This window comes from Acinonyx jubatus, chromosome F2, assembly GCF_027475565.1.
Source record: "Acinonyx jubatus isolate Ajub_Pintada_27869175 chromosome F2, VMU_Ajub_asm_v1.0, whole genome shotgun sequence".
NCBI classification, from domain to species: domain Eukaryota; kingdom Metazoa; phylum Chordata; class Mammalia; order Carnivora; family Felidae; genus Acinonyx; species Acinonyx jubatus.
Window position 1 is genome coordinate 49,352,539 of NC_069394.1, and position 72,089 is coordinate 49,424,627.

At 38.6% G+C, this 72,089-nt stretch overlaps 2 protein-coding genes and 1 long non-coding RNA gene across 6 annotated transcripts; 1 reads left to right on the forward strand and 2 right to left on the reverse strand.

Annotated features, from left to right (window-relative positions):
* Positions 1 to 3,452: 3,452 nt before the first annotated feature.
* On the reverse strand, positions 3,453 to 21,007 carry CA2 (carbonic anhydrase 2). The gene is made up of 7 exons (XM_027064294.2): positions 20,803 to 21,007; positions 19,477 to 19,674; positions 10,009 to 10,127; positions 9,359 to 9,451; positions 8,226 to 8,288; positions 5,849 to 6,004; positions 3,453 to 4,261 (listed from the first exon to the last, which is right to left on the reverse strand). The coding sequence occupies exons 1-7, from the start codon at positions 20,834 to 20,836 to the stop codon at positions 4,142 to 4,144; spliced, it is 783 nt and encodes a 260-aa protein (XP_026920095.1). The 5' UTR covers positions 20,837 to 21,007; the 3' UTR covers positions 3,453 to 4,141.
* Positions 21,008 to 33,575: 12,568 nt separating this feature from the next.
* On the reverse strand, positions 33,576 to 44,021 carry CA3 (carbonic anhydrase 3). The gene is made up of 7 exons (XM_015080474.3): positions 43,867 to 44,021; positions 42,887 to 43,084; positions 40,376 to 40,494; positions 38,522 to 38,614; positions 37,422 to 37,484; positions 35,935 to 36,090; positions 33,576 to 34,554 (listed from the first exon to the last, which is right to left on the reverse strand). The coding sequence occupies exons 1-7, from the start codon at positions 43,898 to 43,900 to the stop codon at positions 34,435 to 34,437; spliced, it is 783 nt and encodes a 260-aa protein (XP_014935960.2). The 5' UTR covers positions 43,901 to 44,021; the 3' UTR covers positions 33,576 to 34,434.
* On the forward strand, positions 43,438 to 59,765 carry LOC106982312 (uncharacterized). 4 transcript variants are annotated; one of them, XR_008292494.1, is made up of 5 exons: positions 43,438 to 45,013; positions 52,570 to 52,662; positions 53,544 to 53,689; positions 55,949 to 56,150; positions 58,172 to 59,765. It is a non-coding gene; the product is annotated as an uncharacterized LOC106982312 (long non-coding RNA). The 4 variants fall into 4 exon arrangements; XR_001431343.3 differs by having other exon boundaries at positions 43,439 to 43,713; XR_001431342.3 differs by having other exon boundaries at positions 43,440 to 44,851.
* Positions 59,766 to 72,089: the final 12,324 nt, after the last annotated feature.

Genomic DNA, 72,089 nt, shown 5'->3' on the forward strand with positions numbered 1-72,089 from the left:
AAGATGCAGGTACCGATGTCCCCGTTTCCTGCCCTCTCCACACACACACACACACAGTCTTTCAGGGTGAAATCTGGGTGATGAGGGAAAGCAAGGACTCCGGGACCTAGGATCAGAGGAGGTAGGCTGTCCCTGGGTGATTCCTCCTGTGTAACAGGAGAGTATAAGACTTTGCAACCAGAGGCAATGGTGGGAGCAGTTCAGCTATAGGCATCTCCAAAAACCAGGTGAAACATGTCAGCAGACACAGATTGGTGCAGGGCCAGCCACTCCACAGCAGAGACCAACAAGGTAATCTAGGGGACATCTTACCTATCCTGGCCTACTTCCCCATACCTGGGCACTATCTGTGTGGGCTGATGTGGAAGAAGAGATAAGAAATCTTAAAAACCTGCTTAAACCAGAGTATATTGCAATGCCATTTAGTGACAGGTTTGAGTTTTCAACCACCCTGCCACCATTCCACGTAGGATTGGAGATGAGCATGGTCCTAAGGAAGATGAGATGGGCCGTAGCAAATAGAACTATGTTGTCTTTGCCCACCAGGTATGGAGGCATGTAGGAAACAAGGCTTCTTCTCACCCTCCACCTACTCCACTTATTTCAGATCTAAGACAAAGTTTACTCACCTTCCACCCAACACACTTGTACCAAACACCAGCTACATACACAGTGCCCTGTGGTCGAACACAGGCTGCCCTCCAGAAGCTTCCAGTACTGTTAAGGAAACAGACACCATCACAGTTATGGCACCAAGTGAAGGAGGTCATTGATGTCAGAAACCACAAAAGCACAAACTCTCCTGGATGAGAGATTGGAGTCAGTGATAAGAGCTGATGTTATAGCCCGGCATCCAAGAACAGTTCAGATTTCACAATTAGGGATGGAAAGAAAGGACATTCTGGGCAAGGGGAATAATCACCAGGGCCCAGAGGCTGGGCCAGTAAACTTATGGCTGTCCACAGTTTATTCTCATCTGGGTTTCCCATGTTAAGTACAGTATCTGTATTATTTTCCCATTGCTGCTGTAACAAATTGCCACAAATTTAGGGGCTTCAAATAACACAGGTTTGTTGTTTTAACTTTCCAGAGGCCAGAAGTCCAAAATGAGTCTTAGACTAAAATTAACGTGTCAGTGGGGCTGGTTCTATCTAGATGCTCAAGGGGAGATTCTGATTTTTGTCTCTTCCAGCTTCTAGAAGCTGTCAGCATCCCTCCACAGTACTCTAAACTCTGCTTCTGTGGTCCCATCTCCTTCTGCTTTTGACCTTCATGCCTCCCTCTTATAAGAACCCTTGTAATTACATTGGACCCACAGGATAATCTCTTCACCTCAAGATCTTTAATACGATCACATATGTAACGTTTATTTTACCATGTAAGGTAATGTATTCACAAGTTCTGGGGACAAGGAGGCAGGCATCTTTGGAAGGCCATCATTCTGCCTGCTATGATATCATGTATGTTTCCTCCCTTCTTCTAATGGAGTATGATAACTGACATAGGACTTTTTTAGTAAAATGCAAAAGAGGAATTTGAATATATTTTTTTAAATGTAAACATGCTAATACCAGTTATGATATCCATTAAGGTGATACAGACTTTATTTAAAACTAATGATCGTCCTCAAAGAATAAATATAATTAGAATTCTCAATATTTGATATGAAATTATACTTCTCAAACTGGGGCTACCAGGATCCCAGGAGGTACACCTGATGACCAGAGGTGATAAGTTGCAAGATAAACATTCCGAGAGTGCCAATTTACTAATTATAAGCCAGTTAAAATATTTTATAATTAAAGACAAAATGTGAGTATAATGCAGAGGAGAATGTAGAATTTGAAAACATTTAATAAAAAATGAGACTTTAAAGAAGCAATAGTATGTTTCAAAGTGTGCCTGAGTACTGCAGATATACTTCTCTGCTTTAAGGACTATTTTGATGGAACATTTGAAAAGCACTTGTATAAATTAGGATAACTTGTGGCACATTACAAATATGACAAAAACTTTCTCAAAAAAATCAAGAGAACAGTATCTCCTGGTTAAATTTAATTTTAGCTGAGAGTGAAATAAATGTTTTCATTGCAGTATTTGGAGAGATCATCTGTTATGTACCAAGCACATAATAATTCACCTATATATAGAATTCAGTTGTTGATAAGTTTCTGATTCAGTATATAACTGAAAACCAATATGTAAAAATATGCACAAATTAAACTCTTCATTTTATATGTAGAAGAAGTCCACTCAGCAATTGACCTGGGGTAGGTTTACTTTTAATTTACAAACACAATTCTAGTTAAGATTAGCTCTAGGGGTTCTATACCCAAATCAATAAACAGTGAGAGGAGAAGCCTCATTCCAGAAAACTAAGAAAAATTGATGGCACAGTTAACAGAGTAACACAGACAAGATTTAAAAAAGTATTTTTGAGCACCTCCTATACACCAGACATTACCTCATATAATAATCACAATCCTGAGTATTACCCTCTTTTGATAGCCAGGATCAGAGAGATGAGAAGTGCGGGGCCTTGAAACAAATCAGACTCCAAAGCTTGTGATCTTTCTGTTACATAAAACTCAGCGTGTTTCTTTAGTAAAGCAGGTGAGGGGTGTAAATGAGTTTAGAGACTTTTCTAACTCAAGTAACATAGGAGTTTTATTCCATGCAGTGTAGAACTTGAGGTTTGTGTTAACTTTGGCTTTCCAGAATAATTCATCAGCCAAAAATCCATTGCATAGTCCAGGCACACAAGCTAAATCCAGAACTGCCATAGGAGTGGAAGATTTTGATTTCATATATTTACTTTTCTTCTTATCTGTAAGGGTATAATTTACCTTTCTAAGATTGAAATTACTCTTTTACTTGTGGGTACCACTTGAATTCCGTTTTTTAAAAGATAAAATGGACTTTTGTTTTATTCCCAAGGAGTATATATTGATTCAGCATGTACACTTTTCTCCACCTTGCTGCTTTTAGTGTAACCAGTTCTTCTCTCCCTTGCAGGATTCATTCTCATATGAGAATGAGATTCATTCATTCTTCATCACTCATGAAGATTACATGAGTGTTCAGAAAGCACTTAAAACAGCACTTGGCAAATAGTAAAAGACCTTCCAGGTTTTTTCTTTTATGAAAACTCCTACAGTTATAAATAGCTTATTATTAATGAATTAATATAAGTTATAAAAGTACACATTTGCTCTGCACACCTGGGTGGCTCAGTTAAGTGTCCAGCTCTTGATTTTGGCTTAGGTCATGATCTCACGGTTTGTGGGTTCGAGCCCTACATTGGGCTCTGGGTTGACAGCACAGATTCTTTTGCCCCTCCCCTTGCTCATGCGCTCTCTCTCTCTCTCTCAAAACAAATAAACCTTTAAAAAAGTACACATTTGCTTTTCCATTATTACATATTGCCCAGCAGGAAATAAAATAGCCCCAAATTAAAGTCCAAATTTTATTAGAGAATATATCTAAAATACAATATTTATTAAGTTATGATATATTATTTGAATGGAAATATACTCTGTATCACAACTATAATTATACCAATTTTACAGATAATACTTCATTTATATCTCTGTAATTCAAAAGTCACTAAATTACAACATAATTCATATTTAACATTGCTACAAATATATAAGAATTTAAAATTTGCTCATTAATATAACATCTTGGAATCATGAATATTTATTTTACCTGATTCACATTACACAGAATCATGACTATTTTACCTGATGTACATTACATAGCTCAATTTATCTCATGATAGGGATTTGCACTCATTCTATTTTCCTATGCTTTAAAACTAGCATTTTTGTGAACAATTGTTAATGCTCATCACCCTCTGTTCTATGAACAAAGTCAAGGTATTTTTTCCCCTATTCCTTGAACTATATTCTCCACTACAGAAAGGCTACTACCATAAGCAAAGCACCCGTCACAGCAATTCTGTCAAGGATGACACCTGGTCAGGTTCTTCACATTTTACTAATAAGCACATCAGGTGAGAAATGAAAGGTCTAGAAAACCAGATGCAAAGCAGCCAAGGTCCAATTCAACAAGGTAGATTTGTGCTTAGCTAACGGGAAACCCAGAGGTCCATTCTTTGGTCCTGGGCTCCGGTACCATCTTATTTGAAGGAAGCATTAATTTTTCTGTTGTTCAGCGGCTGAGCTGGGCGCCAGTTGTCAACCATCAGTTCTTCTGGTTCGCCCTCCTTATTGAAATTAAGCTTACGGAATTTCAGCATCTAAAAGGCAAAATAAAATATTAAAAAACTAAAAGACCAAGTTTCACAATAGTATTCATTTATGTGCTTGCGTTATACCCTGAAATGCATTTTCCAATATTAAACTTCACTTTGATTCTCAATAAATGTATAATCACATAAACATATGTGTATACTTTTATTTTACTTTAAATGTTGTATTTATTTTTGAGAGAGTGCAAGTGGGGGAGGGGCACAGAAAGGGGGGCAGAGGATCTGAAGTGGGCTCTGTGCAGAGAGCAGCAAGCCTGATGTGGGCTTGAACTCACGAACCATGAGATCACCACCTGAGCCCAAGTTGGATGCTCAAGTGACTGACCCATTCAGGCGCCCCTATATCCCTATGCTTTTAGATAACAAATCAATTTCTAGAAAATGCACACAAGATTGTTGGTGTCATTTGGAAGGAAATTTTCAGTGAGCTTGTTTTTTCCCTCTTTAAATTTTAAAATCAAACATCAAAAGCCTATAAAACACTTCTGACATGTAAAATACTAACAGAAATTTTAGATCCCAATTAGAGTTCTGTTTTCTGCCCCAGGGAAGGTGACCTAAAGTGACCCAGGATCTGCAAGCTCCAGGGGATAAGTGAGGGCTGGTATCTTTGCTTAAATGTATAGAAACACATAAATGAATTTTCCCAATCTGGGAAATCCTTGACATTGACTGATCTTTATTCCCTTTTAACCTTGTTTTAGCTCCCTGGCCCAACGATGTGAAACAGGCAGCCCTCAACCAGCCTCCTACTTCTTTGAGGTTATTTGTGCAAAGGGGTGCTTCCCTTTTCCTAAGCAAGTCTTGATCTAAATGAAGAAGGATTGTTCGGGCAGTAATAAAACAGCCCACAAATCAACAGCCTTTAACCTGATCTCTTTGGTCCAGTAATTATGCCTCAGCTACTGTAACATCGGTTAAATTACCCAGGATCCAAGTCCTTGTGGATCCTACTGAGGAATGTCCATTTTCTACATTTCAGCTGTGTGGGAATAGAGACAGACAGGGGGTACTATTGGCGACTTAGAAGCTGCATTAATAACTTGAACTGCATAAACTATATTGTATGGGAAAAGTAAGAGTCTGTGTTAAAGGTTGTTAAAGCAACCTGGAGTGAGTTTTTGATACTTTTTTCTGCAAAGCATGGCTTTTACTTTTGTCAGAATTCAGAAAGGTATTCTGATACAAAAAGAACTGCAGCAAGCTCTTACGTGAGTGAGTAATCGGCGGGGAGTTACCACTGATATCTGTGTAACCTTGAGTATGAAATCTCATTGTCCTGGGCCTCAGTTTCCTCACAGTTTCCATAAAAGCATTTATTAAGTGACAGACACCCTTCTCATTTAATCCCCAGGATCACCCAACCTCACAGAGTAAACACTGCCTAAAGTTATGGCTAGTAACAGCAAATATTTCTCAAAAGCTGTTTATCAGCTACACACTGCTATAGACACTAGTTCCACAGCTAGAAGCATCAAGAGCAGGATTAAGCCCGTAAACCCTGGGTCTGTCCAAATCCAAAAGCCAAGCTCCTCTGTCTGGATGAAATGCTCTCCCTCACTTTAGGAAACCGACCTGCTCACTGCTAACGCTGATGGGCTCCTTGAGCAGAATCCAGGTCACACATTCCAGAAGAGGAGGAGTGGTCAAGGAGCCTGGGTAGGTCCAGTAGTCCAAGCTTTCCGGAAGGAGGACACGAGGGTCAAAGTTAGCGAAGTCAGCACTCTTACCCTGGAATTAGGCAAACACACAGGTTATGTGTCGTGATCAGAGTGGGAGGAAGGCAGGAAACAAATACTCCCTTCTGGTCGCCAGAAAACTTTTTTTTAATGTGTTTTTTGAGAGAGAGAGACAGAGACAGAGAGAGGGAGAGAATGAGTAAGGGAGGGGCAGAGAGGGAGACACAGAATCTGAAGCAGGCTCCAGGCTCTGAGCTGTCAGCACACAGCCTGATGCGGGGCTGGAACTCATAAACCATGAGATCAAGACCTGAGTTCAAGTTGGACGCTTAACCAGCTGAGCCACCCAGGCGCCCCTCCGCCCCCCTCTTTTAAGAGAGGTCCCATATTCACCAGAAAACGAAATAAAAAGAAATTAACAGATGACATTTGACTTGGAAATACAGACGAGCAGATATGAGCAAGGGAACCTGACGATACTATTTTCACATGTCCATTCTCATCTTGTCCTCCATAATTATCCCTTATAATTTCCTTCAAGTTATTAACTGATCACATCCAGTATTTAAAGTGAAATTGCTGCCACTAAAATAATGCAAATTTGAGGCTGCAGTCACCAAAATAGAGTATCCTTAACGAGGAGGTAATTGCCTTGCTATCATACCTCATGGCTGGATCAGAACTGAATAACTGCTTTCTTTTCCGGACACTACACTTTTAAAGCAACAGATGCAAACAGCAATGAGTTACAAGCAGAGGGACAAAGTTGTTACAAAGAGAGAAAACTGTCCTAAGAGAATAAAGCGAACAAAAGATAACTAGCCTCGGGGTAGGCAAAACCCTATTAGAGAAAATAGGTTCAAAAGAAAGAAAGATCGGGGCTCCTGGGCAGCTCAGTTGAGCAACCCGCTCTTGATTTCAGCTCAGGTCATGATCCCAGGATTGTGGGATGGAGCTCAGTGTTGGGCTCTGAGCTGAGTGTGGAGCCTGCTTAAGATTCTTTCTCAAAAAAAAAAAAAAAGATGATCAGGTTTTTCATTTTGTGAGGTATAATTAATACATAATATTATATTAGCTTCAGGTGCACAACATAATGATTTGATATTTGCATATATTGCGAAATGATCAACACAATAAGTCTAGTTAACATCCATTACTATGCCTGGTTACTAATTTTTTCTCTTATGATGAGAACTTTGAAGATCTACTCTCTTAGCAACTTTCAAATATGCAATGCAGTAGTAGTAACAACAGTTGCTATGCTGTACATTTTATCTCCAAAATTTATTTATTTTATAACTGGAAGTTTGTACCTTTTGACCCCCTTCAACCACTTCCCCCCAACCTCTGATAACGCCCAATCTGTTTTGTGTCTATGCACTCATTGGTTTTTAGTTTGTTTATTTGTTTATTTTTCAGATTCTGCATATAAGTGAGATCATATATTTGTCTTTCACTATCTGACTCATTTCACTTAACTTAATGCCCTCAAGGTCCATCCATACTGTCGTAAACAGCAAGATTTCCTTCTTTTTTATGACTGGAAATATTCCACTGTGTACATATAATCTACATTTCTTTATCCATTCATCCATTGTTGGACACTGGGCTATTTCTGTATCTTGGCTATTATAAATAATGCTGCAGTTAATGTGAAGGTACATATCTTTTCCAATTAGTGTTTTTGAATCAGGTTTATTCTCCATCATTCAAAGGGGTCAGATAGGAGTAACAAGTGAGCATTTCAGAAGATAAACATGACTTCAGTGAATATGAGCTTTCTGAAGCCAGGCCTGCGACTGGGGATTGTATTTAGCAGATGTTCAATGACCTAAACATGGCTGTGCTGTAGAATTTAAACTTGGGATGGATTAGTCTTCATGCTCAGCATTGTATCTCCTATGTCAACCAAGTGACTGAAATGGAGCAAGTACTTAACAAATACCTGCTGTGTGAATGAGTCAATAATTTGACCAGATGATCTTTCAGTTTCCTTTCAGTCATGAGATTCTCTGACTCTTATATATGAATGTTCAAATGATGGGGAAACAAAATTAAATAAAGGCAAGATTAAAATTATACTAGAATTAGGATCAACTTTTGGATAAAGAAAAGTTACATGAATATATAAGCAACATTTTACCTTCATTAACCGTTCATCCAAACACCACATGTCAAACTGAGACTATTCGATTTGATCAAAAGAATTTCCTAAAACCAGTGGGATATAAAACATAGGTACTCTATCGAGGTGGCAGAAAATGCAACTGTACCTTTGTTTTAATGGAGTCCAGTGCATCAAGGACTTTTTGTAGGCCCGGGTTGGCATCACCAATCTATAGGAAAACATAATGTACAAGGCACCGTAATCTGGTTGGTATTACATCAGTTTTGATTTGGGCAGCTCTACCATAAAAGGTTTCCAAACGATGAACCAAAGTCTACCACTGGTACATGCCACCCATCCATCTTACTTTGATCACATTGGCACCATGAACTTCCCTACTGTCACTGACAACTTCTTTCTGCTTCGCCCCCCCCACCGCCCAGTCCCCTGAATGTACTCTCTCAAATGTCACTAGTGACCTCCAACTGACCTCTAACTGCCAAAGCAAGGAACGCTGTTCAACCTTAATCTTGCAGGATTTTATACTATTGACCTCTCTCCTTTTTGAAATTCTCTCCTCCTTTGGCTTCCCCTCTGCCCTCCAGCCTCAGCAATCTCCCTTGACTTCTGTATTCCTTTTTAGTCTTTTAATACCATCTTTCCCACTGCCTTAAACGTCTTACATTCTGCAGTTTCTCAGGACTGCGTGATTAGCAGCTTTATCATCTCCCTCTTGGTGCTTTCCTTGGATGATTTCATATTCACTTGTAGCTTCTACCTTGACATATGATGTCAGGCCCCATGAATCTCCAGCCCAGACTTTTCTCAACTTGCTTTACAGCTGTCTAGAGGGCAGCTCAAACTGTATGCCCCACTGTTGCCTGAAATTCTCCAATATTGAGTCACTGCCCTTGAGCCCTCCAAAACTTGATCTAAATTTAGCTTTACCTGTCATGAAACACTACTATCTAGTTAAGGGTGAATTTTAAAATAAAAACCAGTAGTCATCTGAAGTATACCTCTTTCTCATTTTACATTCCGCATGTATACATCCTTCACATTTACATCTAAATAGCACCTAATTAATACCTCTTGGATTGTTTGTTTTGTTTTTGTTTTGATTTTTGCCCTCCATCTCTAGAGCTACTAGCAGATATGAAGGGGGACATAAGCCTGAAAATATTTTGGAGCCAAAGGCATTCCTTAGGCTCTTTGTAGAATGTCCTGTTTATTATGAATGTTCTGTCTGGTTAACCTTTCTCAAAAACAGGGAAAAAAAGAATTGGGCCATCAACTAACCTTTAAAAAAATACCCAAAACAGCCAGTCCATCAGGTTGCTGCACAGCTTTTCCAAAATCCCCATATTTGGTGTTCCAATGAACCAAGTGAAGCTAAAGCAGTCGGAGACAAAACCATAATGAATGATATACATCATTAATCCTCCAAATGTTATCCAGAGACAAAACCACAATAAATGATATACATCATAAAACCTGCCGATTGTACCCAGTGATCTTTTCTTTACAACTAAAGGTTACTAAAGAAAGGGAAAATGTGGGTAATTTAAAATATAAGCTTTTCTTTCATTTTCATCCTAATTATCCACTATTTGACATAACAGCAAGTGACTTCGTCAACTCTCAAAGAGTTACATATTTTTGAGGAAAGACACAAATGCTATTTTTAGATTTATGTTAAAACAGGATCCTCCAATTTGAATTCATTTAAGTTTTTGCAAACGATGTCCTTGAGTGTAGCAGAGAATGTTTTGCAGCATTAATTGTAATATCACAAATACAAGTTATAAGAAGCAAATGTGAAGGTCCTTTGTAAAAAGAAAAAAAAGTGGTTCGCTTAGTTTGAGTCGAATTTACAAAACTATGTTTTTGAAATTAATGCTGAAAATCAATTTACATTTTTCCCTGGAAGGCAAAAAAGCATATCTTACCTCTGCAGCATATTTCTTTTTATCCACAGTATGCTCAGATCCTTGCCCATCAGACGAACCCCAGTGAAAGTGAAACTGAATCAATCTGTATGTGCCAGTGAGGGGTCCTCCTTTCAGCACTAAAATGTAAAAAATATGTATATATATGATATATGTATATTATACATGTGCCTATGTGTATATGAGTATGAGTGTATGAATGTATATACATACACACAACATACACAAAATCGCATGTATATACACACGTATATGTACATATGCACATGAAACACACACTACTAAATATTATAATGTAATTCAATCCTGTTGCATAATTCTAAATTTATGCCTGTAGCAACATTTTCACTTTGTGAAAATTAAATCCAGACTCAAGTTTAGTCTACAGGGCTGAACAAAATCATTTCAACTGGCTTTTCTCCTCACTTGTGTTGGCTTGAAGGTGGGTACTTTTCCCATCTGTTTTCTGAGCACAGTGATAACTTCTCTTCTGGGTTTGTTTGGACTCACAGGTTCTGGTTCAGAGAGAGGAAGTCTTAAGTGGAATTATTAAGTCCTCTGTGAATGACTGGGGAGGTGCCCTTGTATCTGCTTGTCGATGCAGGTCTGTGGCACACTCCAGAAAACATGGGAAGCTCTCTTCTCCACAGCCCCATGACTGCCCTACCATCTGCTTTGCTAACCCCAGATGCCAGAATTTGTGAAACAATAAGCATTCCATTGATCTTAGTATAAAACCCAATTTTCCTTACCCTGGCTTCCCAAATTCTTCAGAATTTGGATTTTCACTGCTAGTAACTAGCTTTATCCCATTAAAATGTTTCATCGAACCTTTCTGATCTTAATTTCCTCATCTGTAAAGTGGATCCATTCAATTGTTTATCACTTCACTAAAAATTTATTGATCACCTAACAGAGCACATAGTACTCTGTTGCCTCCAAAAACTTAAAATTCTAACTTTAATAACTGTCTTATGATTCTATTATTCTGGTATTAATATAACTTTGTTAGAGTAAAGTACGAGACAGAAGAATATGACTGGATGTCATCTCCAGTACAGTCTATCTGTAGATACGGAGTTGTGTATTAGAGAGAATTAAAATAGGAGGAAATCAGTTTCCCCCAGCCTCTCCATAAAACCTTGTTAACTTGTATATATTCATGAAACTTACCAATATATTTAAAAGCTTTTAAAATTAGATTAGTTCTCCAACTTCAAATTTTATTTCTCTAGAACTAGGATTAAAACATCTGTTGCTGTAAATGCATTTTATTAGCTTTGGATTATAATTCTATACAACAATGAGCCCAAACTTACTCTGGCTTTGCAAAGCAAAGCAACAAAGTCTGTAGAGTCAAGTTTGCTTAATTTCACCTAAGTATGCATAAATGGTAGCAGCAGCCATCCATCTATCCAAAGTAAAAAACAGAGCTGGCTGGAAGATATTTAGGCCCTTCTTAGCTCCTGATACAATCTCTGGTCCCCAGCACTGCCTTACAATAGGCCAAGGGGCGGGGGAGGGGGAAGAACCAATTATGTAAACGATGTTACATCACAGATCTGCTAAGAAACATCAATTTGGGTACAGTCTGATAAAATCACATCTCTTGAAATTTAACGAATTATTGTTAAAGTTTTTTTTATCTGATAATTCTGTAAGGAAATAATTAGCCTTATCTGCACCCCCCCACAAGGCTTTTTCAAAATAAAAAATTCCATTTTTCATAATAATATATTCTTAAAACTAAATATTTGTTCATGAAATAAACTGGTACTGAAATAATTCCTTTATAATAACTTTTTAAAGCTACCAACTGGCTGATCATAAAAAGCAAATGCCCTCTGTAACATCACTAGTTCTACCGAGTAGCAAAATAAATTAAATAAAACCATATTAAGCATCAAGATAACTTATCTTCCTAAATGTATCTCTTTCCCCTTGTGAACAATATCAGAATCTTCAATTTTAAAAATAATAAAACTTATTTCTGTTTCATATTCTTATTCACTCCCTTGCAGATCTTAACATTCCATCTTAATTTACTTATTTCAGAGAAGATTTAGAATTAGTCAAGAACGTATATGAGCTTTTATTAAACAAGCTTTGCTAATACTACAGAAAGAAAGAAATGAAGAAAGAAATGAAGAAAGAAAGAAACAAAGAAAGAAAAGAACAAAAGAAGGAAAGAAAGAAAGAAAGAAAGAAAGAAAGAAAGAAAGAAAGAAAGAAAGAAAAGAGAAAAAGATTCTTGGTTCAATGATTAAACATACTCAGTGCTAATCTGTTATTACCAGACACCTGTTTTAGCTCCTGTTAAAATAAAACTATGTTGCCAAGTAGATTAGAAGCCCTTGTACCTAGGAGAGGTTATTAAATTCTTAAAATTTAGTTGCTACAAAAAGAAACATTTCTGGTCTACTTCAGGAGTTGGTTATTTCAACAAATCCTTAGCGCAGAATTTAGTTAATGAAGTCGTCCCCAAAACATGGTTACAGTAATAAATTGCCACAAACTCTAATACAGGCAGCATACATCTTATGTGCAACATAAAAAAGACATTTGGTTGAAAAATAGGGAGCTTGCACTTTTTCCAGATCTACTTATTTATTTACTTATTTTGATTGCTACATACCATTTTCTGAACGATCCAAGTTTAAAACGAAGTCTGTCTGTCTGATGCAAAAATAATTTTTAAAAGTAGCAGAAACTGCTGACTGCGTATATTTTTCCTCTTTAAAATCCAGCCGTTAGTGAGGGCTCTGAAGAGTCCATGATTTATTGTATCACGGAAATGTATTCCACAATAAATTTTCTACCACAATATCTTTTCAAAATTCCCAAAACTTAATTTAAATCCAAATCTCAACACCAAGGGCTCTAGCCAATTTTAATTTTCATGATCAGCCATCAGTTATACATACTACATATATAAAACACAAAATAAGTACTAAATACATTCTAATCTGTCTTCCTATACATATTACTTAGAGAAATTACGTAAACTATGTTATTTGTGAAAACTAAGGCATCCAGTCCAATAATATACAAGACTATACAAATTAAAAACTGAAAATTTAACATTTTTAATTTTTTCTTCCTACTCCCTTTATTATTACTTAACATAAAATGTATCCAAATAACAAAGTAAACACCTTAACGAATATCAATAATCTCTCTTAAATCCAAAATACAAATAAACCATTTCTAATAATCTTTAGTTTAAAATGCAAATTTAAGGGATCTCTTACTAATGAAGTACATGACTAAGTCTACTAAAAATGCAGCATTTCCAGGAGATAAACAATCTTCATTAAATTACGCATTACTATTTTGCTTTTGAAGCAGTAGTCAATAATCCTGGAGTTTACAACTAAAATGAAGAAAATGAATGAAGAAAAAGTCTCCACACTTTATTTCTTTTAAAATAGTGAGATGTTTAGCTGTCACTTACACTAAAGTAAACAACAACTAAAAATCAAGGGAACAGAAGTTTTTAGTTTCCGGTACATGGAAATTATATGAGAGTAAAAACAATACCTAGGATCTGTGGTTTAACTAAAATGGATGGAGGGAGGTATTAAGGGGAGGGGGGTGGATTTTTAGGAGCATCAAGTTAAGAATGTATTGATTTCACAGACAAAGAAAGTAGACAAGATGATAGCCCCAAAGAATAGAAAACATGAGCCAGTAAACATGGAACAGCATTTTATTTCTCTTTAAGACCTCTTAAATGCTGTAAAACAAATAGAAAATATTCAAGGCACCTTCCATATCTCTGGTCCTCAGATTTCTATGTGAATCAGGATCATCTGTTAAAATGCAGATGCCCAAGCCAGATGCTGACTTTAATGACCGATATTTTCAGAGGGAACAGTGAGATGATTCTGGTACAGATCAAAGTCTAAGAATAGATGCTCCACAGTTTTTGTCAGGCAACAGGGAAAAGGCTCTGGATTTTAAAAGGGTAAAGCACCACTTCAGTTTTCCCTTCTACTGTATGAACAATGGAAAATGGAAGTTTTATTAGAACATATAATACAGCAATGGGGGGGGGGGGGTTGTACCTGGGTGGCTCAGTCAGTTAAGCATCTGACTCTTGATTTCGGCTCAGGTTCAAGTCCTGAGTAGAGCGCTGCACTGACAGCGTGGAGCCTGCTTCGGTTTCTCTCTCTCTCTTTCTCTCTCTGCCCCTCCCCTGTTCATTCTCTCTCTCTCTCTCAAAATAAATCAACTTAAAAAATATATATAGCAATAGGGTATTTTTTGAAAATGTGATGTTAGGTATGTGTGTGTGTTCATTTAATAAATGCTTTTTGAAGACGCCACTAAATATAATCCACTAAGAAATATCTGTTGGCAATAAAAAGATGAACCAAACAACTGGAAAAAAAATCAAAAGGACAGGATTTTTTAGTTTTGTGTATATGGAAATTATAGAAGAGTAAAAAAAAAAAACAAAGGAAACTCTTTTGACATGAATATAATTAAATACAGTATTTAGGGGTGCCTGGGTGGCTCAGTCGGTTAAGCGTCCGAGTTCGGCTCAGGTCACAATCTCGCGGCCCGTGAGTTCCAGCCCCGTGTCGGGCTCTGTGCTGACCGCTCAGAGCCTGGAGCCTGTTTCAGATTCTGTATCTCCCTCTCTCTCTGACCCTCCCCCATTCATGCTCTGACTCTCTCTGTCTCAAAAACAAATAAACGTTAAAAAAAAATACAGTATTTAGAATGTTTTGGTCAGTTTTATAAATACTTAGGTTTCTCTTACACCATTAACAGTATGCACAACGAACCCTTTCACCTGTTGCTGCTCTGATTCCTTTTAATTTAAAATTATTCACAGAAGGACAATATTAAAGCTTCAAAAGCAAGTCCTTGAAAATCAAGCAAGACTCATGTATGGAGTTCTATTGTCATAGAGACAGTGGTCTGCCTGAAATGAGCACAGATAAATTGTTCATTTCCCTCCTTTTTTCTTGAAATAATATAGACAGATAAAAATATATCAATTTCTAAAGAAGAGAAATTATATGACAGTTGTATATGGATTGGCTCAATAATTTCAGGCATTGGTTTTTCAATATTTGCATCTAACATTGCAAGAAAGCAGGAGAGTTTTAAACTCATTAATAAAACTTAATGAGTTAGCAGAAGTTAATAATTTGACTAGTATTCTTTTCTCCCAGATAAAGCTAGTAATAAAAGAATGCAAGCAGGGAGAGTTATTTTTTAATAAGTTTTTTAAAAGACCAACAGGATTAGCAATTTTTCATTAATTTAAGGTGGTTTATTGTTAAAGGAATTTAGAAGATTGATGAGAACTTTTAGTTAAAGCTATTAACTCCACATTTTTATTTTATTAACTCCACACCTAAAAAGAATTCTCTCAGGGCACCTGGGTGGTTCAGTCGGTTGAGCAACTGACTTCGGCTCAGGTCATGATCTCACAGCTCGTGAGTTCGAGCCCCATGTCGGGCTCTGTGCTGACAGCTCAGAGCCTGCTTCAGATTCGGTGTCTCCCACTCTCTGCCCCTAACCCACTCGCATTCTGTCTCTGTCTCTCTCAAAAATAAACATTAAAAGAATTCTTTCAAGCTTAAACATACTAAACATACTAAACATAAACATAATAAACTCAACCAGCTCAGTTAGTGATACTCTAGTATCAGATAAGATAATATTCAGGATATTTGAAAACTTAAATCTATAAGAAGTTCTAGAAGGCTGAAATCTCACTGAGGTAGAAATAAATAAATAAATAAATAAATAAATCAGTAAAAGGAACTGAAGCATTTAGATGTAGAAAACAAGAGGTAAAAGATATCTAAAAATGTTAATACCATGAAAATAACTCTTAACAAAAAGAGATGTTAAGTTGTTGATTCAAAATATTGAATGACCAAAAAATAAAATAAAATATTGAGTGACCAAAATGAATGAATTGTTTTTAGACTTCAGTGTATAGAAAAGCATATCAATTTTTTAAAACATGGTACATATACACTAAATATTAATTGTGGTTATCATTCAAAGATTCTTATTCAACTTTTATTTTTAAGTGATGGTCATTTAGTCTCATCCCAACAAATTAGAAGGGACTAGCAAGTTAAACTCCTTAGCATTCTGTTTTCTCATAATTATTTTAAGTGAATTTGACTAGAGTATCTCCATCATTCGTTCTAACTTGAGAGTCTAGGATTCTTTTTTTAAAAAATCTAAAGGGTGCTTCTCTGCATGGTATGATTGTTTGATTTATTCTGTTTTTCCTTAATGCCAACATTTTAATATATTCTACATCCTGGAAAAAAATTTGCTTCCTGGTTTAACCCAAACAACTGACAGTGTTGAAGAGGTATGGGCAAAGTTACAAAGGGATCATTCATACATAAAGGAGAGCAAGCCTTTCTAACATTAACTCTTCCTTGTTTTTATGGCACCTCCTTGCCCGTCAGAGCACATACTGTTCTCTCTCAAATCCCCTGGTCTTTCCTACTTCTCTTTGCCTGGAGTCTCCTCCAAGTTCAAGCCTCAGCATAAGTTTTATTTACCCTGGAAAGTATTTCCTGACTTACACAGAACGACTCCTAAGTCTCTTTCACGTTTCCATAGTTCCTTGACTATATGTCCTTGTTGCACTTACCAAAATTGCTGTCAGCTGTCACTGCTGTTTCTGTGTCTTTATACTTCAGGTATCCCCAGCGTGAAATCTAGGGATACAGGAAGGAGACTAGACCTCTACCTGCCTTCATGCATTTAACTGGTGTTAGGAATGGGTTTTAGTTGTTGTTTTGTTTTGTTTTCATAAGAACTAAGTGAATAATGCATGTGTCTCTAAAGGCATGGGTTTAAGACCCTATCAAAACCACTGTTCTCACAATCTAAACATGGCTTTAATAATATATGTGTTACTCACCAGGAGAAGTAGTTTTAAACAGCTCTCTAATCAGTTACTGCTTATTTAGAAATCCGTCAGAACTTGTCATTGTCGTGCTAAAACATGTAACTATATAATAACGTCACATATAAAATCAGTACATACTTTAATATGATAAATGGAATGTTGAGGAAAATATAAAAATAAAAATTTTAAATCCCATCAGGTGGTGGCAGGTAATCTTCCAGTTCATTAAAAACTTTCTTCAGTAATCTTACCACAGGTGATCGCTACAGCAATTGCCTAATAAAAGCAGTTGAACGGTGTGTCGACATGAAAACAGCAATGGTCACTTGTTGGAGAATCGTAACGTGCCAAGTGCTGGGCTAAGGTGCTTTCTATCTACCGTCCCATTTAATCTTTCCTTTGTGGTAGATACTACTGCTTCTCCAATTTTGCAGTTAAAAAAACTAAAAATTAGAGACATTAAGTTGCTATTGTTCCCAGGGCCACCGAGCTAGTTAGTGGCAGAGCTGGGACTTGAATCCACGGCTACCTGACCCATTTCTATGTTCACAGTTGCTAGACTCAATGTCGAAATCCACTTTCCAGTAATAATATATTACTGAAATAATTATTTCATGATCAAATTTGTAAGGAATTATCTCATCCGGTTCTATTTGCTAGACATTTGTTTCCCCATCACTCCAAATAAGCACCCAATTTCTATGTGGCATCCAATGAGGTATATGACTGGTGGCCAGTAGGGTCACTGAAAACTGACTTCACTGGCAACATTGAAACATACAGTCACTGTGTCTCTTTTTTTAACAGTTGATAGCTAAAGACTAAAATAGCTCGGGGGCGCCTGTAGGTGGCTCTGTGGGTTGAGCTTCTGACTTCAGCTCAGGTCATGACCTCACAGTTCATGAGTTTGAGCCCGGTGTCGGGCTCTGTGCTGACAGCTCAGAGCCTGGAGCCTGCTTTGGATTCTGCGTCTCCCTCTCTCTCTGCCCCTCCCCTGCTCACACTCTGTCTCTCTCTCAAAAATAAATAAAGATTAAAATAAATTTTTTAAACTAAAATAGCTCAAGTTTTTTTTTTTAAATAAATAAACACGGAGTTTTGTAGCATCCTTTGTATATGTACAATAACACCAAGACTATGGCCTAGTCATATTATAATCAAAATATGCAGTATCCTTTACAGGAAGGAAAGAAATTTCCCTTATTTTTAGCTTAATCACTTGAGCATTATTTCTTTGAAGTGGAAGGCTTACTTGGGAAGGTAGAATCATTGAAGTGTCTTCAATGAACATCCTCTACTAAATCTAATAATCAAAGTCTAATTAGCCATTATATTATGACAGAATATGTGTTTGCGTGTGTGTGTGTGTGTGTGTGTGTGTGTGTGTGTGTGTGTACTGGGGGGAGGTGCACAAAAGGAACAGGTAAGTTGAAAACATTTCTCAGATGATCTCCACATTATCCTCCATCAAATTGTCTTCCAGAGTCACTATTTCAGAAATCCAAGCATCAAAAAATAATTTAAAGAAGGTAGGAGCGAATTTTTTTTTTCCAAACTGGACTGAATAATTGGCTAGCTACTGAAAAAAAAATGGTCAACTGGACTATAATGGCTATAATTACACACACTATATTAGTACTCTTGGTCATTACTGCAAAAATTTGACAGCGTTACGGGATGTCTTCTTGGTTTTCCTGTTTTCTCTTTTTGCCCCTGCGCTCTCCCTGCTCCCACACCACCATCGCACATCATGTGTCTGCAGCACCATTCATTCAACGACCTTCAGAGGAAAGCACTCAGGAAAATAGGGCACTGGCAATTAAATCAACCAATGGGCAAAGAAAGCTGCTACCATGTCTGAATGGGATTGTTCTCCTGTTTCTAAATAAGAAAAAAGAAGCATTCAAAGTGCATCCTGTAAACAGCTCTACTACAGATAAATTATGGTCATTGGTTTTGTCAGCAATGGGCCAGGTCCGCCCACCAAGTCTAAAACCTCTTCATTTGTGGAATGAATTTCTGGGTGGATACCAAGATACACTGCCACCTTTATCACATTTGCATTCATAAATACAATGCTTCCAAATTTCAGTATTTTATTTATTTTTTTAATTTTTTTTCATTTCAGTATTTTAAATAGCGAGGCTTTCTCCACTCTTCTCACTGCTACCTTCAAGACAGCACTAAGATGTACTTTTTTATTGAATAGGCATCAATTCTGGAAAAAAATATTTTAGAAAAAATCTCCAAAGTTCAGTTTTTGCCAATCGCATTGTTGCTGATCTTTACTGCCAGGGGACCTTGCCTTTTGTGACTTTTCACAAGCAGATTACAGTTATACAATGCCCTACATAGAAACCAGGAATTTTATAGGGGAGCCACAGCCCCAGGCCACTTCAAAGTAATTAGCCTACTTCTCAGAGCCTGGGACCTAATGAAGATCAGCAGAGTGGCATCTTACAGTGTGGAGACAAACAGGAGTATTAAGCCACTGCTCCTGATTCCTCCCATCAAGCTGGGAAAATAGCTACTGGGTAAGAGACACAAGTTATTTTTTAAACACTGACCTGCTTTGTCCTGGGAGTCATCAAATTCCACGTTGAAAGAGTGACCGTTGTTGATGATCCTCCGAGAAACCGCTTGCTCGTAGGAAGGAAACAAAGACTTCAGGCCAGGATCGTGAATGGCTGCTTTGGTGTCGATGTCAATAGGGGACTGGCGCTCTCCGTTGGCAATGGGGAAGTCCTTATGCCAGTGCTCCGGTCCTAGCATTGAGGAGAGATGTGTGAATCCCCCAGTGTGGGGAAGGGCACAACCAGATCCCTAGAAAAGGGCAAAGATTCTGGAACCAATCTGCTCCGTTCCAATTTTGGTGGCACCATTCAGCTGAATAACTTATTTTGTGCCTCAGTCTCCTCATCTGTATTATGGGGTAATGACATCTACGTCCTAGAGTTTGTGAGATTTGGAATCAATACATGGAAAGGTCATAGAACAAAGAGTGAGTGCCATATAAATATTAGCTATTTTTATGCTCATTTTATTGAATTCGGCAACTGAAATTGGGCAAACACTATCATCGGGGCTCGTGGTTAGCATTTAGGATATTCAAGCTCATTTAAGACATTCGGGCAGGTCGGGATTCCTCCCTAGTGTCCTCCTACTGAATGTAAAGGCAGGGTCATTGCTCAGGCCTGGCACCTCTCTTTTAATGGTCACCATTCCCCCTACGTGGAAGTCCTATCCCACCTCTAGATGCGAAAGGTGCGCCAGACACATCTTTCTCTTGCATCTGCTGGCTCTGGAGAGCCCAGGTCAGTGGCCATGATAAAACCGAGTTCCTGGTGACCCTCTAACCTTAGGAGAGGAGACATGATGAGAGAACCCAGAAATCACCGCAATGGATTCAAACCGGCCCACGAAAATGCCCCGGGACAGTTCGTGTTGAGCGCCTTAGCCACAGGTGCTAAGAGTGAAGTGTGTGCAGGGAAGGGGGTCCCCTAATTTTTCTGCAATCAACAATTAACATTTCCCTCCCCCTTAAAAAACCTTCCTTGCTACCTCCTAGGGCCGGTTAGGATAGCCTCCGGTTCGGGACCCGGGGGCAACTGAACTCGAGTCCCGAGGCTGAGGCCGTGCTCCCCCTCCCTCGGGCCCTGCGCGCCACCGCCGTACGCGGGGATTCCTCGACAGTGGCCTCGGGGCTGGGGCAACCGGGCATCCCAGCGCCGGGAAGCAGAGGGCGGGGCGGGCACGGGGGGCACACCGTGCCTCGGGTGTTCCCACTGGCCGCGGTAAACAGCAGGTGCGGGGTCTGCGGGGCCGAGGCCAAGATCCGGGCCAAGATCGGGGCCCCAGGCGCCGCCGCCGCGCCGCCCTCCGCCGGCACTCACCGTTGTGCTTGCCGTATCCCCAGTGAGGGGCCATGGTCGCGCCGCTGGTCTGGGCAGGGCAGGAGTTGGCGCGGGTCTAGCAGTGGCTGCTCGGGCGCCTGCACGGTGTGTCCGCGGGTCGCGCCGTCACCGGCTTTTATAGGCTCCCTCCAACTTCGTGTTCGGGAGCGGCCCGGGGGAGGGAGCCCCGGGTGGACCTGGACGAGGGGAGGAGGAGGTGACGGGTGGAGGTGATCTCCCCGTGCTCGGGGCGGACCAGGCGGGCGAGGCACCAGGGGCGGGGAGAACGCCCTCTCGGCGGGCTCTGCTGGCTCAGGACCTCCTCTCTTGCCTCCCGGCTCCCCTCGGCCCGCGGCCCGGGCCCCGGGTCCCTGGGCTGGCAACAAGGCTCCGAGCTCTCCGCGCGCGTGGCGGCGGCAGCGGCGGCGGCTCCCGGCCTCCCGGGTGGGACTACGCGCACCCCACCCCCCTCCTGGGCGCGAAGTCTGGCGACCCCGCGGACTGCTCCGGACACGGGCCCCTGGTGCCTTTCATCCCCAGTCCCCATTGTGATCGTAGCCCTGGCCTCAGAGCGCTCCCGCCCCGCCCCATCGGCTGCACCCGCGCCGGGGACTTCAGCCCCGAGGGCTTACTCCCCGGTGTTCCCGGCTCTAGACTAGCAGGCCAGGTTAGGAGCTATGACCTTGGGGCAAATAGGGATACGATCCTTGAGGCGCTGGGAGCCAGCAGCTTCGGGTGCTGAGAGCCACGCGCCCCCTACTGGACGACCGTGGAATAAAGTAAGAAAGATGAGCGAGAGTCTCTTGTGCCCTTAGTCCACACTGAGGAGAGAGCCCAGGAGATTGCATTTCCTTGCAACCGGTCAGGGTATCATATGAAGTGCTCATCTCCTACCTTCCTCCTCCTCTTTAAAAAATTAACTTTGGAGGAGAGACTTCCTAGCTGAGTACACATTAGTTTAAAACATTTTCCCCCAAAATTTCTAAAACAAATCACTTTTCTAAGAGAAATTAGGTAAAACGAAGTATTCCTTGCAAAGAGGCAATTTCCCTGGTTGAAAAAGGAAACTTGGCATCTGGGATACCTAAGAAATAATTTAAAAAAAAACCTGAGAGGACATTTTTGAGGCAAGGCAGCATTATGACTTGGTGGGCCCCCTTCTTCATAAACATACATACATACATACATAGTTATGGCTGTATTGATATGAAGAGTAATATCTTAACATTATGTATTTCAACATTTTCTTCCACGTAAGTGTTCCTTTTTATTTCTCCTACTTGAAAAGAAAACATTTTTGTGGACATCTAAAAGTGTTGTGCGCTTGAAGCACTTGTCCTTACTGTACTTAAAGATAAGGAACTGTTTTTAGGCGGGGACAAAATTAATTTCCTTCAGGAGACTTGGCCACAGAGATGGGAGGAGGATTTTCTGTCTTGTGGGTCTCTGTGATCTTTGAGAGATCATATTAAAGTTAAAACTGAAGATGGGGCGCCTGGGTGGCTCAGTCGGTTAAGTGTCTGACTTCGGCTCAGGTCACCATCTCGCAGTGTGTGGGTTCGGGCTCCGCGTCGGGCTCTGTGCTGACAGCTCGGAGCCCAGAGCCTGCTTCGAATTCTGTGTCTCCCTCTCTCTCTGCCCCTCCCCTGCTCATACTCTGTCTCTGTCTGTCTCTCAAAAATAAATAAATGTTAAAAACTGAAGAAGCAGGAAGAGTTTTACACAATTTTATCAGCCCTGGCATCATATTACTTTTACAGATAAAGGAATAAATTATAATATCAGTATAAATTTTTGTAGTGTTGATCTCAAAATCTTTGTTTACTATAGGGGTGCCTGGGTGGCTCAGTCTGTTAAGCATCAGAATCTTGATTTCAGCTCATGTCATGATCTCACAGTTGGTAAGATTGAGCCCTGCCTTGGGCTGTGCACTGATAGTAAGGAGCCTGCTTGGGATTCTCCGTCTCCCTCTCTCTCTGAGTCTCTTTCTCTCAAGATAAATAAATGAACTTTTAAAAAGTCTTATTTACTATATATTTCACTTAATTCCACACAAACCAATATGATTCATGTTTATGTTTATTTGTTCTTGTCCTAAGAATCTAGAAAAGTGTGTACCTCTGGTTTTGGGGAGGGAGGGGTCTTTTGGTTGCTGTCACGGAGAATTCTTGGGCAAAAGAGAATGAGTCCCCTGAGGTTGAGAACTGTATCACATTATTCACCTCTGTATCCTACGTAGCTACCACATTTTTGTAACCTGAGCCCTAGGACACTACCAACTACTCTAGAATTCTCTTTGAAATTACGTGGTCACTAATTCAAATGGAGGTAACCTCAGTTTCTCTTTACAGAAATCAATCACCTAACACATAACGTTGTGCTGAAGTTAGACTTGCTTTTGAGTCTGGGCTAATTCACCAGCCCTCTGCCCTTGGAAAAATTGCTTCCTCTTGCAAAAGTTCTATTTTTTCATCTGTAAAGCTAGGATATTAATAATGCCTACCTCACAGAGTTGTGGGGAGATCATTCATATAAAGGATTTAGCATAGTGCCAAAAATTAGAGCTTAATAAATGTTAGTTATCATTATTACTATCACATGTTTTTGAGCTCCTATTACATGCTTAATGTTTTTAGGTACTATTTAGGGTGTAAAAGCTTTGGTCATCTATCCATTCATTCACTCATCAAATCTATCCAGTACTATTATGTGCCAAGAATCAGTAGAGAGGTACAGCCCCAGATCAACAGGATCCCTGACCTCCTGGAGCTTACCTGGGGATGGATAGGGATAGTATACAATAAACAAATTTTTTAAAAAAGTGAATTTCCAACAGTGGTAATGACTATGAAGAAAATAAAACAGGAAAGAGGTAGAAAATTATGAGGGAAGGGTTGTTACTGTAGATGCAGTCAGTGCTCATGGAAAACCTGTTGAAGGAAGTGCCATTTCAGGAACCATTAAGGAAAGACCTAGGGAAATGTATTTCAGGAAGAGCCAACAGTAAGTGTAAAGACCCTGCTGAGGACATTTCTAGAACAGAAAACTTGTGCTTAGAGCACTGTGAATGAGGAACAGACAAGTAGGTGAAGTTAGAGGCGGGCAGGGGCTGCAGCCTGCAAAACCTTGAAGACCATGTTCCAGGGAAGGACTTTATACTCATTGCATGGGGAAGTCACTAGGAAGTTGTAAGAATGGGAATGATAAAAACTTCAGCAATATCATATTTCAGAAGGAAAAGGAGTTCAGAGCTTATGTGGTCCAATTCTTTATAGATGAGGAAATCGGCATTAGTTCCCAGAATGCTGCTTGCTGTCCCCCCAACTTCTTTGCCTTCGACCCTCTGACAATGACCTTTCACAAAAAGATCCACACTTACTAAAGTAAGCCACTTCGCTTTACACAGGCTCTGGCTTTCCTCTTGGCCTCTGAGTTTCTTGACATTCTTCTGCGGTGGGGTGGGAGGAAGTGTCACACAGTAGCCCAGGGCCCAGTTTTGTGAGTTGGGATTTGGCTTCCAAGACTTACCCTCTCTGTAATCTCGGATGATTTATGTCACCTCCCCAAGCCTCAGTTTCCACATCTGAAATGTAAAAAGAGTACCCTGGGCTGTTGAAATGGTAAATGGACTAACTCGTGCGATTTGGTCATGCAAATTAGCATGATGCCTGGTTAGCCATTAGCTGCTGCATTAGGATTCTTGTTCTTGCAGCAGAGACATGGAATTGTGCTATGGGAATCAGCTTTGTAAGAAGACAGACCCGAGTTCAGATTCGGGCTGCAACACTCACTTCTTATATCACTGCTAGCAAGCTAAGTAATTCCTCTGAGTTTCACTTACTTTTTTATAAATTTGTGGGGGAATTCTAGCTCTGGAGCTTTATGACGAGAACTGATGTCTGGAAGGTACTACTTATGGCTCTGGCACTTTTAAAAAATTGAATAAGTAATATAATTATCATGATAGTACTTCCCTTTGTAAAGTAATAGTTTGGCTTTTCTGTTTCTCTAGCTTACATGAAAAAAAAAATCACATTCATTTAGTGAACATTTTTGGAGTTCCTACTCATAAAAATAACACCGAAAACTGATTACACTTCAAGCATGGTTCTAAATGTCTCACATAGTCCTACTTTACAGCAAGGGACACTGAGGCATAGATGTAAGTCATTTTGCCCCAGGTATCCACCAGGAAGTGATGGATCCAGGTGTGAAACCAAGAAGTCTTACTGCAGAGTCTGAGCTCTTAGCCATCTGCTACGAGGCCTCACTGAGGACCTGCTAAGCTCCTGTTCCGAGTGTAAAAAAGTCTCCTTCCTCGAGGTGTTGTAGTAAAAACGCATTAAGATAATGTCTGCAATACTGCTCTGTAAAGCAAAGTTACATCAACATACTGGTCATTTCTAGGGTTTTCTACCAAACCCCCTCTAACCAATAAAGTCACAGGAAATGGCACTAACTCTACATCTAATAAACAGATACGTTCACTTTCCTAAGTAAATTGCTTCTCAGATTTAAAATGTCAGCTCCTTAATGTGTCTTTGATAAATAGTAGCATTTGAACTTTTCTCTAAGTAATTAAATTTTTTAAGAGTAGTTGGGGGTTTCAAACATTGCTACGAAGCTTCCATTTCAACCAGAAATAGAAGGGAAATATTAAGTGGGACAATTACACTAAAAAACACAAATTAAACATTTTAAATATTTTATGTTCTGTGATAACTACCACATGCAGCACCAAGAAATATTCAATTTAATAAGAATAAAAGTCTATCTCATCATAAAGCATTAGTTCTCAGCTGAGGGCAATTTTGCCCCACAGAGGATGTGGACAATGTCTGGAAACATTTGATTGTCATAACAAGGGGGTGTGTGCCACTGACATCCAGGAATCCTGCTAAACATCTCACAATGCACAATACAGCCCCTTATAACAAAGAATTATTCAATGTAAAATGTTAATAGTACCAAGATCATGAAACTCTGCCTTAAGAGTATCTATAAGGTTATGCTTTTGTGGAAGGTCTCGAAAAGGGTTATACGTGTGTTTAGCAACACGTGAGCCCTAGCAGTGCTTTGCCCATAACGTGCCCTCACTGATTTTGTGTTGGTTAGACAATTGCACCTTAAGGGTATTGTTTATTCTCTTAGCTTCAGCATATTTCCAATGATGGCTTTCCTACCAAAATCATGATAGCTTGATTTTGTTCATAGTAGCTTTGTCACATGGTTGAACTTCTCTTTTGCTTATAAATCACCATCTTGTATGGGGAAATTTTTACTTCCTTTTAGAAACAAGAACAACTGAACATTTTCCATGCAAGGGGAATTGTAGGCATCACAAGCAAGTTTTTCCTCCTGATCAAGGGCAAGAGTCAGGATTCCCCAGTGTCATAATTGGAGGCAAAGCATACTTCCCCTCCCCAAATTATCCTACCTCCACCCTCAGCTAATCCCCACTTGGTGAAACAGTGGATGAAACACGGACCCAGGTCAGTGTGGAACCATAGAACAGAACAAAGTTGACCAGCTGTGCAGAGACGGTATAGCCCGATCCTGTTAGCAGAAGGTTTCAAACCAGCTATCTATATAGTGCAATGCATGCACCCTGGGGTGCACATGATAGGCGACTCCATGGCGGGAAGACAATGTGGGCACTAATATCTGTAGTTATTTTTTCACCTTCTAAAAATGTCTACTTTGTTATATTTTATAATATGTATAATAGCACAATATGTGTATATAATTCACTTTAAAAAATCCTATGTTGGTGGTTCATGCTCTAAAACTGTACCCTAGTGACCTGAATCACTCAAAAGGAGTGTGAAGTCCATTGTTGGCCTAAAGGCCCAGGTGACCCATAGCCTCGTTTTGTGGGTGGACTGTACTCTTGGCTCTGTTATCTGTTCCTTCTTTCGAATGGCACGGATATCATTATTGAACATGTATTTCGTGCCCAGGGTACTGGGTACCGTGGTCATGCCTGATAAGCCCTTCCCTTCCGTGGTCACAGCCATGTTTAGTACAATTTATTTTCAATAATGTTTAGACATTGCCGTTTTCTTTTTTTTTTAATTTTTTAATGTTTATTTTATTTTATTTTATTTTATTTTATTTTATTTTATTTTATTTTATTTTTGAGAGAGAGAGTTGGGGAGGGTCAGAGAGAGAGGGTCACAGAATCTGAAGCAGGCTCCAGGCTCTGAGCTGTCAGCACAGAGCCTGACGCGGGGCTCGAACTCATGAACTGTGAGATCGTGACTGAGCTAAAGTCTGGTGCTTAACTGACTGAGCCACCCAGGCACTCCTAGACATTGCCTTTTTCTATTCTATTTTTTTCTTCTCCTTGATGCTTCTAGGTAGTTCTTTGACTTACTTTTCTTTCTTTCTTACTGGACACACCTTTGAAAAGCATGAAATCCTTTCAAAAGGAGGGTTTCTTTAGACACTTGTATATACTTTTAAAATTATATATCAGATACTGAGTGTTTTTGCCCAGCTAAAAGCACCATCCTCTTAACAAGTTGCAGACTTTGTTCTTCACTCCTTGTGGTAATTTCATAATTCCTCTGAAATTCCCTGCTCCTCTGAGGGCCTAATCAATCTTTCATACCAATGAAGCTGCTAAGAACAAGAGGCTTAGTATACCTCACAATCTTGACAACGGGCCCCTTTGAAGAAAAACCAAATGAAAAGGAAGAAATGAGACCTTCTCTGGTGAAATATTATTTTAAAAATCCTTTAACTAAAAAAAAATTTATAATAGGCAGTCTCAGGGATTTACATATCAAGTTATGAATTGAGCCACAAAATACCCCTTCCCGCCCCCCCCCAACCACTACCAACAAACAAAATAGACCCTGAGTCTGATTTCTGGTAAATAAGCCATCTGCATAAAAGATTTCCTCAAAGAACTCTCATCTATGTTATAACGTAAGTTCTAGGAAGTAATTACAAGTACATGAGTACGTATGTGGTGTGGATGTCTGTGTTGTTTGAATAGGGCAGGAAATTTACTTGCATTGACCATCTATTATTGGTTGGGGTGGGGCAGAATGTGTTGATTAAGAATGTTTATTGAATTTTCAAAAGTATCACACGTTGCTTATCTCTGGCCATGCCACAAGGATTTGAGTTAGGAAGAGTTATATTTATGTATGTACCATTACTATGAGCATCTTCACACAAAGCTGAATGAAATGGAGGGCTAAAGTCACTGATGAGAAAATTAAGGCAAACGCATAAAAGTTCAAGCATGAACTCATAAAAGTATGAATCATGCCAATCAGTATCACCAGAGACCAATGCCACAGGCTCATTGCCAACCTTCAACTCTTCAATTTGCACATTAGAAGCACGAGTGCTAAACAAGATAAATATCCGGGTGGAGGTTCTCCTTTTATATCTCTTAAAACACGTCTCTTCTACAAGAAGTTAAGCTCATTTTTAAAATTTAAATTTTCAAATGGTAAGTTTTGAATATATGTGATATGCAACTGCTTCTCCTCTCCCATGAATATTCTCTTTATCGAGAAGCCTGGGTTACACTAAAGAAACTCCTGCATTCCTCCAAGAACTCTTTAAGATGCCAGTCTCTGACATTCCCAGGATGAGAATGTAGGTCCCATCAACTCAACGTCTTAAACTGACATTCAGTATTTTAAGATTCTTATTGTCCCATCCATCCATCCTTCCATCCTTCTTTCCATCCGTTTCTCCCTTCGTCCACAAATACTTTTTGAGTACTGACTGGGTTCCAGGTACAATGTTAATACTGTGGCTTTAGTAGTATAACAAGACAGATAAAGTCCTTATCCTCTTAAAATCTCCCTACCCCAATTGTTTATCTCTGTTCATCTCTCTCTCTCTCTCTCTTACTTTCTCTCTATCTCTCCCTGTCCCCCACATGCACATGTGATGCTATACATCAACATACATTACAGACAGAATATAAAAGTATTCTTGTTATTCCTACGATTGGTTCCTGATGTAAGAACCTGACCCCTAAATCATCACTGAGTAGCAGCTTCCTTATTGCTAACTTTCTGCCTGCCCCTTTTCCCACTTAGTTCTCAATTCCTCCCGAGACTGTACCCTGCCTTGCTCCTGCTCTGCTTGGCTTGTATAATCTCCCTACCCTTGCCAGGCCCTCTCTTTGGGGTCTCCAGTGACTGCCTTAGGTCCTCCATTAAACCAATCATACATAGGAGCAAAAGTGTGAATTCTAAAAGCCAAAGTTGCATAGTATTTTCAAATACTTCCATTTGTAATATACTTTCATGGGAGTCAAGTGCCCTTGGGGGATGATTTCCCTTGAACAAATGTAGTTGGAACCATTCAAATTTCAAATGAGTTGAATGAGTATGATAGAAATGTATGGACATGTTGAAACAAAGAATATGTGCATTTAATGGCCAAAATGTTTTCCCTGAGTTTCCAGGCTTCTCTACCTGGAAAAGATTTAAATACAAGGGAGAATTTGATTTTCTGTTTACTGCACAGAGTTGATTCTCACCTGGCTAAAATTAGCTTTTAAATCACTGGGTTTTATGCCTCTGCAGTGCAGTTGGTCCCCTGTGACTGTACAGTTAGACTCGCGCTTACTCCTGCTGATTACCTGTGATATTATCTACCTGGTCAAGTTATCAGGTGGCTGCTATTAAACACCTTCAAATCTAAAGTAGTTCATTAGCTCTCTAGTCGTTCATTCTCTTGATCCTAGATTTTATGCCTACGCTGTTGTATTTCCTTTTGTGTAACTGGAGTTGAGTCACCCCCAAATGGATAAACTCTTCTCCCAGGTTGACTTAATGCATCTCGTTCAGGACTTTGAGTTTATGACATGCCCCAACAAGACCCAAATTAATTTCATGGCAGGAGACTTTCTGTATTTGTAATTAGGATAGATTTTCCACTTCATGCAGCACTCCAAGGGACTCTATCCTTTTGAAAGTCAGTAAAACAAAACAAATGCTATAGTTTTCCCACCTCTCCTCTTTGGCTTATTTTCCTGATGTCTTGCCAATCATACCCTTCCTCAGGTAAGATACAGAGTTTCTGGAACAGAACCTTCCTCAGGAAAAATTCTCCGGTCCTCCTCCAAATCACCCCTTATAGCATTGTACTGGTTTTTAACGTGGCCACATCTTGTTCTTCTGCTACTTGGCATTGTGCAAGAGTCATTATCATTGTCAATGCCAAGCACAGAGGGGAATCCATTAGGGGATCCCTTTATAATAACTTCTTTACCATTATCTGAATTAAGATGTCGATTCATGATGTTATTTATAGATACATAAAGAAAAACATTATTTTAGGTATTGAATAAGCCATATTTCTTTTTCCTGGTTGAAACAAAATTAATTTATAGAAGAGAATAATTAGCCCCTACTGAGGGTTTTATTACATGCTACAATTATTATTCTAACAAGTTATAGGTACTAACTCACTTAATTCCTTAAAAAACTCTCTGAATAAGTACCATTATCATTCCTACTCACAGATGAGGAGACTGAGGCCAGAGAAATGAACTTGCCTGAGAACACATATCCAGCAAGTGTTATATGACGTGCACCGAGGCCTCCAGAAGACTGAACAGGGCTGTAAAATGTTTGTGTTTAAGTTTTGATTCAACAACTACAGCCTTTAATCTCTTAGGCCTCACTTGTGACTATTAAAATTCTCAAAAATAAGAATCCCTCACCATCTTTTGTAGATAGATACGAATGGTTCATATTAAACACTTGAGAAAAGGAAAAGGAGTGTTCAGGATTTAAAACAAACCAAAACAAAGCAAAAACAAGCAAACAAACAAAACCCCTCATTGCTCAGCAACCAACAGCAAGGCTTCTCATTTCATAGTCGTGTTTGTTCATTGTTTTGCTGCCATCTAGTGACCCAAATGAGAATTAAATACAAACATGATTTTGCCTTCTCATTTGCATTTTAAATCTGTAAGTGCTACCTTAGGGGTAGTTTTTTTAAAAATCATTAAATTTTCAAGGACGCCTGGGTGGCTCAGTCGGTTAAGCCTCCGACTCTTGATTTTGGCTCAGGTCATGATCTCACAGTTTGTGAAATCGAACCCCGTGTTGGTCTCTGCCCTGACGTCACCAAGCCTCCTGCTTTGGATTCTCTCCCCCTCTCTGTCAGCACCTTCTCTCTCTCTCTCTCTCAAAAATAAATAAACTTAAAAAAAATCATTAAATTATTATATATTAAATGGCAAAAATATTACAGTTTTCATTTACTTCCTTACCTCTTCTCACTTCTTCTTCCTCTACTGAAATAATATTTTGGCTCATGTCCAGAGTTCCTCTTTAATATCAAATAAGAGGAAGTGAGAAGAGAAACTAAAATCTAATTTTGTTTATGTGCTGTCTATGATTTGATTTGGGACTGTATGTATTCTTCTAGAATAATTTTATTTGTGGGCTTCCTGGGTAGCTCAGTTGGTTAAACGTCTGACTCTTGATTTCAGCTCAGGTCACAATCTCATGGTTCCTGGGTTTGAGCCCCATATGGGGCTCTGCGCTGACAGTGTGGTGCCTCGTTGGGATTCTCTCTCTTTCTACCGTCTCCTCTCTTCTCTCTCTCAAAAATAAATAAGTGAACATTAAAGGAATAATTTTATTTATGCCAATTCTTATGAATGGCACTAATTTTTCACATGTGACCAAGTCGGTTTATAGTTGATCAATTTCACTCATATTTATTTAATTGCATAAACGAGGATAGTTAGACGCTGAAACCTGAAGTTTTACATGTTCTATGTAGAATACTTCCCATTCATCTACATAAATATTCACTGATTGCACATAAATAGATTTGGATCAATGGTCATGAGTAGTTATTTACCTCTTCATAAGTATATTGTCTCCCAATTAAAGGGGTAGGATTATAATTTATATAATATATGTTATATTATATATTATATAATATATTTTCACTCTCAACAGTCCCTATACTAACTTCTTGTTGATTATGCACCATTCACAGACTTCTAAGGATATAACTATCTGAATATTATGACACACTTAATTCAAATTAGTTTCTGTTGAAGTTTAAAAATATCTACGATTACACACTGAAGAACAAAAGTTGGCAGATGTTGAGATATATTCACTACAGCTCCTGCCACATCCCCTCTGTAGGTTGTGTGTGCCTAAAATGCAATTGTTTGGAAGCCTATGCATGACCATGAAAATGATCCATATGCTGTATAAGGACGTAAGTGTGGTTTCAATATTCTAATGAACATGTATAATAACTTAGCATTTTGAGTGCAGAGAGAAAGCTGAAGTTTTAAGTTGGATGATAATTGTGAGCATTGGCAACGACTCAGATTGGGGACAGGGGAGCGGAATATGTTCCAACTGGGAAGTTGTCACCTGAAGCTAAAGAGATCATTTTCCAAGGAGCTCTCAACAAAGATGAGCAAAAGCCTGCATTAGTCTTAATCATGTACAGTAATGGGTTGTTCAAGAAGAGAGTGTTTGTCCTGGGGTCATCTAGGTTCATGACATCATTTATTCACCAAATATTTATTGAATGCTTGTGAAGTGCCAGGCACACTGCCAGGCAATAAGGGGAACATCAGTTTGTAAGATTCACATCTGCGCCCCCATGGAACTCACCATCTAGGGAGATAGCCTCTCTTGATTGGACATTTTCCCTTAGAACAGTTCCAGCCTTATTTAGCCTGTGTTCTTGAATAAGGACCCCTGTAGCTGGTATGAAGTTATATATTCCTCCCTTACATAGAGTGTATTCTGGGTACATTTTTACAGTGCTTTAAACATTACTAAGTATCCTGAGAGAATCAGCTTGCATATTACCACTAATTGATAAAAACTCCACACCTCCTAATTTCAAGGGATTTAATTAACACATCCAGTTTTTACTGACCAACTTGGTTTTGCTTCACCCAAGTGGTAATCTATTAAATAACTTTAGTCTCCTGGGACTTTGACTTCCAACATCACAGGACTCTCCTGATCCAATACTATTTTCATTCCTTACGGTTATTAAATTACTGCTATAGTTTTCTAATGTAAGTCAACATATTAGCCAGTGATGTGATGAAAGATATATCAAAGCCACTAACTGCAAGACTAGACTTTATGCCTAAATATATTAAATGCTTTGAGGATCTCAATGTATGGACTTTTGTAGCATTAGATTAGTGTCATCCTAGTGTCCATTAAAAAAAATAAGGACATAGGGGCACTTGAGTGGCTCAGTCGGTTAAGCATCCAACTTTGGCTCAAGTCATGATCTCACAGTTCGTGGGTTCAAGCCGCGCGTTGGGCTCTGCGTTGACAGCTTGGAGCCTGGAGCCTGCTTCAGATTCTGTGTCTCCTCCCTCTCTACCCCTCCCCTCCTTGCACTCTATCTCACTCTCTCTCAAAAATAAGCATTAAAAAAAAAAGGACATAAAAGCTACTGTCTGATTTGATTCCATTCCTCTTAGCAGCAACCATGGTACTGGCCTGGACCCCAGAATCCTAAACCAACTTTGAGGCTTCTGGAAACTATTCCACATTCTCAAATATATGGTCACACATTCCTCTTCTGGTCTGCAGTTTTCTCCAAAGGCCCTCACTGATTCTTAGCCACTCTGTGAGGGATGTAACATCCAACTCAAATCAGAACCTAACTCTGCTGTCATCACCCTTCCATTATAAAAAACAGAGTTACAAAGTTTGCCATTCTTAGTTTTAGTCCGTTTCTGTCATTTATGACCCCGTTCTTCATTAAAAAACACAGCACAATTTCTTTTTCATTCACATCTTTATTAGTTTTGATGATCAGTACAACTGCTTTTACCTCAAGTGCCGTCATTCACTCCTTTGTGTTCTAGGAATTCTTGTTCCACCCTCAAGTTAGAAAGATACCAGAGGCAATTTTTATTTTAATAAGCATGCAAAGAGAAAGTAGTAAAATTAAAAATAAATGGCCCTCCTTCAGGTAAAGAAAAATATTAGGATAAAGTCAGCCACCTTTGTGAAGAAGAAATTCAAATACTAGATCAAAGTTTTTAAAACGCCCAGTTGAATGTGTTTTCCTTTCATTGATATTCAAAACCAGATAATCTTTACAGCAGCTAAAACTGTAATAAATGACGGACCTTTTGTTGGTTTTATTTAAGGTTTAAAAGGCATCATTTCAATTGTTTGCGTCCATAGTAGTTTAATTTCTGGCTTATGCTTAGTTGCTATATGATCCTCATACACATCTACTCCTACATATAGAATTACTCCTTACTTCTTTAAGATGGACAACTCACAGTATGACAATAGTAAAACTGAAGTTCTGTGAAATTTAAGATGACAGAAAAATAGTGTCAAATACCCATTTTTCCAGATCCTTACTCCTCCACCTGTTTCTTCTTCTTTGAAACCTTATTAGAAATGCTACTTTCATAGGAAAGTTGACTATTACAAAGGCCAAATGCGTTCATGTTACATCTTGTCAAAGGAGCTGGTTTCTTGGTATTACACTCTTGTATTCATTGCTCTATGAGTGTGGAAAACTGAAATATACTTGGAGTAAGGAACACCAAAAGGAGACAAGGAGCCAAGCTCTCCAATGGCAGGTTTCCTTTCCTGAAGAGGGCAAGCTCCAGCAGCCTCATTTGAAGGAGGCTCTCACCACCCTGCCCTTGATAGGCTGTGGAGGGCGCCAATTCCCCACCAGGGGCACTGGGGGCTCATTCTCAGCGCTGGAGAAGAGGCTCCTCAGCTTTGCCATCTGCAAGGGGCAAGGGGAGACTGTCAGCACGACATTCTGGCCAAATGCACACATTCCACATGTGACAGTCGGCAAAGTCTGGCTGAAAACAAGACAAGGAAACCATGAAACCTGTTGGTCCAGAGTTATTTGGTTACCAGTTCCTGAGTAATATAAGGTCTTTCTCTATTTGTAATAATACTTTTCTTCATTTTGTATAGATCACCATGCCCTCTGGTCAAAGTGTTTTCCTTCGAATTCAGAAACAATTATTTAAATATAAGGGGTCAGTATGAAGCATATGCTTTATGTAGGAGGGGATGACAATATCAGTGCAAATAGGAAGTTAATGGGCCTTCATTGTAGAAGTTTATGGAGTATATTTTTTAAAAACAGAAAAAAATTAGTCATACTATAATTAAAACTAATTTTTTTCTTATAAGAGGAAGAAAAATTTAGGAAATTATCTTCTGTATGCTACATTTCTACCCAAAAATGTTTTTAGCTTTCTCCTTAAGAAAATTTCATTCCTCTTTCAAAATATGTACATGAGTGAACCTGACCATTAAATCTAATCTTTTCATTAAAAAATTATCATATATACTTGAGTCTGTAACTGGCAGAATTATAAAAACTGTCTTAAGTAAGGGAGACATACTGGTAAATACTTTACTATTAGACATTCATGATCTAGGGTGTGAGTTTCTGTGTTGCCCATTTGCTTTAATCTGTTCTCCATAACCCTGGTTACATATTTCTTCCTAAACAATCTTTCCTTGAAAGTCTCTCTGATAAATGTGGCAAGGACATTGATTAGACGGACACTAAGAAGAAAGGCCATGGAAAGGGGTCAAGGGGTATTGGAAGCAGACAGACCAGAGCTGACTCTCAGCTCTTGCACTTGGCTGTGTGATCCTGGGCTAACAATTTAACCTTTCTGAGCCGCAACTTACTTGTCTGTAGAACTGGAAAAACCATATACACGTCACAAGGATGTTAAATCCCTTCCATTAGTATCCTTTTCCCCAAGCCTGTATTTACAATCTCCTAACCAGTGCTTAGTATTTGAGGGGCCTCCAAATTAACAAAGGCTAACTCATATTGATAATCTAAACCCTAAAGAGTTTCTAGAGCATGAATCCAGTCATCGTTCATTATCACAGCCACCTTTACATCATCGGCATTTATCCTGGTACTTTTGGAAGCCAAGTTTTAGAAAGCTGAAGAAGCTGACTGTAATTAACCAGGGCAAACTATGAAGTCTCTAGTCGTATAGCTGTTTTGTAAGCATCCGTTTAGCAGCTGTACATTTTCCATTTAGCATCTATATCTTATACAGCTAATGTAAGTGGCTCTGTAAGTCCGTGTGTCCTCAAGGCTCCACTCGTGGCAGCAGCTTACCTGGTCAGAGCTCACGGTCATAGGCTCCTTCAGCAGGAGCCACACAATGCACTCCTCACAGGGCGGCGTGGTGAAGGAGCCGTGGTAGGTCCAGTAGTCCCGGCAGGCGGGGAACAGGCAGGACGGGTCGAAATTTGTGAAGGGAGCCTCCTTGCCCTGGGAGAGAGGAGGGCGCAGGCTCAGTGAGCAGGTGCACCCACACCGCCCACCCCAAGGGTTTCACCATTTTGTGAGAATGGATTTCAAATGCAATGGAAAAAATGGTACTGTTAAGCAAAGTTCATGACTTTTAGAAATAAAGGTCAGAGGGGGAAGCTGGTTTATGTAATGACTTTGACATAGTCATTGTAACATTTTATTCCCTATTAACTGTCAGTAGAACTATAATTCTATCATTTCTCAAGAAAAGGAAGAAAACTCACATGTAACCGCAGTAAAAATATTTCATATAAGTTAATGTTTAGGTTCACAATGCTAAATAAAAACCAGGCTCCCTTGAATATACTCAGAATACTTTCTGCGGTGATGAAACTTAAAAGCATTTTATTAGAACAATTCCAAAGGCAATTAAAATGAATCTGTTAATTAGAAGAGTCCACTGTTAAGATTTAAAATGTATAGGTGTCGCCCAAGAGAGAAAGGGCAAAACCAAAACCCAAATATTTAGTACTTCTCTAAGTGTGTGCATTTATGCATGCGTGTGTGTGTGTGTGTGTGTGTGTGTGTGTGTGTGTGTGTTGAGGGCAGGGGTTGACCATTCAACTTCTCTTACATTTACTTCATTAAAAAATGTCATCTGACAGACTATGAAAATTAAATAGTCTGATATATGTGAAATTGCTCTAAAAATTATAAACCATACGAATACAATAGCATTTGTTTGTATACATATACTTAGCATATTCATCAAACTTAGTAACAGATTTTAAGTGAAACAAATACACTTGAAAATGTAAAAATAGGGGCGCCTGGGTGGCTCAGTCAGTTAAGCAGTTAAGCGTCTGACTTCAGCTCAGGTCTGATCTCACTGTTTGTGAGTTCAAGCCCTACATCGGGCTCTGTGCTGACAACTCAGAGCCTGGAGCCTGCTTTAGATTCTGTGTGTGTCTCTCTCTCTGACCCTCCCCTGCTCACACTCTGTGTATCTCTCTCTCAAAAATAAATAAACATTAAAAAAATTTTTAAGGGGCGCCTGGGTGGCTCAGTCGGTTAAGTGGCCAACTTCGGCTCAGGTCATGATCTCGCGGTCTGTGAGTTCAAGCCCCGCATCGGGTCTGTGCTGACACCTCAGAGCCTGGAGACTGTTTCAGATTCTGTGTCTCCCTCTCTCTGACCCACCCCCGTTCATGCTCTGTCTCTCTCTGTCTCAAAAATAAATAAACGTTAAAAAAAATTTTTTTTAAATTTTTTAAAAATAAAGAAAATGTAAAAATAAAAATTGACATTCCCTGCTTTATGTTCTAGGAGGGAATATGATTTATTTTCACCTTTGTCTTAACTTTGTCCAGTGCGTCAAGGAACAGCTGGAATTCGCCTTTCTCACGTCCTATCTGTAAGAAAATAGGAAACCAATAATTATATTTTTCCCTTCTCCATAATCTATGATTGTCTTGAACACTGACTGTGATCCATCCATCTGCAACTAGTGTTTATAGATCTGCCAGAATATCTTGTACTAAGCAAAAACATAAGTTTATTTCTCCCCCAAGATGTTAGGGTATATATTTTTTGAACTAAACTTAGACACCAGGCCTCTGAAGTACAAAACCACAAAATCACATGATGTCCTTGACCTTCTCTGAAGTCATTCTTCTCTTTTTTATATATAGAATTAGAGCTGGAATGGACTTGACCTATGTAAAACTAAACTTATTGTCTTTTGATTCAGACCTACTCCACTTCCTATTGTGTTGCATTCAATCACTGAAAATGACCCAATGAGTTCAGGACATAAAACAAATTAGGTCATTCAAAAAGAAAGAAGCTAGATTTTCACCTCTGGCTTAAAATCTAGATTATGTTACTACTAAATTCATAGTGTAAATGACACTAAGTCCACTTTAAACCAAAGTTGGCCCAACAACACACACATTCCATGTGCTATCTTAGCCTGGGATCATGTGAGTGGTGGCTTCCCTAGGCCGAGGGGATGTCCAGCCAGGGACTTGGCATCACAGTGGTTCCCAACATTGGCTTTTCTGGTTTCCAGTGTGATTGAAATAGAGTAACGGGAAAGGATAATGAACAATACTGTTTTTCTCTCCCCACCACCATAATAAGCTCCTTCCAAGGCTCTGTCTCCATTACCCTCACACACACACACACACACACACACACACACACACACACACACATTCATTCTTGAAAGAATTTAGAAGTGTTAGGGTTACTAAAGAATGGCAAAAGAAACATGTTTAAAGGAGAGCTAAATAATTTGAGCTGATCTTAGCAGAAATATCTTGATTAGTTGAATGAATAATGACATTCATTCCTCTCTAAATAAAAGGAAGGCGTGGATCTCATGCTACCTTAACCACTGGTAAGGAACTAAATTTTGGAAGAAAAAGGTGGCCAATTTTTACCTTACCTTCAGAAAAATGCCAACCACAGCTATCCCATCAGGCTGCTTGAGAGCTTCTCCAAAAGTGTTATACTTTGGATTCCAGTGAACCAAATGAAGCTGCAATGATACAATATAGGTTAGGAGGAAATTTTCTAGAGTAAAGAAATATGTATAAAATTATTCACAATAAACCCAATTGTAGTCTAAAGTTGTTGAACACTCTTATAGAAGTTGATAGAATTCTAAATATTGACATGCAACATTTTGGTGAAATTTTTAATGGTTTAAAGAAGAACTGTATAAAATTATTATAAGTAGATCTAGAACTTTGTAATAAGCTATCAGTGAAAGTTGAACTTTTGTTAAACTAATTCAAAATATTTATTTTAGTTTTTCTAACCAAATGAAACAGTGAAACGTACAACTATAAGCAAGAAGCTGCTAACATTCTAGAGTTAGAATTAATAGGGAAGTAGCAGGGGACAAACAGTAGGAAAATTCTTGGGCATTTTTATATCTACCTCCTTTTAGCATCCAGTGCTCAACAACCTGGTGGTAACCTTATCTTAATTTAGAACATAGGCACCAATTAAATTAGTCAAATTTCCCATATTGAGTTACACAGAATGGAAAGAGAATACAGCAGTTCACAGCAGTTAAAGATACTATATTCAAGATCAAAAGCGTTGAGATAAACCCATGTATAAAGGCCAAACTGCAAGCCTTGCCCAAGGTTGTAAGAAATTTACTAAACTTTCCCATTTTCAGGGGGAAGGTGTCTAGAAGGCAGCCTTAATTATTTATCTTGTCATGGCTTTCTAGACGGACTGTAGAGCAGTGTAACAATCATAGTGAAGTGTACTTTGGGTCTCCTAGAGTTTAGTTTAGCCAGCAATTAAGCACTAATGATGCTGCCTAAGACCGTGTCCACAAGCGTCTCCAAGGTTCTTGCCCCAGCTCCCGTGTTGACCAGAACCTACCACTAAAAAAGAGTGCGGCAGTAAAAACCGAATGCTCCTCACCTCCAGTGCATGTGTCACTACCCCTTCCAGGCTTAGCTTTATAAAAACAAAATGCAGGAGGTTTGTCTTCTTCCTTGTAATTTGATGCCTTGATCTGAACTACAAATCAGGCTTTTCCTTAATGGATTAACCAAGAAGTGGTATTTGCTCATATTAAATTGTATGTGTATGTGTTTCTATCTATTCATCTATATGTGTATATACAAATATATACATATATATGTATATATATACATATATATATAAATGTATACATATATATATGTATATATATATACACACACATATATGCACACCCTTCATTAAGAGACTAGAACATTAACATTAGCCAGAATTACTAAATGCTATTTTTAGAGCACTACATTCTTACAGAAGAGGCAGCTTAGGGCCCTGGACAAGATGATAAACTCTGTTGCCAATCTACATAAGGTAGAGTGCCAGGTTTAACACTCACCAGCCATGTAACTTTGTTATGTAGCTTTTCTGTGCCTCAGTTTCCTCATCTGTAACCTATCCCATAGAGTTGCTGAGGGGATCACATAAGTAAATACTTGCAAGCACTTAATAAATGCTAGCTATCCTTATCTTTTCTGTTCCATTCAGTACCTTGGCTTTTTTTTAAAACTGCTATCCAATTTCTTAATATAACCTTGAAAATTTTCATGCATGACATAACCCATCTTCTCTTAACCATCTAGCCTAGAATATGTAGCGACTTCAGCTTATGCTAAAACTACTACAGCTCTTTTTCACAACTATGGGCTTGAAGGAGGAGTAGCGGATACTATTTTGTTGTTAATTTTCACTTGGCAGGTTTCACTTTGTGACCAGAGTGGACCATAGCAGTTCCTCCTACCTCCGCAGCATACTTGACTCCATCCACAGAGTGCTCGGAGCCGTGGTCATCCGAGGTGCCCCAGTGAAGATGAAATTGACGAAGCCGGTAGGGTCCAGTGAGAGGACCACCCCTCAGCACTGTGATTCAGAGAAGCTATGTCAACAGCGAACTCATGCTTCTTTTACAGAGTTTTACTTTAAATTTTTTTTAATGTTTATTTATTTTTTGAAAGAGATGGAGACAGAGCAGGAGCAGGGGAGGGGCACAGAGAGGGGGAGACAGAATCTGAAACAGGCTCCAGGCTCTGAGCTGTCAGCACAGAGCCCGACGCGGGGCTGGAACTCACAAACCGTGAGATCATGACCTGAGCCGAAGTTGGACGCCCAACCGACTGAGCCACCCAGGCGCCCCTACAGAGTTTTACTTTAAACAAGTGTTCTTATAGACAAAGTTTGCTGGGCAAAAGTCAGTCTGCTACTGTTCTCAAGCACCCTGGTCTGTTCTGGCAAAATAAAGTCTTGGGATATATCAAAATAAATGATTTCTCTTTTCTGTCTTATTTTTTTTTGCTTGTTTTATTATGTTTAAAACATCAATTTAACATTTATGACAGTAAAATTAAAACAAACAATGGGCGATAAGGATGCAGACTATCGACAAATGAGTTGGTCCTGCATTGCAGTGGGAAGAACATGACAGTTGAGAGGCAGGCAGATGTAGGTTCAAATCCTAGCTAATTGTGTGATGTCAGGCAAGTGGCTAAACTTCTCTGAACCTGTTTTTGCATCTCTATGAAGGTGATAATAATATCAACCTTTCAGAGCTGCCGTGAGGATTAAATGAGATTAAGGACTTTAAAGTGCTCATCACAGTGCCCATAAGTATACCAATAACTGAGCAAATGTGAATTCCTTCTCCATGTCTTGCCTCCAACTCCACTCTTCTTTAAGACTACAAGCAAGAGCTTTCATCCATACTCACACTGTGTCTACTCAAATGAGGTAAAATGGAAAATTCAGAAATTTCTCGGGAATTAGTCAATGGTGGATGGCTAAACTAGACAGTTCTGGGTAACATTAGTTTTTGAGTTTGTTGTCCAAATACCTCAACCCTTCACTTAACTTTGATCTCACTTCATTCACCTGGGGAGTGATTTACAGGTTCAAATATTTTCTGCAGGTCATTGGAAACTATGCAAAAATCCTAAAATCAAGATTTAGCAACAAAAGCTACATCAAAATAGAATTCAGAGAGTAGCTATTCTAGAAAGGATTGACCAACTATTGGTGCTGAAATGGCACACTGAAAGCCACATAATATAAATCTGAAACAATAGAGCTAGACTTGTGTGAGCTTGGTCATGTAGAAATAAGTGGTTTGATTCATAGCATTTTTCCTGTCCAAGCACTACAACAGTTATTTTTTGGGCACATGAATCCAATTATTAGGATAACTCATATGGAACTGTATTTCACCATTTTTGCTTACAAAACTGGTATTTTCATGTGGTTCAACATAATAGATACTGTTTAGTTTTGTCGTTTCTCCTTCAGAATGGAACTTGATTTAAATGGAGAAGGGAGAAAGAAATAACAGCAACATGAAATTATTGTTTAAGAAAATACAAATTTCCATGATATTTCTTATTTGGAGCCTTCTGGTAGGTAGGAATTATGACACTATGCTCTTTTTATAACATCTTTGAGAATACTCATTTATGTAAATCAGTGAGGATAATTTTAACTTTTTTTACAAAGGTGGTTGTAGGAAAATGTATTTTGTGCATCAATCATCAAAATATTAGATTCTTTCTTACCTCATTTACAGTGAAATAAAGCATTTCTAATTAGCCTTCTTTTATTTCTCCGACTTGCTTAATAGTGTTGTGAAATAAAGAGTTTTTTAAACATGTGATTTTTCATTTGCACACAGCACAAATCACTACTCACGAAATTGTCAGATACTTCAAAAACACTCACCAAAAGGATTAATTATACGAACCCCACTGAAGCATTGAAGGCAATGTTCCAGACTCATCTAATGACCTTATTCTCTCCCCTGGATTGCCCCCCCCCACACACACACACCCCAGAGGCAGAAAATGCTATGTTCCTTGCTTTGTAGGATGGTATCTCGGCCACACTTGGGAATGAGTGCCTTGCTCTCTAGGCTGTGGTCAAAAACCACAAGAACCCTTAGGTGTAGGCCATCAGAGCCTGAAGGACACTCATTTGGACTCATTGCCATCACCTCCCTATCAAGCTGCATTTCAAGAATGCATTGCCAACTTTTAGCTTGGGCAAAGGGCCATTTTGCAGCAGCAAAGTTGACCAAGGTTAGAGAGTGTGACATTCCTAGTCAATGCATAAATATAATTCTTCATGACTAGAGAAAAACAGAGTATCATCTCCATTTTCAGAGATGAAGCGGTTCCTTTTCCCACTAACTCTGTTACTGTGTCATAAATCTCATTGTGCCAATATGGACATTGAAAATGCCCATTTGCCTCTACCTAAGTGCCATACTTACTTGACCTATCGTAAGTATCATCAAACACAACTCTGCAGGTCTTGCCGTTGTTCAAGATGGTCTTGCAAGAGCCAGGATCATAAGATGCTGACCATGGCAGCAGAGAAGGGTCGTGCCTGATGTCTTTAGTATGCAGTTCGATGGGCGACTGGTTGTCTCCCTTGGCAATTGGATAAAGTTCATGCCAGTGGTCAGGACCTAGGAAGTCAAGTTGAGGGCATGGATTTATTTGGTGGCACATTCTGAGCCCTTTCTAATAGACTAAACCAGCAAAATACACGGACACTAGTCAATGATTATGAAAAGGCCTTGGATTTCAGTTTGGGCAAGACAAGGCTTAGCATTTAAGACCTTTTCATAGTTTTGTTAATAATGAACCTAGAAACTATTTAACTCAGAGGAGTCCCTCTGCTTGCTCAAGAATACAGCCTCAAAGGCTTATTTTTGAGATGCACTTCATCACATGTCTTACCAATGCCATCTTCTATCATGTAGCTGGAATAAAATAACACTGACCACATGTGGTTTTCAAAGCACACCCATATTTCTTTTACCATGGGTTAGGCAGAAGCCAGCAGGCAGAGCAAGGATCTTAAACCAACACCAGGCTAAGAGAGGTTAAAGTGCTTGCCCAGTATCATGGAGTAAGGGACAATCAGAACTGGACCTCTCGTGGGCTGACTTCTCAGTCAGAGGCAGTGTGATCTTGAGCAAGTTACGGAGCCTCTCTCTGCACTTCAGTTTCCTCCAACGGAAGTAATAACGGCTCCATACCAGGGAGAACTAAATGAGATAAAGGTAAAAGGGTCAGCAGCTTTTGGCACTTGGTAAGTGCTCAGTAAATGTTAGTTTCCATCAACCCCTCCTCCCATAGTTTCCCACGCACTCCCTAGATTTGCCCACTTTCTATGCAATGCCAGGGGCTCCTTTGGCACTATCCCGGGACAGGGGGGAGGGGGTGGGTGGCTGCTCGGACTCACCGTTGTGGCTGGCGTAGCCCCACTCCTTTGCCATGGTCGTCTTTGTGGGCACTGGACCGCAGCTGACTTCTCTCCCCGGCGTCGTGCAGAGTCCCCGCGAGCCCGCGCCTTTTATATAGGTCCCCCACACACTGCATGGCCTTATTAGGTCAGTGAGGGTGGGGCGGGGGGCTAAACTGGATTGGGGTGGTATTTGGGAGGCGCGGTGGGGGGAAGCCAATGAATTCCAAGAGCTAGACAGCTGTTGGGCTCCGAGGGGAGATGGGCGAAGGCCCCCACCCCCTCCCTACCCTCTCCCTGAAACCGCGGCTCCTGGCTCTGCTAACTCTCCCTCCGTCTCCCAAAGCTGCAGGGCTTTCTAACTAGTGTTGCCGAGGTGCAAAAATGCGGGCAACTTTTGTTTCCTCCTCCCTGCCTCCCTCCTGCAGGCTTTTTGTTGTTGTTGTTTCGGGAGGTGGGGTATCCTAACTGTGCTTAGCCACCAAATAAAATGTGCACCCCAGCAGCGCTTGCAGCCTCACTTCGAAGTTGCTTTTAGCCCAGGCTGGTTGTCTGGCTGCGGTCTGTGGACGCTTCTGGGAGTTTGTTTCGTTCCAGCGATCCGGTTACGGTGGCTGGAAAGAACACGTTTGTTTGCCTGACCCGTGTTTGACTCCCTTGCAGACAACTTGTAAAATGTTAGGAGCAGAGGATGGGAAGAAAGAGGCCGGAGGGAAGGTTCTATAACTCCGCTATCCTTAAAGATATTTACAATGCCCTGTCTTTGGAACCGCCCCAGGCAGCATTTCCCAACCTAGCGAGTCCCTTTGGTCTGCAGGACGGTGAGGGCTGGATCTTGGAGAGCTCCGGGAATCCGGGAGAGGTCTGCATCCTAGGTTCACGCAGAGCAGGAGCCTGGGACTGATTTACCCCTACTCCGTGAGCCGTACCTCTGCTCACGAAAAGTCGAGAATATTCTGGAGTGTTGGAAGGCCACAAACATAAAGTGAGTCATATTGTTTAAAATGTAGAGCCTCCTTCTCCAAGAAAGAATGAAAGATTAGAAGAAAAGGAAGAGGAGAGGCTTCCAGAATTGCTTTGTGTTTTTCTCTGTCCCTCCCAAGTTGTTTTGGAATATGATGACCCAGGCGAAAGGAGGGTGGAACTGGTAGGTCCAATGTGCACAGAGATATATTTTTAAATGTCTGGTTATGGTTTACATTGAAGAAGTCAATGTACTACAGATTTGTAAGTCTGAGAGTATATTGTCAAATTTCTTCTTTGTTCTAGGTCAGTAATACTACTACTTACAAAAAAGACAGCAAAGAGACGTAAGACTAATTTCAGTGCTATCTTGAACAAGGTTGCAATATACATTTCCTTAATTGCTTTGACTTTTATTGATGCTAGCATTTTGTATTTGGGGATTACTAACCTTGAAAAGGAAATCTCTCATCATGGTAAAGATAGCTCATCCCCAAGGCATGTGGAATGACTGACCACACTCATAACCTGGACGCCAGGGGAGTCACTCCCCGGCGTATTTTTGTGACCAGGGATCATTTGATCCACACAATAGCAGTGTGGAATCAAGAACTGAGATAGTTCGGAAAATCTAAGCGAACAGCAAAGCAAATGCCCTTAGACTCTGAACTCAAATATGTCAGTGTTAGATTAGAAAACCTGCAGATTTGGGTTGTCTGGGGTCAACTTTCTGCTTTACTGTGATAGTGTGGTGCTATAGTTTGTAGTTAATGGAGGTGTTTTATATTTCTTATTGAGTACATAACTATTTGTATCAGTAAACTATGATCTTGCTTCAATTCATTAAATCATAATTTCTCTTTTTCTGGTATGTGTAGTTAAAATTGGTAACTACATTTCATGTTATTTGATACAGTGGTAATACATATAAAGTGGATTTTTTTATGGAAGTATAGTTGACATACGATATAATATTAGTTTCAGGTGTACAACATAGTGATTGGATATTTATATACACTATGAAATGATCACCCTGGTGAGTCTAGTTACCAACTGTCCCCATATAAAGTTATTACAACATTCGTGACTATATTCCCTATGCTATACTTTACATTCTGTGATTTATTTATTTTATAACTGGAAGCGCATACCTCTTAATCTCCTTAGCCTATTTCAGCCATCCATTCCCCTCTTCCTCCACACCAGCAATTACTGGTGTGTTCTCTCTATTTATGAGTCTGTTTCTGTTTGGTTTTGTCTGTTCATTTGCTTTATTTTCTATTTCTGTTTGGTTTTGTCTGTTCATTTGTTTTGTTTTTTAAATTCCACCATAAGTAAAATCGCATGTATTTGTCTTTCTTTGTCTGACTTATTTCACTTAGTATAATACCCTCTAGGTCTATCATGCTGTCACAAATGGCAAGATTTCATTCTCTTTCATGGCTGTGTAATATTCCATTGTGTATATACCCCACATTTTCTTTATCCATTCATCTGTCAGTGGACTCTTAGATTGTTTCCATGTCTTGGCCATTGTAAATAATGCTTCAGTAAACATAGAGGTATATATCTTTTCAAACTAGTGTTTTCTTTTTCTTCTGGTAAATACCCAGGAGTGGAATTGCTGGATCATAAATTTTTGGAGGAACCTTCATACTGTTTTCCATATTGTCAGCACTATTCACATTTCCACCAACAGTGCACAAGAGCTCCCTTTCCTCCACATCCTCGCCAACACTTGTTATTTCTTGTCTTTTTGATACTAACCATTCTGACTGGTGTGAAGCAATAGCTCATTTTTGATTTACATTTCCCTGAGGAGTAGTGATGTTGAGCATCTTTTCATGCGTGTGTTGGCCATTTGAACATCTTCGTTGGATAAATATCTACTCAGGTCCAGATAAAATGCTTAATAAAATCTTTATACCAAGCAAGGCCAATAATCCAGGAATTCATCATATTGTTATTGTTTATGTATAGACAGAATTTTAAAAATGGGTTGTCAGTCAAATATCATATGACTTCACTCGTATGAGGACTTTAAGACACAGAACAGATGAACGTAAGGGAAGGGAAGCAAAAATAATATAAAAACAGGGAGGGGGACAAAACAGAAGAGACTCATAAATATGGAGAACAAACTGAGGGTTACTGGAGGGGTTGTGGGAGGGGGTATGGGCTAAATGGGTAAGGGGCACTCAGGAATCTACTCCTGAAATCATCGTTGCATTAATGCTAACTAATTAGGGTGTAAATTAAAAAATTAAAATAAAAAAAGAAAGAAAAATAAATAAAGATTTTTAAAAATAAAAAAATGGGTTGTCATTAATCAAAAAAAATAAAAGACTCTCCACAATGAATAAACAACAAATTAAAGACTGTACACAATGCCATATAAATTCAAATTAACACTAGGCAGAATTTGCAAAATGAAGTATTTAATAGTTTAGGTGTCATCGTCTCAAAAAATGATGGTTGGCGTTTTCATTGTATTTTCCTATAAGAAAGTTAATAAAAATTGGAATTTTAAAGCAATTAATACCAAATCATGTCAAAATAATGTATTTTTCTAGAAACCACAAACTAATCATTCTCATCTTAAATGATTTGCTCCAGCACGTTTGCCTGTAAATTTCAAAATTCCCTGTCAACAGTGCAAAAAGATCATTTTTTTAAAAATTTCTGTTAACTTTTTTTAATGTTTATTTTTCGGAGAAAAGAGATAATCACAAATGAGGGGAGGGCAGAGAGGGAGGGAGACACAATCCCAAGCAGGCTCCAGGCTCCAAGCTGTCAGCATGGAGCCTGAGGCGGGACACGGGACTGAAGCTCACCAACCGAACTCACCAACCGCAAGATCATGACCTGAGCCAAAGCTGGACACCTAACCAACTGAGCCACCCAGACACCCCAAGTGCAACCATTTTAAATTGTGTCAAAGACTTTGAGATTTCTGGAGATGGCTTTAAAAAGAAAACTGTTAGGAATACACAGAGATAAATAATGCCAGAAAAAGAGCCAGCAATGATTAACTACAAATTCTTTCCTAGCATAGTGACAGCATTCCTCCCAGCATTATTATTGATGTATTGGGCAACTTGTAGGATTTTTCCCCCCCAAAAAATGTGCTTATACAAGGAAAGGAAGAGCAAGGTCAGAGACAGAAAGTGAAAGAGAAACAGAGTGACAGGCAGATAGACAATAGAGCCTCCAAGAAAGATCATTTGGGTAAACAAAAGTTTTTGGTGGGTGGAGTGTCTGAATTGTGGAAGTTTCAACTAAGCCAAAATGACTGATAAAAATCAAAATTTTAAATTAATGTATTTAATTTTCACATATAACATAACTTTTACCTTCCTCCCTGACAATGTTTTGTTTTTGTTTTTGTTTTGTTTTTTTCCCCCAAAAACAGAATTGGAAAACTTGGCTCATCACATTATATAGGACCATGATAGACTTAGTTCCTGAGTTTGTCACCAGTAATAACTCTCTTGGATTGGATCTTAAATTTTGGTTGCTGTTAATGGCAACTTTGTAGGAAGACGTGTCGCATCTGATGTCCCTTACTAACAATGTATCTATCTGAGATAGTTACTTTATTTGCAAGGGAGGAGCATGAATCCAAAGGTGAGGACCCCCAAAACCTATGTAATGAGGTTTGATCAGGGTTTATAAACTTATTTTCTTTTAAATACAATTTTTTCTTTTAAAATGCAGTAATAGCGGGGCTCCTGGGCAGCTGAGTTGGTTAAGCATCCGACTTTGGCTCAGGTCATGATCTCGCAGCTAGTGAGTTCAAGCCCGGCATGGGGCTATTGCTGATAGCTCAGAACCTGGAGCCTGCTTCAGATTCTGTGTGTGTGTGTGTCTCTCTCTGCCCTGCTCATGTTCTGTCTGTCTGTCTCTCTCTCAAAAATAAATAAACAATAAAAAATTTTTTTTAAATAAAAAAAATAATAAAATGCAGTAATAGTATCTTAAATAGAAGAAAATTCATTACACTCTATGATATCTTTCTTAGGATCAAGTTTAGATGGTCAAATTTAGTTTTCAATAACTTAATCTAGCATTTGCTTGCAAACTTAAGTGGAATTGTGTTTTGCTTTGCCATTTCATAGCACTTAGGTGGCTGTTTGCCCAAATTTTTTTGGTCTCAGATACCTTATCTGTGAAACAGAGAATAATGCCTGCCTTACAGGAGTCTGATGAGGCTTAAATGAGATAATACAGTAAAGTACTTATTACAATGTAGGCCAATGTATTTAGGACTCAGAAAAATTAGTACCCTTCTCTGGCCTTGTTCTTTTTATCCATTTCTCTTTGAGCAGACACCTGCTCTAAATAACCCTTGTTCCTTGTTGGTCATGAACAGTGCTTTCAGTGCATATTGCAGAGCACAGGTGCTAACCCGCAGACATCACTAGGATGAACTGGTGGAAGATAAAGTTGATACCCACAGCATTCACCTTCTCCTTGAACTACTCGGAGCCTCTCAGTCTAATGGCCACCCTTCCCAGGGTGGGAGTCGAAGTAAACCTTTTTAACCACCTGTGACCAATTATTTGCAAAAAGTATTAATCTAATATAACAAATTTAACTGAAATTCTAAATACTGTAATAAGAACTAAATATAATTCCTACAAGGCTTAACAATTCTCTGGTATACTATTTGGTAAACAAGTTTTTAAAAATAAAATTCAAACTCTTTTAAATGATATTCAGGGGACTTCAAAAGTCTACCCTCTCTACTTTTTAGCTCTAGCCTAGCCTTTCCTTCCAAATTCATCCACCCTGCAATTCGAGGCCACGCTGCTGTTAGATTTGTATTGATTTTTTTGGTATTATTTTTATTTATTTTAAGGGGGTGGATTTCGGGGTACTGTTTAATACTGTTTAGTTAGCCACTTCTGGCTTTAAAGCATTGCTCTCCTAGGCTGGTCAGATAACTTTTCAAAATAATAACTGCCTTGGACACTTTACTTGGTTATTAGCAACAAACAAAGTAATAGACATACACACACTTGAAACTAACATTTTGCATTTATCATTATTCTCACTTCACAAATTTAATGGAATGAATGCTTAAGAGCTGTGGGGTTTTCATGCAGGAAGAAATGCAAAGTATTATTTTAAAAAATATAAGGCACAAACTTGATAAAACTAAAATCATGGCATCTTAAAGACATTAGAGACTGCTTTTCATGAAATTTCTGAATAACAGAGCCAAAAAATATCTGCATCAATTGTTTGAATATTTAATATCATTAGGTATTTATTTTTCCAAAAATAAGTAATCAAGACTAATAGGAATTTTTGCATTAATAACATATACCACACAGCTATTTTATTATATTTCTTCCAAATAAATAATGAAATTTAAATAACCTACTCTTAAAATATTTTGTGTTGACATAAGTGCACAATTTTCAGTAGTTTTCAGCTCTAATTGCTGGATAATTGACAAATAAAATTGTACGCTGTTTAAAGTGTCCATCATAATGAGTTGATGTACGTATACATTGTGACACAGGATTCCTCCCATCTAGTTGATTAACACATCTATGACCTCGCCTATTTATCTTTTGTGTGTGTGAGAGAACATTTAAGTCTACTTTCCTAGCGAATTCAATTATACAATATAGTTTTATCTCCTGTTGTACCATGTTACACATTAGATCCTCGGACTTTAGTCATCTTACAGCTTAAAGTTTGTATCCTTCTACCAATCTCTCTATATTTCCACTTATTATTTTTTTTTTTTTGTATTTTAAAAGTAAACTTCCTTCTATAGGAAAGGGCTACTTAATATCTTCATTTCCTCCAATGTAGATACTATTGACCCTAGGATGAACTGTTATTTTATGTTCCACTAAGAAAAAAAGTGCTGTCAAGTAAGCCATCACACACAGCTTTTCAAAAAGTCCTATCAATAGTGTTTCAACACGCCTCATACCCTAAGACTAAGGTGCGATTAATTGTTATCTGTTGTCTAGAAAAAGTTCTTTGGATGCTTCTGATTTTGCCTCTAAATGATAAGGACTATCTTGTCATTGTAAAAGAGATGTAATTTCTGTTTAGATACAGCTTTATAATGTTGTTTTTTACTTTGTTTTACATTCTAATGCATCCTCTTGATTTGTGATGTTTGGGGGGGAAATGATTGCTTACTATGATATAATATTAATGTATTTAATAAATTGCAATCACCTGAAATCCCTGCATATAGTTTGGCCTTTGGTATTTAAATAACTTAAAACTAATATGAAATTTTGACATAAATTTTCTCAAAACAGAAACATTCTTAGTTAACTATTATTGCTGTAGAGAAGAGCACACCTGTGGAACATAATGGTCAGCCACACACTCCTCAAGGTGATTATAATACATTTGTGTAAAACAGAAATTAGGAAGAAGGAAATTCCAAATGGAGAGCAAACTGCTGCACTGAGATATTGTTTTTGCGTGCTCTGGTACATAAGCTATCTACCTTGTTTTAGTAGAGGTATGTTTATGACAAAATCTTTAACATATCCTCTCTGAAATGCTAGCTCAACATCTCACCAAGTGGTCTCTCTGTGACCTTGAAAACCAGAATGCAAGATGAATAGCTAATCATGTGAAATTCTATAAACCAAAAAGTGATGAAAAGGATCCATATAAACATTGATGTCTAAAACAAACGTGGTTTTTTCCATACTAGAACAAATATTTTTATTGACTCTAGACCAATTCAGTGTGTAACTAGAATTGAAACTTCTGGAATTATAGTTTCCTATCAGAATTAGCTGTAGTAAAATGCACTTTTCTTCATGCATCAGAAGAATCATGTGAATTCAAAAGGCTTTAAGGAATTTATATTCTTTATTTACATCGCTAAAATAAACTCGCTTGTAAGATCCAATATATTTTAACCTTGAAACAAAATATTACTAATAGAAACCAGAACTAGTTTTTATAATTTTAATTGTTCACAATATCCTATTGAAAATGGAATATATCTGAATGAAAAGTACTTGTATGTCATGTAAAAATGAATTGCAATGTATAGAAGAGCCAAAGCTGCTTTCTCAGGGCAATGAAGGCTTTTCATGTCTCACTCTTTAGAAAAGAGAACCTAATTATTGCTGGTTAATATTTATGAATGCCAACAACATGGAAAAATTGGAACATATATCCACACGTAGGGCCAAGAAAGTTTCAATCGAGGCTTGATACATAAGCGCAGACAAAAACCAGTGGGAAAACAATGGGTTGGTTGGGGAATAACATGATCGGGGACCAGGAGTGTCCTGCTCCTGCTTGGAGAAGATCTATCTTGCCACCTCTGCAGTTAATCCCTCATTAAACTCCGATGTTCTACTGACATTAACTCTTAGGACAGTTTATCCCTCTGTACTATCAGAGCTTGAATCCTCAAGGGTGGCCATTCTGACCAGATTTTTGGTTTTCAGTTTCACAGTTAGTAATCACTTATTATTGACCATAAAGACATTCTTCTTTTCAGAAAATACCAAGGAAGGGGTAGAGAAGACAAATAATTCACGCCGAGAAAGCTCCATTCAAATGAGATGGATGAACCTCGCTGTCCGTCTTGGACAGAAGCACACATATGAATACCTTGCTCACAGCCAGATTGATGCACATGGCTCTTCCAAAATAAACAGAACTAGATTCTTTGTTTGGCAACCATTGTATTCAGACTCACAATTACTTTTCTAAGGTATTCTTTTTTTCACACAGGGATCAGAACTGAGCCTGAGAGGAACAGCTGGTCAGATTTTTTCATCTTTGGCCTAAGTCACAAACTTCCCACATTGATATTTGATTGAGAGGGTGAGTAATGGGCATTGTTGCCTGGGGCTCGGTACTCAGATTGCAACCAGCAGCACTGCCTAGTCGGGGATAGGGTGATGAGAGAAACACATGGCAGCTTAGCATGTCTGATATTGTACAAACTCTCCCCTTGCCATAATTAAAAAATGGCATGAGCTCCAAAGTGAACTTAAAAAAAACTGAGTTCGTCAATTCTGATTCAGGAACAACCATTTCTTCACACTTTCACATTGTTGAACTGTTGTGTTACTAAAATCTATGCTGATTTTGTTAAGGTACATTATTTAGTGAAATAAAAAAGGATCTCTCTTTGGTAGTGGTAACCTAGAAAGAGTTGTTCATTATTACTTGTCCTGTAAAGAATTTTATTATTCTTTTAACAAGGATAGAGTAATAAGAATTGCATAAATATAAATATGGAAGTGTGTGGAAAATATAAATTATAATAATATATTTCACAAATTTAATATACCTTGATTTGAACATATATCTTTAATTTAGGTTTTACTACACATGTAGATAAATGACATGCCACAAATCTTAGCATGAATCCTATCTCTCAGAAATGGTTTCTATGCCAACCACCAGACAGAAACTTCTGAAGTCACTACATTCCACTCCATAATTTTAAGTCATTACATCACATAAGTGTATTTATTTTGTTCAGTGACTGGTCCAACACTGTTCTTTAGCCTATGACATCAGTGACTAATCATAGTAACTACTACTTCTGAAGTTCTTATTAGTATATTTGACCTACCAAATCAAATAAATTCCAAATGGAATAATATTTATCAAAATCCAATAGGTTTTTAAATATATCTAAAGAATGCGTTCAACACAGATCTTTAATGCTTTCTACATGTCATGCTCTGTTCTAGGCACTGGAGATATACTAAGGATGAAGAGAGAGAGACTGACTGCTCCCACTGAGTGGGTGGTACTGATGAAAAGCAAGTAGACAATAACCATGTGGCTTATCAGGAATAATCCACTGGAGAGACTGGAAAAGAGGCATCCTCTGTAGGTGTGATAATTGTAGAATAGTTTCCTGAGGAGGGGAAATAAAAGAACTAAAGCATGGAAAGCCATTGGAAGAATTCAAGAAAAAGCACTTCAAGTGGAGGAAACTCCAAGAACCCTGTAGCTGGAGGGTGGTAATCTGAGGAGAGGGTGTTGCAAAGTGGAGTGAGAAAGGATGGTACAGGCCAGGTCACGTAGGTCACAGTGAAGAGTAGATCTTTGACGTTGGTGCAATGGCAAGTTATTGGAGAGTGTCATGCTGATGAGGGATATGACCTGATTTGCCTTTGCAGATCACTGACTATGATGTGAAGTAGAGCTGGAGGTGGTAAGCAAGGAGAAATATAAATTTGCATTATTATGATTCTAGTAAAACATTTTCTTCATGAGATGAATCTACAAATCTCAGATGGAGTTCATAATACCATTAGTGACATTTGCATGGCTGCACATGAGAAAGAAACAGGAAACAAAACTCAATTCTGCATTTCAACATGATCACCATTAAACTAAGACAATGAAAATGCAGAAAAGTAACTATTTTCCTCCATGCTTGGGAGTAAGGAGTGGTTATCAGTTAGAGATTTGGGTTACCTAGTAGGTCATTGGTATTGACTACTACCCCCACCCCCGTGACCTCCATTTTATGACTTCTCTTAAAACAATATCTGAAATGTGAGTAGCCCAGAGGAGCCTGAGAGAGGGAGCTGTAAAATTCTCCAGGCTCCTCCCAACTAGAGGAAGACCAGGAACCAGCATACCTGTAGCAAGAGGGGGTCTCTGTAGTTAAGCCAGAGCAAGTTTTTGTTTGTTCACTCATGTGTTTTTATTTATGTATTTGGTGCATTGGTTGTAAAATAGAATTAGACCACAAAGCGTTGAAATTAACAATTGGAACTCAGACTTCCAGAGACCTGGGTGCCGCCTCCAGCTCTGCCACGTACTTGGGGCCAGTAACGTCCCAGTGCATGGGCTCCCTCGTTAGTAGAACTAGGAAATGTGTTTGTCTTATAGATTCATTAAGATTACACATGCAGAGTACTTAGGAATACTACCTGGTATTAATAAGCATTCACTAACTAGCTTAAAAAACATAGAAATGTAAAAATAGATAAAAATTTTGTCCTGAGTGAATTAGTTCCCAATTAAATGAAACTTCATGAAGGCAGAAACCAGGACTGTTTTACATATATATTGGGCTTATAACCATAGGCCCAATACCTAGCTCAGTAGCCATAAAACAAATACAGTTGAAGAAAGGCAGGCAGGCAAGCAAGAAGGAAGGAATTCAGAGAGGGTAGAAGGGAGAGAGGAAATTTCTAACTAATAGGAAGTGAATTGTTTGAAGGAGAATTTCTTTCACTCCCATTAAGCAAAAGAAATTGTTTATAGTCAAAAGTATCTGATAAAAGACTGAAACGTGTTAAAGATTTCTTGAGATTATACAGAACTAGAAATGGAAATCTAAAACTGTGTGTGTGTGTGTGTGTGTGTGTGTGTGTGTGTGTGTGATGCACTGAAGATATTGCATTTATGTACAGAGTGCATTCTAGGGTTTGATTTCAATTTCCAAAATATGCCTCTAGATTACTCACTTGTCTCGATTTCCACTGCTATCATCCCAGTCTAAGCCCTAGACATCTCTCATCTGAACTATTGCTCTCTCCTGTGTGTGCCCAGAATATGTGCTCGCTTCAGCAGCACATGTACTGTGTGTACCCAGAATATACTAACCTCCTTCTAGCCGCAGAGGCTTTCAGCTTCTGTCTTCTAACTAAAGTGCTCTTCCCTTAGGCTCTTTCCCATCATTCAGGCTTCAGCTGAAAAGTCACCTGTTCAGAGTGTCCTTTCTTGGCCACCCCATCTAAGTAGATTCTTAATTTTTATGAGAGTACCAGGTGTATATTATTTCTTCTACTTATCAAAACCTATAGCAATTTCATTTATCTGTTTCCTAAAGTGAATGATGAATGAATGAATTTATTTCTGATTTAACCATACCTCAGTTATCTGAACTAGACAATAATTTGTTGAAGCCAAACACTGTTGACCTTTCTTTCAAAGACGTAAACTTTGTGATGGTACCTACAAGTTGAAGTTAAGCACACGTTTTTCCAAACAACATGTTAGAGAGCATCTTTTAGTCACTGTTTCACTATTTATAGGAAATTAAAATCACCATGCAAGTTGTAGGAAAGTCACCTGCCTAACACAAGAGTAAATACGGTAATTTCCATCCCTTACTCCTTCCATTCTTTCATAGGCATCTGCCAGCATGGCATGCATATTGAAATCCCAATTCAGGAATGAAAATCTGAAACCAAGCTATCTGCTTTTGTGTACTCTGGCACTGCATCATTTAAAATAATCCAAGAATGAAAATATGAGCTAAGCTGTTTGCTTTTTTAAACATTGAGCGTGTCAATCCTGAAATTCCACTGGACAAGCATTTACTCTCCACAAAGGTAAGAGTTCCTGTTGACCTTGAATTATTCAGATGTCTAACAATACAGTACCCTCCAATATATGTTCATTCTGAACAAATAGAATTTGTACCAAATTATGTCACGATCACAATCAATTATAGCTCACTAAATAACATAGAGATTAAATGTTTTTAGGAGAGCATTTAAGATGTGAGGCTCTGAAATCATTGCACCCTGAGTTTGAATGCAAGCTCTGGCACTTACAAGGCGTTTATCCTTGAGAAAGTTACTCTGCCTGTCTAAGGCCCCAGTTTCCTTGGTGATAAAATGGGGATAATAAAATATTTCATTAAGATCTTCTTAGGGCTAAATATAATAGTGCATATAGAATATTTACAATAGTAGCTTTCTTAATACATATTAGGTGATGTAATAATAATAATAATAATTATATTATATAATATTATATAATATATATAATATATATAATATATATAATATATAATTATTATATATATAATATATATAATTATTATTATTGTTACTGGCTTTTTTAGTTCAAATGGATCTTACAGGTTCTTGAGTCCAAACTTCAGTGAAGTTCCAAGAATCTCCAATTTATGAGTGGTCATCCAGACTCTTCTTGAATGAATGTAGATTATTCTATGTTCCTCAATTTCAATTGTTTGCAAATAATTTATGCAATTTTATTGTCTCATTTGGTCCTAGTTCTGTCTGTTGGAGTAAACAGAATTAGTTTACCCATCAGCCCTAAGATATCCCTTCAAATCTTTGAAAATAGCTATTTCACTTTTCTTCTCTCACCTCCACTGCACTGTCCAAGTCTTCATGTTAAGCTGAACATCTCCAGTTCTTCACGTGACACAGTTTCACTCTCCTCTGAACACAACCCACTTTGTCAATACTCTTCTTAATAATAGCTGGAAAAAATGTTGAGTATATTTGTCAGAATATGTCTGGCAAGAGCAATGACCAGAAGTACAATTGTATTCCTTTTCCTGGACACTACATTTCTTTTAATGCAGGATAAGAATGCCTTAGCTTTTTTGGCTCACACCTTTGGATCATATTGAGCTTGCTCTCAATTAAATATCCAAGTCTTTTTCATGTGAATTTCTGTTAAGCCAGTACTCCCTGCATCCCGTATTAATATCAGCCTGTAGTTCCAGTCTGATGAAATCTTTTTGAATCCCAATTCTTTCTTTGAGCATATCAACTATCACTTCCAGCTTTGTGTCAACAGCAAATGTGGTCAGCTTGCCTTTTGTGTCTTCATTTATGTTGTTGATAAGGCTATCAAGTAGAATTTTGCCATGGAAAGAACCCTTTGACCACTCTGGGGATATTATCCCAGGTTGAAATCAGCCCATGAATTAATATTGTTTGCATACAGTTATCCAACCCTTTGTGACTCTCCCTAATTACAGGGTTAACTATTCTTACCTATAAGCATGCTGCTGTTAGTAGTGTGATGTCATGAAACACTATAACTCAGTTCAAATCCTTGCTTTGTTACTTACTGTCTGTGTGATGTTGGGCCAGTTATTTAACCCCTCTGAGCTATCTTTTCCTAATTTACAAAACAGTTTTTAATTAATAGGCTAGTTCATGATGAATTGTGTCATATTGATCAATGGGTCTCAAAAAGCCAACATACTTCAGGCACATGGAAATTGCAGCATAAAATGAATTGCTGAATAAATAAAAGAGCAATGATTAAGTCAAATTACTTATTGAAATCAAGATGCGTTGTCTATGTCTATGTTATTTCTCCGATCTTTTTGTGTAGTCCACTTATGAAAAGTTGATAATAAGATATGTAAAGTATTATGTATTTATAAATGATCCATTGCTAACTCCTAAGATCACTATAGTCTTTATTGTTTATTGAGATATGATTTACATATTCTAAAATTAACTCTTTTATAGTGTGCAATCTAATGGCTTTTAGTATATTTACAGAATTGTGTAAACCCCAGAATCTAATTTCAGAACATTTTTTTAAATTATTTTTTAACGTTTATTTATTTTCGAGACAGAGAGAGACAGAGCATGAACAGGGGAGGGGCAGAGAGAGAGGGAGACACAGAATCCTAAACGGGCTCCAGGTTTTGAGCTGTCAGCACAGAGCCCGTTGCGGGGCTCAAACTCACAGACCGTGAGATCATGACCTGAGCCGAAGTCGGACGCCCAACCGACCGAGCCACCCAGGCACTCCTAATTTCAGAACATTTTAATCACCCAGATAAAAAATTCTGTACCCATTAACAGTCCCTCCCCATTTCCTCTTCAACCTTCAACCCTAGACAACCATTAATCTATTTTCTATTTCTACAGATTTGCCTATAATGCGCACTTTGTATAAATAGATTCACTTAATAATTTGCTTTCTATGAATATATTTTTTTACTTAGCATAATCGTTTCAATGCTTATCCAGGTTGTAGCATGTATCATTACTTCATTTGTTTTTACTGCCAAATAATATTATATAGATGTACCATACATTATCCATTCATCAGTTGACAGACATTTGAGTTGTTTCCACTTTGGGGCTACTATAAATAATGCAGCTATGAGCATTTGCATACAAGTTTTTGTATGGACATATGTTTTTATTTCTCTTGGATGTACACATATATGAGTGGAATTGATCGATCACAGGGTTACTCCGTTTAATCTTTTGAGGAGTTGTTTTCGAAGGCAGTTGTACCATTTTACATTCTCACCAGCATGGAAGAAGGCTCCAGTTTCTCCGCATTTTAGCCAATACTTGTTATTTTTCAACTTTTTGATTATAGCCACTTATTATTATAGTGTGATGGTGCGTAGTGGTATCTCATTGTGGTTTTGATTTGTATTTCCATAATGACTACTGCTGTTGAGCATCTCTTAATGTGCTTATTTGACCATTTGTATACCATCTTTGAAGAATGACTATTCAAAGTATTTGCCCATTTTTCAATTGCAATATTTATGTTTTTATTGTTGAGTTGCAAGATGTCTTTTATATTCTGGATGCTAGTTCCTTATCACATGTATGATTTGCAAATATATTCTCCCATTCTATGGATTGCCTTTTAACTTTTTTGATAGATTTTTGAAGCACAAAAATGTTTACACCTGATGAATTTCTATTTATTTATTTCCTTATGTTGTTCTTGTGCTTTTGGTGTGTCATATGTAAGAAACCATTGCCTAACCCAAGGTTACAAAGGCTTATGTCTATATTTTCTCCTAAGAGTTTTATATTTTGCCCTTAAATTTAGATCTTTTATCCATTTGGAGTTAATTTTTGTGTATTGTGTGAGGTAGGGGTCCAACTTTTTTCTTTTGCCCATGGATAGCTAATGGTACCAGCACCATTTGTTAAAAAGGCTATTCTTTCTGCATTGAATATTCTTGGAAAATTGTTGAAAATCAGTTGATTATAGGGGGGTTAAACGTCAGACTCTTGATTTCAACTCAGGTCATGATCTCTCAGTTTTTAAGTTCAAGCCCTGCATCAGGTTCTGCGCTTACTGTGAGGAGCCTGCTAGGGATTATGTCTCTCTCCTTCTCTCTCTGCTCCTCCCCTGCTTGTGCCCTTTTTCTCTTTCTCAAAATAAATAAATGAACTTAAAAAAAAAGAAAATCAATGGACTATAAATGTGAAATTTATTCCTGCACTTTCAATTCTCTTCTAGTGCCCTACTGTACTGTTTTGAATATTATAGCTTTGTAGTAAGTTTTGAAATTGGTAAGATGAATCCTTCATCTTTGTTCTTTTTTAAGGTTGTTTAGGCTATCTGGGTCTCTTCCATTTTTCCCTGCATTCTTGGATCAGCTTGTCCGTTTCTGGAAAGAAAGAAAGAAAGAAAGAAAGAAAGAAAGAAAGAAAGAAAGAAAGAAAGAAAGAAAGAAAGAAAGAGAGAAGAGAGAGAGAGAGAGAGAGAGAGAGAGAGAGAGAGAGGGAGGGAGGGAGGGAGGGAGGGAGGAAGGAAGGAAGGAAGAAATAAAAGGGAAAGGGAAAGGGAAAGGGAAAGGGAAAGGGAAAGGGAAAGGGAAGGAAAGAAAAAAGCTGGAACTGCATTGACTGTAGTTTTGCCCCAAATTTGGGGAATGTTGCCATGTTAACAATATCAAGTCTTTCAGTCCTTGAACATGGGATGCCTTTCCATTTATTAAGTCTTTAATTTCTTTCAATGACATTTTGTAGTTATCAGAGTACAAATCTTGAACTCCTTTTGTTTATTTTATTTGTAACAATTTTATTCTTTTTGATGCTATCCTAAATGGAATTTTTAAAAATTTTATTTCAGATTGTTTATTGCTAGTATATAGAAATAGAACTAATTGCATAATTGCATAATTGTATTGTATGCTGAAACCTTGTTGAACTTGTTTATTAGCTCTAATAATTTTTTTTCTTTCATATTTTCCTAGGATTTTCCATATGTAAGAGCATGACTTCTACAAATACAGATAGTTTTACTTCTTCTTTCCAATTTGGATACCCTTTATTTCCCTTTCTTACTTAATTATGATGGCTAAATCTCTAGTACAATGTTGAATTGCATGTTGAATGCTGAAATGGTAAGAGAGACATATTTACTCTGTTCCTGATTTGGGGGGGAAGTTTTCAGTTTTTTACCATTAAGGATAATGTTACCTGTGGGTTTTTGTAGATGTCCTCTATCAAGTTGGGAAAATTTCTTTCTATTTCTTATTTGTTGAATGTTATTTTAGTATAAGAGGGTGTTGGATTTTGTCAAATGCTTTTCTTTGTCTACTAAAATGATCATGCATTTTTTGTCCTTTATTCTATTAATATGGTGTATTATGTTGATTTATTTTTATATGTTGAAGGAAACTTCCACCTAGGAAAATTCTACTTATGAAATACAATCCTTTTTAAAAAAATATAGTTGGATTCATTTTGCTAGTAACTCAGTGAACCAATACTTTCCAAGTGGCCAAAAGATGATATTATAATATCAAGCATGGGTAAACAATCTATTCAAAGTACAAGATAGACCATGAATTTTAATGTAACAGAATGTGAAAACCTTATTAATATGGCTTAAGATTCTACATCAAAGCTAATCTTTAAGAATTTGTTGAGTTTTAGGGTAATATAAAAAACTCATAACTATATGAAAGACTGTTATAATGTAGTCAGTTCTACTTTAATGCATGTTTTGAAAATCTAAATTTGTTCCAACTGGAACCATTAGATGAATGCAGAAAACTGCACCCAAATGAATGGAGCTGTGTAGGAATATGTAAAATGCATCCACGCACACATGGTAAGTATATTGGCCTACCACATCCTCCCATCCACATCTGGTGTTATAAGCTTCCTTTTGATTTCAAATGATTCTTATGTCACCACTACCCCAAAACTCTCCAGCTCTAAGTCTTCTGATGGACTTATGGCTCCTGCCTCAAACTCTAATATTCCCATTTCCTCTCAGCTTGTTTTGTATTTTTTCTTTCTTGTCTCTTATTCTTTTGTTTTCTTCCTCTGGCACATGTATGGTAGTGGGTGTAGAGCCAAAGCAGGCAAGCCTAGTGGGAATGTAAGCACCCACTCCTACATGCAAACCTCAGGTATTTTTCAAGGTAAATTACCATGTGTACCATAGTATTTATTCATTCCTTAATCATTTAACATGTGTAAAGCTGTGATACCAATTTTACTAGATTATTGTCTGTGTTTTAAATTACATTCCTACCTGTTTTTATGTGTCACTGAGAAGTTTATGAGTGTTGTATCTCAACTCTATTTCCCTATCAGCCTTGTGGGGTTTTTTATTGAGGTAAAGTTCACCTAACATAAAATTTAACATTGTAACCATTTTAAAGTATACAATCTAGTGGCTTTTGGTACACTGACAACATGTGAAACAATCGCTACTATTTAATTCCAGAACATTCTCATCATCCCAAAAAGAAACCTCATACCTATTTAGAAGTCACTTCCTGTCCCCACTCCCTACCAACACTGGTAATCACTAATCTGCTTTCTCTGGATTTGCTTATTCTGAACACTTCAAATAAATGGAATTGTACAATTGTACAATTGTATGTGGGCTTTTGTGTCCAACTTCTTTCACTTAGCATGATGTTTTCAGGTTCACTCATGTTGTAGTATGTGTCAGTAGCCCATTCCTTTTTAAAACAGAATATTTCATTGTATGAATATATGACATTTTGTTTAGTCATTAGTGTCCATAAATTGGTGGACATTTGGGTTGTTTCCATTTTTTACTATTATAAATAATGCTTTAAAAAATTGATATAAAAATTTAAATAAATAAGTAAATAAATAACAGTGGTATACAACTATCTGTTTGAGTCTCTTTTCAGTTCTCTTGGGTATACAACTAGGAGTAGGATGCTGGGTCATATAGTAATCCTTTGTTTAACTTTTTGAGGAACAACACACTGCCTCTCTTAAAATTATTATAGCCATCCTAGTGAGTGTGAAGCAGTATCTCATTTTGGTTTTGATTTGCATCTTTATTCATGAGGGATATTGGCCTGAAGTTTTCTTGTGATCTGTTTTTCTGGCTTTGGTATCATGGTAATACCAGTCTCATAGAATGAGTTTGGAAGTTTGGGGAAGAGTCTGAAAAGGATTTCACTTTTTGAAAACTTTGAAAAAGATTAGTGTTAATTATTCTTCAAATGGTACAATTCACCAGTGAAACTGACTGGTCCCAAACTTTTCTATGTTGGAAGTTTACCAATTACTGATGTACTCTCTTCACTTGTTATTATTCAGATTTTCTATTTTCTTTTCAGTTACTTTTAGTTGTTTATATGTTTCTAAGAATTTGTCCATTTCATCTAGATTATTTAATTGGTTGGCATACTATTGTTCATTGTATTCTTTCACAATCCTTTTATTTCTTCTAACCTTTACATTGTGAAGATCACCCCCTTGCTCAAAAATAGGAGCTTATCACTTCCCTTTTATCCCCTTAAAATTTTAGCATATACTCTAAAAAATTGTTGAAGTCTTTGCAAGGTAAAAATCATAAACATGGCTTATTACAATTGCATTTGATGGGTCAGGCATAATAACTAATACGTTATTCTTTACAGAGACAGATATACCTGTCCTCCTTCATTTTAGCAAGGGAAGATAGATAATACACAAAATTAGTTGAATTGTATAGTATTTTAAAAAGCGATTAGTACTTTGGAGAAAAAAGAAAAAGGTGATAAGCCAACAGTACAGAAGTTTGAGAGCATGATTTCACAATGGATACTCATTTTCTTCCCTGCAAGGGTGACATTTGCACAAACAACTAGAAGATATTTTCATGATATAGTCTCCCTGTTCAAATTGGTATCATCACATGTTTCCCCCTTCAAAACCTCCTTTTGACGTGCAGCCCTACCTTTCTGTCCCTTGTAAAACACCCCCACTGTTTTTTTTTCTGTGCCGCTTTTCCACCTCCAACACCTCCATGCATACTTGTCCCTTTTCCAGCCGTCATCAAATATCTTTCCAATGTGCTTACTATGGAGGGTGTGTCCTCCCAGCAGGGGACATATTTGTTCCTTTAAATGGCATTTTAAAAAAGCATTTGACTTTTATCATAAGCGTCTTATAATAGATATATGTCCTCTAAAGAATTTCCCCTTTCGGACATGCTCCCCAAGTTCATTCTTCTGAATCTTGCTGCCATGTATTTCTTCCAGAACAGGGTGCCAGGTTCTATTATTTTAATGTGGACCACGATTCTTTATTACTAGAGCAACTTACCTTTTTATGTGCTTTAGAAATTTTTATAAAAAATAATTTCAGCTAATTTTAGAAAGTTATGTTTAAGTTAATTTCAAAATGTTAAATTCAGGGGCACCTGGGTGGCTCAGTCAGTTAAGCGTCAACTGCAGCTCGGATCATGATCTCATGGTTCGTGGGTTCGAGCCCCATGTCAGGCTCTTTGCTGTCAGTACAGAGCCTGCTTCAGCTCATCTGTCTCCCTCTCTCTCTGCCCCTCCCCAGTTCACTCTTTCCTTCTGTCTCTCTCTCTCTCTCTCTCACTCTCTTTAAAAAATAAATACAAACATTCTTTAAAAAGTTAAAAAACGTTAAACTCAATATACTTTATGTATACAAAAAGAAAGTAGCCTACCAGTTTTTTATTTCCTTAAGATAGATAGATATCTTCATTTGCTTTAGAAAAGAGCCCCCAAAATCCGAAGTCTGAGAAGCATTGGTGTCATTCCTCCAAGGATAATTATATTAGCTAAGGATATTTATAGTAAAAAAAAATTTTATTATAGGTAGTTTCATGGGAGCAAGATAAAATCCATAAGATTGTAGAGTCCAAGGTTAGGAGAGATATTTTCTTTTGTGGGGTGCAAAGAGAAAGAAATTAGCATTCGCTGAGCATCTACTAGACATAAAACCCTATTACGGTCCTCTCAACAACAAAGCAGCTAGACCTTAATATCTCCATTTGACAAATGATACAACTGAGCTCTGAAAAGATAAGCACAATTATAGACTGGCTAAGCTTGGACTGAAACTGGTCTAAAGGCCAGAGTCTTTCTTTCCAGTAGTTCATGTGATAATAGAACTCAAACTAGGCCCATACCAAATAGTAATTATCATAGAAATCCAAGCTATAAACGCTTACTAAACAAAAAATGGTTGAGCCACATCCAATTTGTAAAGTACCCAAGGATAGTTAATTGTAGAGCCATTAATTTACATGAAAAATTGATGCATTATTTGTAACAGAAAAAGAAAACAGAGGCCATAATCTCTGCCCACACACCCTCACAACACACACACACACACACACACACACACACACACACAACAAAAAGGGTTTTGTGCTAGTAACCTTTTAAAATTCTCTTTGAAACCTTTATTTTCAGCATTTTGGGATGCATGACAAGTAGTTAGCAAATATGCAAGTATTAAAATAACATAGTGGTGAAATTTTAAGATCGGTGTGTGACTTTTCATTCAGGTGCAAAGTGTATTGAGGGAATGTCTCTCCTCCCCTTTGTCAACGTTGCAATTATCAAGCAGTTACTGGAGCCAGCTTTCCTCCTGCAGGAGACTGATGGGTCCCCCATGACCATGATCTCCACGCAGAGTAGCCACCTCTGCCCCGAGAAAAACCTGGTTGCACAACCACAAATGACACTCTTAAACTAGGCCAGACATCATGAAAGTTCACACCCCTGACCAAAAAAAGGCATTGTGCAAGAGAGTATGGATAACTTGGAACCCACAAAAAAGAATCACTGCTGGAAAAACCCAGCCCGGTTACTCAGGTTTAACTGAGGATCTGTCATTAGAATTAATATGGTGACCATATAATTTATCATCCAAACTAGTACTCTTTTGAGGGAGGTGTTATTATAAACCCTCTGTGATAGCAGGCGTGAACTGGGTTGCACCAAGCAGTGGGGGGCTTCTAGTATGGTAGCTGTTAGCCTCATCTCTGTAAATAAGAAGACAAACATCTAAATCGTATATCTGCACCATGCAGTGTTGCAAGCTCTCTGGGAACATTTTGGATGAAAGAAGTCTACCTGTTAGTAGCTGCTAGAGGCAAAGCCTATCGTCCAGGTAGCAGAACTCCATGCATGATTAAATGAACCTCGGGACAGGTTAGTATACAGCAAGCAAGAACACAGTTCTCTTTTGTCTCTTGTCCCAGAAATATGAACCATGAGGAAAAGGGCAATAATACAGAGAACCAAGAGTTTTGGCCCTCTTTCATATGGCCTCACAGCATTTTTAGGTACTAGCACTTAACAAGATCTGTGGCCCTTCATCTTGTTCCCGTGTTGTCTACCCACGAGTAGCTGAAGAACAAGGATCATATCTAACTCATCTCTGCAGCCCCAGCATTTAGCACACAGCTGCATGGCATGTCTTCAATTAAAGTATATAACGTGAATGAAAACAGTAGGATCAAGGTTCTTAATCCTGAAACTAAAGGATTTACTACATTGACAGACGCTGAACCTAAGAAATGAATTTTCCCTCTTGGTTATTAAAAAATAAAACCCATTGAGTTTCAGGAATAAACTCCTATGAAAATCCTATGCCCCTCACCCTCATTTCTACTTGATTTTGCTTTCATATGCAAATGTAAGGGTGAAAGCAAAATAGAGTGTTTCAAGTTCCAATGCTAGCGACAGGCTGAAAAGCAACTTTAACTTTGTCAGTTACTTGTTACATCTCCGCAGTCTTTTCGGTTATTTCAGCTTTGTTCTACAAGCAGGCTATCAGTTTTACCATCCTATTTTTGTGTTTGCTAACCAGAAATTACTGCAGTGTTTCCTAAGATGACTGGAATGGTAACTATTCTTTTTGAACTCACCCTGCCTGCCATACCTTTCTTTCTCTTCAGCCACCATGGAATCAGAGTTCTAAATAAAGAGCTTACATGTGTTTTCAAGCAGCCAAATTCACCTCTGTTTATTTCACCTCCAGGAATATTCTTTGGCTAGAAGCTCTGGGAGCTTCATTTACTGGTAGCTCAGTTAATACAGACAGCGACATACTTCTAAGATGGCCTTTGGGCAGAATTCAACTAGAGCTGCTTCAAATTCTTTTTAGAAGTGGACAGGGCATAAATACATATATTTTTGATAGCAACTATGGAAGGGTTGCAGCATCATATCTTTTTTGGAATGAGGTGGGATATAAATAAATAGAGAACTATGCAGAGTTCCATCTCAGATATTTGTTTACAAGGAAAAGGTCTGATCTCTCCAATCCATCCTCTTTATTGTTGCCAGAGTTATTTTCCTAAAGTGAGAAAGTATCCTATTACTGCTCTCCCTCCAATCTTTCCAAGTCTCGTTTGACCCTCCGTTCACATTTCTTACCTCCATTTACAAAGCCTAGGGTATGTGAGCTTTCCAGACTCATCTCCCACCACCTTTCCGTTCCTACGCAATGACATAGATTGATAGCAAAAATGACCCAGTTTCCTACCTTTCCATACTCTGCTCTGTGACTGTGTAGCACCTACTGACATTCCCCCTCCTTGAATCTGCACTGGCCTGGTGAATACATTGCCTTATAGAACGTGGATGATGTGCTCGTTCCTTGGGTAGTCCTCAGAGGGCCTTATGTGGCTTTTGTTCTAATACTGCCTCTGTCACAAAAACAAGCCCAGGCCAGTCTGGCAGAGGGTGAGATTTCACATAATGCAGATATGTCATCCTGGCCGAGGCCATCTTAGACCAGTTAACTCCCAGCTACAAGACAGTTAGCACAGATATAAGGGTGAACCCTGCTTAGATGGGCAGAATTCAGAGGCGCCTGGGAGGCTCAGTCAGTTAAGCGTCCGACTTCAGCTCAGCTCATGAGCTCATGGTTCAGTTCGGAAGTTTGAGCCCCGTGTCAGACTCTGTGTTGACAGCTCAGAGCCTGGAGCCTGCCTGCTTCAGATTCTGTGTCTCCCTCTCTTTCTGCTCTACCCCACTCACATACATGCACTCTCTCTGTCTCTCTCTCTCTCTCTCAAAAGCAAAAAATAAACATTAAAAAAAATTTAGGTTAGCAGAATGCAGCCAGACCCACCCAGCCTATCCATAGATTCCTGATAAATAATAAATGTCTGCTGTTTAAGCCACTGGATTAGATTCATGATAAATAATAAATGGTTGTTGTTTAAGCCACTGGATTGGGAATGATTTGTTACACAGCTTTACTGTGACTAAAGATAACTGACACATATACCAAACTACTTCTAGCTCCTAAATGCAAATGATTTTTCACCTTTTCACTGTTTTAAAAATGCTATTCCCTCTGCTTAGAGTAAGTTTAAATTTAGCCCATACTCATTATATTCCCCCACATTCATTCCCCATCTTTGTCAGCCAGGGACAATCCTACTTACATTTTAATATCTTGCAACTCAAAACACCCTTGCCAAACTCAGCAATAGTGTGGTCAATTAAAATCTCCTTTATTTCTCTTTCTCTCTCTTACCTCAAAGTCACTCTTTCCTCCATGATTCTTAGTGCTTTGCACCAGTCTACATCCTAGCAGTTGTCACATTATGTTGAACTTATTTTGCATTTTTGTTTCCTCCACTAGACTGTAAGCTCCTTGAGAAGGGAGAGCATGCCATTCAATCCAGAGTAGCCAGGGCCTAAGATAGGTCCACACATTTTAGTTGCCTGACTGTGTTTATTTTCTACTAAGCATTTGTTTCTTATCAAAATACAGGTATGGAAATGTTACACAAGTGAGAACAATATTTAAGTTAATTTTCAATCATGTGTTAACACTATGCTAGGATTAAGGAGACAAAAGTCGGTCATAACTGAGCTTATAAAAGAGATAGGTTAAGGTCATCATAAAGATTTGTGGGATAGGTAACCCCCAAATTATCTGATTTATCAACTTCTTATTTTATTCAAAATCCAGAAGGTATATTCTTATTGGAGCAAATGCATTTAAGAAGGCGGATGTGAGGCAAAAAAGTATTTTTATGTGTAGCAATTCTGTCTTGGCAAATGAATTTACTACATATAATCCTGCTCAAAGAGCATATCTTCTGGCTAGGAGAGAGGACTTGATAAATTTATGCAGTAGATTACTTTTGTTTTTATATCAAAATGTGTTCTCCCTTTTTTAAGACATCCATGTTAAGCAGGTTCTTTTGGACTTTTACAATAAAGACCATCCTTATAGCTCAGGTGATGGAGGGTAATTGTAAGGATACTAAGACTAAAACCTTATTTGAAAAACTCTGAGGACAGGAACACAGGACAGCTACAGAGAAGGGAACTGGAAAGGTGATAACCATATGATCTGTCCCATCAGCAAGAGGGGTCCAAGTGTTCTCCCATTAACTCAGCCCCAGGCTACCCACCCTCGTGCTGTCTACTATTATTTACTCTTCTCTGCACTGAGGTCTCTGCTTACATCAAAATTAAACTTTTCATGACTCTGGCCTGCCTCCCTCATGGCCTCTCTCAGAGTAGCCAGTCGACTTCTGTTGTCCTCTGTCAAGAGTACAGATATGCATCATTTTTCTGAACTCAAATTCACATTTGTCTAGAGCTTTCCACAGCAGGTCTCCTCCCAAACTATGGGGCAGCCCTCACATTAGCCACCTCCCTCTTTTGGAAAGGAATGCTGTGTCAGCATAAGATTGAAGAATGAAATTTACATTTCCTCTGGGGCTGTAATATTCATTAACTTAAACTTTGTTTCAAAGAGAAGAACAGAAACAAAAATTTAAGATCCTGATCAGTTGGCATTTTTTTTCTAGATAGACTTTTTTTTTTAATGACTCAACTGTGCTCTAATCACTATATAAAAATCCTTTTCTATTGCTTTTCTTTTCCTCTTTACAATCTTGTAATTGCCATACCTTGCCTACTACCAATCTCCATCCAAGATTGCAATTTCAGAGATGAGGCTATCAGGCTTGAGTGTCTTCAACTACTTGCCACTCCTTAGCTACAAAATTGCCTGCCCTTTTTTCCATCCTTATCTTCTTTCCCTTGTCACACACATGCACACACACACACACACACACGCACATGCACAAACATAATACATTTATCTGAGCTCTGAACCTCAATTCCACCTACATATTTTTCTCAGTTTTCCTTTTATGTCTTCAACAGTTTCCTCCTCACCTATTTTGTCAGCAGGTAAATAAGCTTAATTCACTCACCTCTGACAACGTGCAAAACTAAAAGCCTCCAATTTCCCTGCTCTAACTCTCTTGCCCTCACAGTTTCTCCCTACAAGCAGTTGGTCTACCCCGTTAACTCAACTTGCTCTCTTACCATTCTATCTTCTACCCACTGAGTTTTGCATGGTTGCTACTCCAAATCTGTGTTCTCTAAGGTCAGCAGTTACCCATTAATTGCAAAATCCAGTGAGTACTTTTCAGCCTTGGTCTGGTTCTATGCCAGTTGCTTCTAGTGCTCAGTTTTGACTTCTTTCCCAATTTTTATCCCCCACCCCTACCCTTTGGTCTTATCCAGTGACTTGGCTCTGCTGGCTCATAAAAGTCTTTGTTACAGACTCTTCTCTTGCTCTTTCTTCTCCTCAAGGCCCTGGGAAGGCTGCTTAGACATAGTTCACGTCCTATAGCATTGACCTGCATACTCCAGTATACTTCAGACACTCCAGTCTAGCACACCTTGGCCCCATTGATGAGTAGCAGGGTATTTCCACTCTCTATCATCTCACTAAATTACTTCAACTCCCCCTTATAAGCTAAACACCCACAAATTTATATCTCCAATTCTCAGATGCATCCACCAGGTCTCCCACAAGCACCTGAAACTCGACATGTCCAAAACTGACCACCCCATTTTAACCCTCAAGTCTGTTCCTCCTCCAATATTCCCTTTCTTGATGAATAAACTTCTGGTCATTCAAGCCAGTTATGTTTTTGTTTCAATAGTTTTAGTACTTCTGCAATGTTCTCATACTATTCTCTTTAAACTCAACCCTCCCCAATGCATTCCAGCATGCACTACCCGAGTTGTTATGCTAACAAACAAATCCAACTGCCACTTGTCCATTGGAAATGTCTGCTACTGATAGAATGAAGGACAAACTTCTTAGAGGTCACACAATTTCTCCATCACCTGACCATTCTGAGTCTCCAGCTTCACTGTGCTTCACACAGCTTCACTGTGTTCACTCTCATCCTTTATGCTCCAGAAATACCAAATTACTTATACATATGGGCTCTAAAGGACATTAGTCATTTTGGATGCTAGAGTATTCAGGATCCCAAAACCAATGAAAACAACAAGGAAATAAAAGCCAAGAACTATGGTGCTTTTGTTAATGGAAAGAATTTAATGTGAGGATTTGGGGCATCAGATGAATGGGTAGCAGACAACTGAAAAGGCAAAGGAGACAACTGAGTCAGCACAGACATAGTAGTTACAGGGGGCATCTGCCAGCCCTGCAGTTAGGGAAACAAAGAGAAGAGGTTGGGTTAGTGCTACCTGGAAGCTTAGTGAAATGGTCCTGAGAATTGAAATCCAGATATTTTAGCAGGAGGTGTAGCCCTCCTGGTGCTTTAGTAGCTCAGAAGTGGGTCCCCACTAAGCTAAGTCCCAGATTACTAAGGAGGGAACACTGGCTGATTGGAGCTGGTATCTTAGGGCAGGAGGCGAGCAGTTAGGAGGCTGATTCCTAGAGTGTAGGAGAAAACTCAAGACTGGAATCGACTGTCCCCATCAAGTTGAATAACCATTTCTGGGGTGACCCTGATAGGAGTATGGAGCAAAAGAGGAAGGAACAGCCCTTTCTCCCTCTCTTAGTCTTCTAGTCTCCTGGAGTGGCCCCCGCTAATAAGCAGAATCTGTCAGTAGTAGCTGGCCATGGAGTAATGTGGCTTGCAGAGTCCCAGCTCCAGCGCCACTAAACAAAGATTGGAAGGACAATAGCTGACTAATCAGCATCCAGACAACGTTCCTACTTCAGGAAATGCCAAGACTGATGAGCAGTGGGGCCCTGCTTCTCTATCTGAAGGATGAAGGGGGAGGAGTGCTCATCTCTCTCTGAGCTCCCTGCAACTATAGCATCTACGCTCATCCAAATGAATGCTCCTTATGAGTTTAGCCCTGGAATGAGAGGCAAAGAAGAGGGAACAGTACAGAATTCATTTCAGTTGTGGCTCTGGCAGCAGCAGAGTCCAGCGTCAAGAGGCAGTAAGTGATCTGAGAGGAAGCAGTAATGGTGACCCGTGACAGGCCCAGTAATGGCAGGACTGCTGGTGGGACGTCCAGGGTCCACCAGTGCCAGCTGTAGCCACCCAGTCTCCCTTGGTTTTTCCTCCATTCTGAGCTTAGTTCTTTAGACTTCTTGTTTATTTATTTTTGAGAGAGAGAGAGAGAGCATGAGCATGGGAGCGGCAGAAAGAGAGAAGACACAGAGTAAAGCAGGCTCCAGGCTCTGAGCTGTCAGCACAGAGCCCGACATGGGCCTGGAACT

Coding starts and splice junctions, on each gene's coding strand:
- CA2 (XM_027064294.2), bottom strand. CDS start 20,836: ATGGCCCCTCACTGGGGATACGGCAAGCACAACG. Junction 19,675..20,802: donor GGGATACGGCAAGCACAACG/GTGAGTGCCGGC, acceptor CCTCAATGCTAG/GACCGGAGCACTGGCATAAG. Junction 4,262..5,848: donor TCAGCGTTAGCAGTGAGCAG/GTCGGTTTCCTA, acceptor TTTGCCTTTTAG/ATGCTGAAATTCCGTAAGCT.
- CA3 (XM_015080474.3), bottom strand. CDS start 43,900: ATGGCAAAGGAGTGGGGCTACGCCAGCCACAACG. Junction 40,495..42,886: donor TGATACTTACGATAGGTCAA/GTAAGTATGGCA, acceptor TCTGAATCACAG/TGCTGAGGGGTGGTCCTCTC. Junction 38,615..40,375: donor GAGTCAAGTATGCTGCGGAG/GTAGGAGGAACT, acceptor GTATCATTGCAG/CTTCATTTGGTTCACTGGAA.